Here is a 65443-nt window from a genome sequence, read left to right as displayed (position 1 = left end):
GGATTGTCAGTTGCCATAGAATTACACTGTTCCTTCATATTTACTCAGCCTAGGACATGATGGAGCATCTCTTTTAATTCTCAAACAGGTTTTATAGAACTGGAAGCAATCTGGCCTCTCAGGTTTCATCAACTCATCTGGCCGGCACCAACCAGAGTGAGGTGTTTAGTTGTTCGACCCACAACGGAGGGGCCCATAGAGCATGTTGGTTTGTACAGGGTCCACACAGGTCATTAAAGGACTGAAAAGGGTATAGACATGTTAGTTTGCAGAAGAAGAGAATGTGGGCTGGGTGCAGTGGCTCACACCTGTAATCCCAGCGCTTCGGGAGGCCGAGGCAGGCAGATCACTTGAAGTCAGGAGTTTGAGACTAGGCTGGCCAACATGGTGAAACCCTGTCTCTACTAAAAATACAAAAACTAGCCAGGTGTGGTGGCGGGTGCCTGTAATTCCAGCTACTCAGGAGGCTGAGTATGAGAATCGCTTGAACCCGGAAGGCGGAGGCTGCAGAGAGCTGAGATCACACCATTGCACTCTGGCCCAGGCTACAGAATGGGACTCCATCTCAAAAAAAAAAAAAAAAAAAAAAAAGGAGAGAATGTTCCTTGATTCTTTTCCTTTTTTTGAGATTGTAAAGGTTTTGATCTTGTTATTTTCACAAAGAATGTAGAGCAGTAGCAGTATCTTTGGAAATAATGAAGGATTTCCTAAAAGCGAGGATTATAACACATTGGAATGTTACTGAGATAGGTTGTGAAATATTTCCTGGGTGTCTTCACCAATAATACGGACGAGGCAGTTGATCTGGAATCCTGGGCTAGGTGTGGTCTCACCCAGTAACTTGGAGATTCATTGAGAGACCTCCAGAAGTTTCTGACAACAAATAAGAAAGTCTATGAGTCTGCAAATCTGTGAAATAATGGAGTTTCCAGGACTTCCATGACGGAGTCTGCTTCTGATTCTAATTAAAGGCATTCCTCCTAAAGAATTTAATTTTTCTGAGGTTCAACTGGTACTTCAAGCCACCCATTTGTGAATTATAATTTTTCAACTTTTCTGAACAGTCTTAGCATGTGCAGTACAGATTAGGTGATATTTTCAAGTTTTCTGCTCTTCTTTTTTCCTTGGAAGAAAATTATGAGTGTCAGTTAGTTAAAAGACAAGCAAACATAAAGAAAATCAACTCTTGCTGGAAAGTGTTGGAATTGTACAAAAGATTTTGAAGATTGAACATGACATGGAGCTTGGCATGGGATTGCAGTCTGGGTGAAAGGCTCACATGCCACTGGAAAACATGGACAGCAACCAAATGGCTGGCCTGCTGGGCATTCACTTGAAGTGATAGCCATCTCCTGGGAGGTTGCTTTTTTCTCTTTTTCCTTTTTTTTTAAGAGGTGAGATCATGACAACTTGCATTTTGCAGAACTGAGCCAAAAGAAATTGTCACTCTTTCTAATTTAAGAGGATGAGTGTATAGTCTGAAAAAAAGCTTTTAATTTTATTATGACACCAAAGATAAACACTGCTGCTTCCTAGGGAAGAGGAGTTCACGAGTAAAGTTTCTCTTTTTTCTTTTATCTCTCTCTAACAGCTTACGTTTTCTTCTTTGCTCTTTTCCCTCCCCTTCCCTTTTTCTCTTTCATTTGATCTCTTTCTCTTCTTCCTCTGTGTCTCTTCCTCCCCCTTCTTATTCCCCTCCTCCTACCCCTCTTCTTTCTCTCTTCCTTCTTCTTTTTCACATTCTTCTTCTCCATATTCTCCTTCCTCCTCCTCCTTCTCATCATCATCCTTTCTCTCACCTTTCTCCTTCCTCTTTTTCTTTCTTTTCTCCTTCCCTGTCTCCTTTTCCTTAGGGTGGTAGTGAGGATGAAAGCAGTAATCCATGTGAAGCACTTAGCTCATGGTTATTTAATGAGCTAGTGTCCACTTGCTTGAGTTCAAAGTCCCAGCTTTGCTCAGAACTCTAACCCCTCCCTCCATCCCTCTTTGTCCCAAGACTTGAAGGCAGAGGGGATCTGTGTGATTTACTCTTCCTGTTTCCTTTGCCAGTTTGTCCATCCTGCCCTAAGGCATGGTGCTCAGTGCCTTGAGCCTCATTGCCTTGCTGGACCCAGAAGCTTGGGGACCGGAATCCATGGGAAGATGTGTGGGAGGAAGGCAGAGGTGGGATTACCAAGAAGCTGTAGAGGCTTAGGTGTCAGGGTCCCTCACATGCCTGGGTTCCTTCCCAGCCCTAGAGAAGCCCTAGTGATGCATTCATGTGGTCATGTTTGGCAACATTTGCACAAGTAAGACATGTTAGCTACAACTGCTTACATCCTCTGACTTTTCCATTTTAACTTGCCTCAGTCACACTTCTCTGTTAGAGAGTTAGAGTGACTACAGGCAATTTTTGGATCTGGCTAAGGGGACAGGGTGTGAAGATATATCTGTGTGGTTTGCAGTCACTGTGTGAAGTAATGGCTAGCCCTCCTTGTGTTGGAATGGTTTCCATTCATCTTCCTATCGCCCACCTGCTGGCCTGACCTGAAGATGTAGTGCTAGAGGTCTTATCATGATGGTCATGTTAACCTACAGTGGCTGCCTCTGGATGCATGTGGGTCATACAGGAGAGACAAGGTTTGAAATATACATGGCATAGTCAGAAGGCAGTCCGTGGACCAGTGCTACACAAAGAACTACCTAATACATTTATTTCGAGATTTTTTTCCCTTAGATTTTGTGATATATGTTACTTTGTTTTTTAGTTTGATGAGACTTCTCTTTTTAAATAAATATTTATTTCCACCTAATTTTGAAACAATTTTTTTTTGAGATGGAGTCTCGCTTTGTCACCCAGGCTGGAGTGCAGTGGTGCAATCTCAGCTTACTGTAACCTCCGCCTTCCGGGTTCAAGGAATTCTCCTGCCTGAGTAGCTGGGATTACAGGTGTGTGCCACCATACTTGGCTAATTTTTTGTATTTTTAGTAGAGACAGGGTTTCACCATGTTGGTCAGGCTGATTTTGAACTTCTGACCTTATGATCCGCCTGCCTCGGCCTCCCAAAGTGCTGGGATTACAGGCGTGAGCCACCACACCCAGTAGAATTAATAATTTAATATTATTTTTTGAAAATAAGAAACCCTAAATTGTATACGTTTCAGTCACATCCGATGTGAATCCTCCCTTGGAAGTAGGGAAAAAGAGAGAGAATGAGGAGGCAGAGAGCTTGGGAGTACTGGGGAGCACCACCCGGGGCCATAGCAGAGGCAGGGGTGTGAAGAGGCCGGCGAAACAGGGTGCGCAGGATTTTAATCTTTTGCTGCCTGTGCTTACGTGTGTGTGTGGTTGGCATTAATAATGCATGGTGTGGGGAACACAATAGACCAGACACTTGTACACATATTAGAGAATAAGTTAAGCCAGAGGTGGAAAAGGAAAATAACTTAGTTGTGCTAATTATTAAAATAACATACATGAATTGCTTACATCTGATACCTTGTTATTATGTGGCAGAATAATTATGTACACTAATTAATTTTTCAGACAAACCTAAGTTTTATTTGACTGCAATCTCAGATGTTCTCTAAGTGTAATAATCTTGCAAAGTTAGGAGTATGCATTCCAACAGCTAAAGCTTTAACGAGTTCAAGGTTTCAGTAGCTCAAATTATGTGCCTTCAGTGTGCGTGTGTGAGAACATTCTATTCTGAAATGCTCCTCACTGTTAAGAATAAATGGACCCTCTACCTTTAAGTGGGTAGAGTTGGGAGTTAACTTTAGGCAAACTACCTCTCTTTTAGCAATTTGGAAAATGTATGGTATTACATATACTCTGTGGGATAGGTCATTGTTTCTCTTCTAGTATAAGTCAGTCTTTTTCTGTTTAAATATGTGAACTTTCCTTTATGTATTATTATTATTTAGATGTACACCATGGGTATTTTTCTTTTGTGCTTTCCCTTAAATTCATATGCTGAAAATTGTATAAACTATGTATTACAGTCCTTCAGAAATCATTTATGAAGGGCTTACAATGTGCCAGAGACACCCCAAGTGTCCACCAGGCTCATAAGGGATGCTGATAATAAGGCTGGGCCATGAGGGGTAATGCAGGTGTGTGGAAATGCTAGGGAAGATCTATGGTCTAGCTGGCATGGTTGTGTGTGTGGGGTTGAGGGCAGAGAGGTCACAAAAGGTTTCCTTGAAAAGGTAGTGTCTGAGCTGAGTCTTGAAAGACTCCATTCAGAAAGGCTTAGACTTTTAGATACAGAAGAAAGACCAATTAATAGTGTTCACATTCACAACCACCATTTTTGTTTCCACTAAGCCCTCTTAGGATCTGGGCAAGAGGATCTGACCAGTCACAAGGGCCCCAGAGAAGAACATCTGTGTTTTAATTCTCCCAAGTATATTTTGGAAAGATGGCTCTTTCAGCCCCTTCTTGCCTTCTCTTGCCTTCTCTGTTAAGATAACACTGCAGAGCCAGGAATGCAATCCACCAAAGCCAGTAATTAACTTTCTCTTTGGATGGGGAGAGTGAATTCTAATTTCCTGGCTGATGAAATTTTCTGTGGGTTGTTCTGCCTGGTGTCTTCTTTGTTGGCCATTTTGCCAAATAGATGCCAATTTCCTCAGCTTTAATTAGTCCAAATGTCAGAAGCTCAAATCATAGTATCTTCAATGTGTGTGTTTGTCAACATCCTGCTCTTAAATGCTCTGGGCTTCTTCCTGTATATTTCCTTTAGCACAGTGCCTTGAACCTGATAGATACACAGTCTTTTGTGAATGAAGGAGTATAGGAATGAATGAATTAATATCCATGATGAGCTTTATTTACATGAGTGAACCTCAAAGCCTGAGGATCATATAAGAAATAGTTAAATGATTTTCTTTTTTTTCTTGATCTACTTAATTATGCTAAATTTCCTCTCCTCCACCCCCCAAAAAACTCCGCTCAAAAACACTTTAAATTCCAAAGAAAGGGAGCTTAAGAAATAGTTCTTAATCTATTTTTAAGCTCACAGGGGTTTTAAGACTAATTCTCTGTGAAAATGCATCTAATTGAGAAAACATGCTTGGTCGAGGGATGAGAACAACATGCATTTTCTTTGAACAGTTTAGGTTTTAACACACAAAAAAAAACTCAAAGGAAAACAACAATAACAACAACAAACCTACAACCATAGATATGACTGGGTGGCAAACACAGAAGAGTAAATTACCCTGGATGAAACCCACAACCAAACAGCAGCGCCTCTCTCCGGTCTAGCCTGGTCTGGTTAGGCTGGGAGATCTTGTTTTCCTCTCCATACCCCTACCAGAGAGGCCTCCCCAGCAACCTAAAAAGATGCCGACCTAAAGCCTAGCTGAACTGTAGTCTGAAACAGAGAAAAACATGCCAAACTGACCCTGTAGTGACTCACTGCCGAGCCTGGGGGATAGGTCACTCTGCAAGTCCACCTGGGCTCCAGCGTGTCTCTAATGAAGACCTGGCTGTGCTGCTTTTTCCTGACGTTGTCTCCGCCACCTTGGGTTATGGGTTTAAACAGAAATGGAAAATTGTTCTCTCCTAAATTACAACCCCAACAACTAGGACCACCTATTATATTCATCTTCCAGGCTGACATTAATAGGTTTAGTTATTAAACCTAAGTAAAAATAATCCCCAGGCTGAGAATTGTTACAGGGGTTGTTTTAAAACATCCTTTTGGGGGTAGGGATAAAAATGGATGTGGCCTGGAGCAATCTTTTCTCTCTAGGACTATTTCTTCATCTGTATTAGATGATTGCTACAGTCCCTTCCAGTTCCAACATGATATGACTCTCTAATTCTCCCTGCTGTAGGTAGAGAGATGTCTAAATTAGGCAGGTCAACTGGTCAACCTGTGATTCCCTGGTTTTATGAGAGAGGAGATCACTATACCATAACATATCTTGCATATGCTTTCTGAAAATCTAAGGATTGGTGACTGTATCAGGTGTCTTGGCTGCAAAGAAATGAATTGGCTAGTTTAAGCAGAAAAGGGATTTATTTCAAGAATTATCTGTGAGGTAACACAGAATCTCCAGAAGACAGAGAACCAGTTGAAATAATGACATTTGGCCAAACCCCATCCAAGGCTGCTCCTATGAGGACACTACTCAGTTTATAGGTATAAACGGAGCATTTGCTGAAGTCTCCTTAGTGTTGCTACGTGAGCAACCCTCTAGTGTACATTCTCTATTAAGGTAATTGGCTGCCCTTAGCATTGAAGCTGGCATACAGATAATATCACATTGTCTATGCTGAAATATGCAAAGAAATACAGACACTGCCAAAAAGAGCCCAATTATATGAGTCCTTTCCTCCCAGGATAAAAGCCAAAAACATACTTCCCCAGCCTCCCTTGCTATTAGGCTCAGTCAATGAGATGCCCTTGCACCTGACTGATTATGGAGCTAATGATATAAGGAAGTGAGTGAGACAATAGCAAAGACATGGAACCAATCTAGGTGCCCATCAATGGTGGATTGGATAAAGAAAATGTGGTACACATATACCATAGAATACTATGCAACCACGAAAAGGAACAAAATCATGTCCTTTGCAGTAACATGAATGCAGCTGGAGGCTGATATTCTGAGTGAATTAATGCAGGAACAGAAAAGCATCTACCACATATTCTCACTTATAAGTGGGAGCTAAACATTTGGTACACATGGACGTAGAGATGGCAGCAATAGGCACTGGGTACTACTAGTGGGGGAAGAGAAGGAGGGGAGTAAGGGACTGAAAAATGACCTGTTGGGTACTATGCTCCCTATCTCAGTGATGGATTCATTCATACCTCAAACCTCAGCATCACACAATATACCCATGTAACAAACCTGCATGTGAACACCCACATCTAAAAGAAAAGTTGAAATTATATTAAAAAAAAAAAAAGAGAAATGTATGAGACTTTGCTAATTAGCATAGTGAATATCCGAAAGGAGTTTTCACTGTGGAAACTAATGACATTAATTAGCAAAATGAACATTAGTTATGGGATATCATTTTGATAAAGAAATCAATATTTAGGATACTGGTGTGGGCTGAATTGTGTCCCTGCTACCAATTCATATGTTTAAGCCCTAAGCCCCAAGCCCCAGTACCTCAGAATGTGACTATATTTAAAGATAGGATCTTTGAAGAAGTGATTGCGTTAAAATGAGACCATTATTGTGGCCCTAATCCAATCTGACTGAAGTCCTTATAAGATGAGGGGATTTGGACACTCAGGGACACCAGGGATGTGCACGTACAGAGAAAAGGCCATGTGAGGACGCAGTGAGAAGATGACCATCTGCAAAACAAGGGGAGAGGCCTCAGGAGAAACCAAGCCTGCCAACACCTGGATCTTAGCGTTCCAGCCTCCAGCACTCTGGGAAAATAAATTTCTAGTGTTTAAGTTACCCAGCCTGTGGTCCCTCACAGACTAATACAGCTACCTCGATTGGCTAAAATATTAGAGCACTTCCCTGTTTGTAATGAAGAGGGTATAAGGCTCCAGCAAAGACTGCAGCCTTTTTCTTAGGGATAGTGCCCGAGACTTGATGGCTAACTGGCCCTGTGTCCACCCACTTAGTTGGAGAATTCCAAGTTGCCCAGCATGGCCTAGGAACCTTCTAGAATCCTGCCTCGGGCATGTTGCCATGTCTGCCTTGAGGAAATGTTTCAGTCAAGGTGGTGCTGAGAGCCCCTAAAAGGACAGAAAATGGGACTTCTTTGAGCTTACCGAACATGTTGTATGAATTGTTATGAGCAATTGTGAAGTAAATGTCTGTATATGGAGCAAAAAATTGGTTTAAGACTTGGTTTCCTTATTTGGTAGTGCGATAACGGGCATGCCTCGCCTCATGTGTGGCCCCACTGGTTTGGGTCAGTTCACGGCGGGTGTTCACAGGTGCTGAGCAGCCATTACAATGACAAGTCTCTATCTTAGTGACCAAATGGGGACATGAACTCCATGACAAATCTCAGGCCTTAGTTTTCTGTGACCCAAATAATGGCCTCTATGTGAACTTTTAAATGAGGTTGTCCTTTCAATTAAGTCCTTATTTATGTTTTTCTTTCCTTTGGAATTGAGATTCTCAAAATATGTGCCACAAAACATTCTCAAAAATAGGTTTCTGTGATTAAATAAGCTTGGGAAGCAGTTAAATGCCCTCTCTCCTTTCTTGGAGATACAGAACCTATTAGCATCACATTAAAGATCTGGAGAAGTCAGCCGGGCACGGTAGCTCATGCCTGTAATCCCAGCACTTTGGGAGGCTGAGGCAGGTGGATCACCTGAGGAGTTTGAGAACAGCCTGGCCAACATGGTGAAACCCCATCTCTACTAAAAATACAAAAATTAGCCAAGCATGGTGGTGCGGACCTGTAATCTCAGCTACTCGGGAGGCTGAGGCAGGAGAATCACTTGAACCTGGGAGGTGGAGGTTGCAGTGAGCTGAGATTGCACGACTGCACTCCAGCCTGGGTAACAGAGCAAGACTCCATCTCAAACAAAACAAAACAAAACAAAACAGAAAAACATCAACAACAAAAAGATCTAGAGAAGTCTATAGTGAAGGAGCCTGTTGAAATTTACTTAACCTAGCATTACTCACGTGACCAGAGATCATTTTTCCCCTTTCTGAATACACTGTTAAGTGGGGGGCTGAGAATGGGTGGAAATGGTTAATGGGTACACAAAATAGAAAGAATGAATAAGACAACAGGTGAATATAGTCAATAACTTAACTGTACATTTTTAAATAATGTATGGAGTATAATTGAATTGTTTGCAACTCAAAGGATAAACGCTTGAGGGGATGGACAACCCAGTTGCCATGGTGTGCTTATTTCACATCGCATGCCTGTTTCAAAACATCTCATGTACTCCATAAATATATACACCTACTATGTGCCCAGAACAATTTTTTAAAAAGTAATAAAATTTTCAAAAAAAGAGAGAATACCTGTTAATATCCCAAGGAACTGTTGTTCTGTGGGACACTCTTTTTTTTTTTTATTATTATTATACTTTAAGTTTTAGGGTACATGTGCACAATGTGCAGGTTAGTTACATATGTATACACGTGCCATGCTGGTGTGCTGCACCCATTAACTCCTCATTTAGCATTAGGTATATCTCCTAATGCTATCCCTCCCCCCTCCCCCCACCCCACAACAGTCCCCAGAGTGTGATGTTCCCCTTCCTGTGTCCATGTGTTCTCATTGTTCAGTTCCCATCTATGAGTGAGAACATGCGGTGTTTGGTTTTTTGTCCTTGCGATAGTTTACTGAGAATGATGATTTCCAATTTCATCCATGTCCCTACAAAGGACATGAACTCATCATTTTTTATGGCTGCATAGTATTCCATGGTGTATATGTGCCACATTTTCTTAATCCAGTCTATCATTGTTGGACATTTGGGTTGGTTCCAAGTCTTTGCTATTGTGAATAGTGCTGCAATAAACATATGTGTGCATGTGTCTTTATAGCAGCATGATTTATAGTCCTTTGGGAATATACCCAGTAATGGGATGGCTGGGTCAAATGGTATTTCTAGTTCTAGATCCCTGAGGAATCGCCACACTGACTTCCACAATGGTTGAACTAGTTTACAGTCCCATCAACAGTGTAAAAGTGTTCCTATTTCTCCACATCCTCTCCAGCACCTGTTGTTTCCTGACTTTTTAATGATTGCCATTCTAACTGGTGTGAGATGATATCTCATTGTGGTTTTGATTTGCATTTCTCTGATGGCCAGTGATGATGAGCATTTTTTCATGTGTCTTTTGGCTGCATAAATGTCTTCTTTTGAGAAGTGTCTGTTCATATCCTTTGCCCACTTTTTGATGGGGTTGTTTGTTTCCAAGGTAATATAGATTCAATGCCATCCCCATGAAGCTACCAATGACTTTCTTCACAGAATTGGAAAAAACTACTTTAAAGTTCATATGGAACCAAAAAAGAGCCCACATCGCCAAGTCAATCCTAAGCCAAAAGAACAAAGCTGGAGGCATCACGCTACCTGACTTCAAACTATACTACAAGGCTACAGTAACCAAAACAGCGTGGTACTGGTACCAAAACAGAGATATAGATCAAAGGAACAGAACAGAGCCCTCAGAAATAATGCCGCATATCTACAACTATCTGATCTTTGACAAACCTGAGAAAAACAAGCAATGGGGAAAGGATTCCCTATTTAATAAATGGTGCTGGGAAAACTGGCTAGCCATATGTAGAAAGCTGAAATTGGATCTCTTCCTCACACCTTATACAAAAATGAATTCAAGATGGATTAAAGACTTAAACGTTAGACCTAAAACCATAAAAACCCTAGAAGAAAACCTAGGCATTACCATTCAGGACATAGGCATGGGCAAGGACTTCATGTCTAAAACACCAAAAGCAATGGCAACAAAAGCCAAAATTGACAAATGGGATCTAATTAAACTAAAGAGCTTCTGCACAGCAAAGGAAACTACCATCAGAGTGAACAGGCAACCTACAAAATGGGAGAAAATTTTCACAACCTACTCATCTGACAAAGGGCTAATATCCAGAATCTACAATGAACTCAAACAAATTTGCAAGTGGGACACTCTTTTTTATTTATTTATTTATTTTTTGAGATGGAGTCTCACTCTGTCGCTCAGGCTGGAGTGCAGTGGTGTGATCTCAGCTCACTGCAAGCTCTGCCTCCTGGGTTCACGCCATTCTCCTGCCTCAGCCTCCCGAGTAGCTGGGACTACAGGCGCCCACCACCAAACCCGGCTAATTTTTTGTATTTTTTAGTAGAGACGGGGTTTCACCGTGTTAGCCAGGATGGTCTCGATCTCCTGACCTCATGATGCCCCCGCCTCAGCCTCCCAAAGTGCTGGGATTACAGGCCTGAGCCACCACACCCGGCCTCTGCAGGACACTCTTATCTAAAATGTGGTTCAAAAGGGTATTTGTGCCTGTGATTAGATTTGCCCCTTTTTTTTCCACACAATATCTTTCACTATTCAAACATGCAGTCAAGTTGAGCTCAGCAAGACATAGTTTTAAATCTATGTGAAATAAGTAATTGATGAAATGACTCATATGCCATCTCCTTTGATTCAGTGGTTTTCCTTTGAGTGGCCAAGAGCTTGCTTGGGAGTCACACAATGTGCAATGTGTCAGAACCCGGGAAGACATCCCTGCAGCCATGCTGGAAAGGTTGGTCTCAGGCCGGTTAATGATTTCAAATGGCAATCCCAGGCTCTACATGCAGTAATCCTACTCCTAGTTGTTTAAATTCAAACACTTATTCTCTTAAATACTCATTATTTTCTGAAATTCAAATGAAATAAAGTAGAAGTATATAAAATTAAAATGGCCCAAGCCAGAAATTTCTGGATGCAGATAAGACAAGAAAAACAATGAGGGAAACCCTCTTCATTGTTCCAAAGGCAGGGGCACGCCTTTGGAATTGTCCTTGAAGATGGGCACCCGTTCAGTATTGGGAAAATCCTGGGCTGGCAAAGGGTAGTTGCATTTGAAGTGAGAAATGTGTTCCAAAGAAAAGACAAAGAATAGCCATTTCTAGACAATGCTGTAGCTAAGGCTTATATAAACCATGAGGGGGAGGGTGGCATTTAAGGATGTTTCCATGCCAGATTTCTCCTCAGCAGTGTGTGCCTTACTTTGATACACCAAAGCATTAGCAAAACCCCAAGCAAACAGCTGACTTCAGAGTCCTAATTGTGGGTCTCCCATGATAGGACAGTATGAAAAACAGCAAGAGAAAAAACACCCTCTTCTAGGATCATGTTTTAAATATGTATAGATACATGTGTCTGTGTGTATAATTATATGTTTAATTTGTAGATCGTGACTACAATGTGTTTTATTCTCCTCTTGGGAACACGCATCAACCTACTTCTCTCTCATGTACATAAATGCCATCAGGGCAACTACTCAAGCAGAATCCTAGCAGCCACCCCGATTGCCGCTGCTTCTCCACCTGCTACACTCAGTCTATCAGCAGCTGCTGTTGCCTGCAAAGTGACCCCAGATCTACTCATTTCTATTTCCACTGTTATGACCTAGCCCAAGATACCAACACCTCATGTAGGTCACTGCAGTTCCTGCTAATTTGTCGTTCTGTAATGGCAGAGCCAATTCAACGTTGTCAGTAACAAAATGATTAGCTGTTTTTCAGTGCAATGGAACCCCAGGTTGCCGGTCACATTGCTTGAGCATGCCCAAATGAACTAAGGGTGCCTGATTCAGGACCCTGGAGCCAGCTGGAATAAAAAAGTCAACGATGTGCGGAACCCAAGTGCTCGGGTCAAGGAACAAGGGCCAAATTAAGAAGCAAGGGGTGCCCTGTTTTGCTGCAGTGTGGACTTAGCCAAAGACCTGGCATTACTTTGCATGATCCAATCAGATCATGGCTTGTTTCATTTTCCTTTCCCTTGCATTGTTGCTGTTTGCCTGGAAAACCTGCTCTCAAACCCCAATTCAGGAAGACAGATTTTAATGTTGGCTCCTGTCTCCTTGGTGGATGACCTGCAATAAAGCCCTTTCTTTTCTCAAAAGCTGGTGCCATAGTACTGACTTCTGTGTACCTTAGGCAGCGAGGCCATTGTTTGGCAACATTCCTGCTGATGATTTTGGGGAAAACAGTTACTCTCTTGATTCAATTTGCTTCTGGTAAAATAGGGGTAATAATAATTTCTACTTCATAGGATAGCAGTGAGGTTTAAATGAGAAAAGGATATCCAATATTTAGCAGAATGCCAGGGCTATGGTGAGTTCTCAACAAATATTAATATTTTTTACCACTACTACAATATATCCTCAATTCCAAGGAGAAATTCCATTGGAGATTTTAATGTCAATAGTGAAATCTCTTAAGGAGCATGTGCTATAAAATACCTTATTTTTCTGTGTAGCTAATAAGATATTAAATGCCATGATTATATGTTTATAGACTCTTAGTTCACTGACATATTTTGGGGATTCATGAGAGAATTTCTGTAACTGAAGTTTAGGGATGACAAATGCTAAATATACATAAAGTATCACTCCGAAAATGTTATCGTCTTTCACTGGGAAGTAGTAACTAACTCATATGTTGACTTTTGCACAGGCAGAAGCCAGTTTGAGGATTAGAGGAGTTTATATAAAAAGATTAAGATAAACTGGAGAACTGAGAATTAAGGGCATCTTCCAAATGCTACTCACTATGCCTCTATGCATCTTTATTATAAATTTAGGATTCTGAGGCTAATGAGATTCCAAGATCCCAACTCAGAAGTCTCATGATAGGACTGAATTCACAAAGCAGCATCTACTTATTGGAAGAGTCTATTAGTTCTATGAGGGACTATTATAATGTTATCTTGACAAATTCCAGGGTTAGGAGATTGCAAATTACATGCTTATCAGTTAAACTCTGAATCTTGTAAGGCTACCCACGTTTTGAAGATCTGGTAATCAGATTGTTGTTCTCCTACAGTCCAGATATGTTCTGAGAGATGTGTCCTTAGGCGATTTCATCTTTGTGTGAACATCATAGAGTGAACTTACAGACACCTGGATGGTATAGGCTATTACATGCCTAGGCTATATGGTATAGCCTATTGTTCCTGAGCTACAAACCAGTACAGCATGTTACTGTACTGAATATTGTAGGAAATTGTAACACAATGGTAAGTATTTGTGTAGCTAAACATATCTAATCTTAGAAGAGATACAATAAAATACAGTATTATAATCTTACGCATCTACTGTCATATATGCAGTCCATGGTGGACAAAAGTCATTAGGCAGCACATGAATGTATTTTGCCAGAGGCCTTCCTCGTCTAAGGTGGCATCTTGGCATTTCTAAGCAACTAAATTGATGATAGTTTTCAAATGCTGTTCATCAATGACAATGGATAACTTTGGTTTATGGACTGTGGGTAAATGATGTCAATCAAATCAGTTATGAATTTATTTAGTGTCTACTCAGTGCTCTGTAATGTAAAATAATTCAATCTTAAAGAACAAGACTTTCAATCGATTTTTTTATCTTATAATGCCAAAAACCCATTTGTGATATTTCTTACCTTAAATTGACTAGTTTTAAAAATGGATGTATTGAGTACATATTTTGGCGATTTACTATGGATATTGGAAGGCAGAAAGTAAGTTCTAGGACATGGTCATTCTATGGCCTAGCTCAAACTATGCATGAATGAAGCTTTGTGTTGTATATTGATTATGGAGCAGAGAAAAGAAGAAACAACATCTTTATTTTGATACCTTTAGAAGAAGCACACAGACCAACCTCTGGATAGGATGATCTATTGCTAATTCACAGGTTAGAGGAGGCACAACTATAGGACACCAACTATAATACTGTTGACAGGACTGTTGTATGTGTATATAAATGGCCCAAATGCTAATCTGTGTATTAAAAGCAATCCCTCATGTTCTCATTAGAGAGAGGTAGAAAATGGAGGTATAGGGGCACATGACTGAGCTTATTGCACACTGCAGACCAGTGCACTGGTTCCTGAATGCCTTCTCCATCCAGAGTCCACTTTATGTGATTTCATGCCCCAGGCCTGCCAACAAGGGCCTGATAGAGGCTGTGGCAGAAGAGCCTGTTCTGTTTGGGATGGTGAGGATTGAATGACTCCATTTTCTTCATAATAAAGAGTTGCCTTGTATAATGTATTAGACAGGGTTCTCCAGAGAAGCAGGACCAATAGAATTTCTCTTTCTCTCTAAGAGGGGTGTACATGAGCTTTGACTCATGTTATTCTGGAGGCTGGGAAGTCCCATGATATTCCAGCTGGAAGCTGGAGAACCAGGGAAGCTAAAGGTATAATTCAGTCTGAGTCTAAAGGCCTGAAAACTGGGGGAGATGATGGTATAATTCTCAGTCCGAGGTTAACGGCTTGAGAATCTGGGGGGTGGGGAGCACTGGTGTAAGTCCCTGAGTCCTAAAGCCCCAGAGCCTGGAGTTCTGATGTCTGTGGGCAGGAGAAGGTGGATGTCTCAGATCCAGGAGAGCAAATTCGCCCTTTCTCTGCCTTTTTGTTCTACTTTGGCCCTTCATGGATTGGGTGATGCTCACCCTTCTTGGTGAGGGAGATCTTCCTGAGTCACTCAGTCCTCTGATTCAAATGCTAATCTCTCAGAAACACCCTCATGGACATACTCAGAAATATTATTTTACCAAGCACCTGAGTATCCATTAATCTGGTCAGGTTGATACCTAAAATTAACCATCACATATAAGAAATGCAATACATCTCAAATGAGGAAAGATTGAATGATACCTTTGGCTTTTGACACAATTGAAAATGGTTTACCAGGCTGAATTATTTAGTAATTACTTAGTATTTATTGAATATATGGCCATTTTGTTATTATTCAATGTTATAAAAGGCAGTGTCTTTTCTAGACCATAGATTACCCAAATTTTGTGAAACAGGTAAGATTTGACAATGAACTATTGGTGTTTTAGGAATCGTTTACACTTATAATTAAATTATTAGCTATGCTGTACATGATTATAAATCTAAATCTGGAATTCAGCCACTAGTAATCATAGTAAACTTTAGTTAATTTGTGCTTTCCAAGGGGAAGAGAAGAATTAAGTAAAAGCTCTTAACAACTCATGCATTTAAAAAATTTTTATCTTTGAGTTGACTCTAATCTTTATAAAAGGTAAGCATTAATGGATTACAGTTCATTTAACAATCATCTAGTTCATCTGTGCAACTAGTTTAGATCACTCTGTCTCCTCCAAAAATCTAAGACATATTGAAAACCTATCGCCAATAGTGAAGGAATCTCTTCTGTGCATTTGTGGTGTGTATACGAATGTGTGTGCTTCAGAGTGATATGGTAACTTATTAGCTCTGTCCACCCATATTTCCAAGCTGTTCTTTTAGGCAAATGGTAGGAATGAATTTCTATGCCCTTTTGGAACATGGCTAAGTGACTTGATTTGGCCAGTAAAATGTGATTGGAGACGATGTTTGTCACTTCTGGACAGAAACCTGTAAAAGCCAGTGCAAAATTTTCCAGCTTTCCTTCCTCTAGCTTCAGTCACAGTAAATGACGGCTTTTTTCTTTTTTCTTCTTCTTTTTTTTTTTCTTTAGAAGGAGTCTCCGTCTGTCGCCCAGGCTGGAGTGCAGTGGTGCGATCTCGGCTCACTGCAAGCTCTGCCTCCTGGGTTCACACCATTCTCCTGCCTCAGCCTCCCGAGTAGCTGGGACTACAGGCGCCTGCCACCACGCCTGGCTAATTTTTTTTGTAGTTTTAGTAGAGACAGGGTTTCACCGTGTTAGCCAGGATGGTCTCGATCTCCTGACCTCGTGATCCACCCGCCTTGGCCTCCCAAAGTGCTGGGATTACAGGCATGAGCCACCGTGCCCGGCCCAAATGACAGCCTTTGATTGTATAAGCTCTGGTGGAATAGGCCTGGATCTAGATGACGTGACCTGACCTTTCCATGACCTATGATCAACTTGTAGCTTAAGTGATAAATAAGTTTTCGCTGTCCCAAGCTTTTGAGATTTTAGGGTTGTTTTACTAAAAGCAACACAGTTTAGCCCATCCTAACTAACATAAATGATAACAGCAACTCCAGAAGTGGCATGGCCATTCCCTTTAAGAACTGGAAAAGATAGATACCAATTATGATTAAAACCATAAATAGTGCTATTTATAAAGCCATCACAAAGTAAAATGGTGGCTTATTTGATGAAATAAAATAAGAACTATAACGATAACATACTATTTGGAAGTAGAAGACAAAATTATCAACATAAATTATAAAAATGATGTAATTGTCCATCTAAAAACCTGAGACAATTAACTAAAAATTACTAGATCAACAAGATGAATGTAGTCAAAATAAAGGTTCAGAAATCAACAGTTTTCTTTGATATCAACTGTAAACAATTAGAAAATTTAATGGAAAAACAACCTTTTCAAAATGCAATACCTTGTACCAATTCCAGAAAGATCAACTAGATAATTGTTTTAAAGTTTGCAAAAAGATGCACTAAAAGGATCAGTAAGACACAAATAAAATTTGTTCCCTACAGGGGATGGAGACGAATGAGGTGCGGATGGTAGGGATAGAGGCAAGGCCTGTCAATGTATTTCTATCTATGTAGATTTGACATTTTCATCATGTAAGTGCAAATGAACTTGGATCATCCAGGGAGATAGTCTCAGTATTTAAAATAGGGAGAAACTAAAAGGGAAAAACTGGATAGATTTGACTATATAAAGCTTAAAATTTCTGTGTGTTACCACCATGAACCAGATAAAAATTAAATGACAAACCATGAAAATATTTAAAATGTGTAAATAACCAAGGAGGTATTATTATACATTCACAATCTTTTCAACTCAAGAAAACTATAAGCAGTCCAGCAGAAAAGTAGGTAAAAGATGCAAAAGATAATTAATTATAATTACATATAGATAAAATACAAGTGGACATTAAATTGGAGAAAAGACCAATTTCAACAGTAATCGAATAAATAAAAATGAAAATGAGATATAATTTTTAATTAAGCAATTTGGCAAGGATTAAGAAGAAAGCAAACATACAATGTTGAGAAGACTAGAAAAGTGAAAAAGTAGATTACAAAAATATTTGTAAATTATTTTTCAAGTAAAAAATACATGCATATGTATTTAGAATTAAAAAATCTTGGACAGAAATACATATTAACTTTTAATTTTTGGTTTTATATTAAATTTTATTTTTTATACTGTATTTAAAATTTTAATGTATTTGCCAAAATTTCCACAAAACCATGTAGTATTTTTACAAAGAGAAAAAATTTTTAAAGAATGTGAGATAAGAATCTAAAGTCCTTATGAGTCCAGTTTCCTTATACTTTCTACAGAAATCTCTCTTTCATTAAATTCTTATTAAACATTATTTCCCAAGGATGTCATCACTAAGGATAACTGCTCAAAAATATTTTTGAGTTATTTTAAATGTAATTATAATAATGCAGCAGAAATGTTTTCCTTGTTTTTATGGCACATGTGTATAATTTTAGCTATATTATGAATTTGTTAGGTTTAGACTACACACCTGATGACTATTTACAGCACTGTCCCTTTGGGAAATGGGTTCTGACCTTTAAACTATGAATTTAAAAAGAAAGTTTTGGGATACAACCCATTTATGCGTATCTTGTGCTTCTAGATATTTTAATTTGAATTTCTCATCATTTATTGTTCTTTAACATTCTGCAGGGGACTTTATGGATGTCTTATGATCTCAGATGAGACTGGAAACGGGTCTGGAATGACAGGTATACACACTGCTAGGCAGGTAGGATCATTTCTTCATACTTCCAAGAGTATACAGTAGGCACTCAACAAACACTAGTAGAACAAAATAGAAGACAGTCTTGGTTTGGAAGAAGGCAGGGCATCAGGTTGGTGCAGAGGGCTGAGCCTGAGGCTGACAGACTGCATCCAGCATGGGTGAGGGCACGGCATTGTCTTCCTGGTTCCTTGGCCTAGACATAGGGTGCAGATTGCATTTCACTTCATTGGCTTTAGGTTGGGAGCTAACTTGCTATTAATAGTTCCTCCTTAGTCTTGTGTTTGGTTTCTTCACTCTCACACACCTGGTGAGGCTCCTTCTCCAGAGAGGGTTTGTTTCCTGAACTCAGAGTTTTGTGTGTCTTGGACTTGGGCTTCCAAGAATTCACCCCTCTTGGGATCAGTCAGCTTTGTGACAGATGTCTCTCAACTCTGAAGAGAGTTCTCTCTCTTGTCGGAGCACTCAGAAAAATTTCTCTTATTATTTTATTCCTCCTAAAAACCCACCATTAAAATCAAGCCAGTAACAATGTAAAATTATTTTTATGATGCTTTGCCGCATACTATGCTCTCAATTTACCCATATTTCATAGTAATGGGGGATTGACCCTGTCCCCTTTCTAAAACTAAGCGATAAAAATCTCTATGTTTTCCAGGAATGTTCTCTCCAAGGGACACATGCTTTTACGCAGAAGACTCTTACTTCCTGTGACAGAAGTTTTAGTGGGGCATGGACTGTGGTTCAGATAATGCTACTCCCCGTCTCTTACCACCGGCCCCACCAGGAACTTCTCTTACAAATAAGCCCTTTGTTGATGAGTGGGTTTGCCTGTCATCTCCTCCAGAACATAGCATGGCACATAGGTCTTAGAGGCTGCTGGTATCCATTAGTATTTAAGAGGCTAAAGAGACCCCCTTGGGGGAAAATGTGGCCAGCATGCTGATCATCTTTGAAGCTCAAGGTAAGGCTACCATTAAGTGGGACTTAGAACGGTTGTTCCTTAAAATATGAACCACAGGCCACCTGGATCAAAATCATCCCAGGAGCTTGTTAGGAAAGCAAATTTCTGGGCCCCACTCCAGAATTTCAGTTCCTGGAGAGGGAGGACTTAGGATTTTTTGAGATGGAGTTTCACTCTTGTTACCCAGGCTGGAGTCCAATGGCACCATCTTGGCTCACTGCAGGCTCCGCCTCCAGGGTTCAAGTGATTCCCCTGCCTCAGCCTCCCTAGTGGCTGGGATTATAGGCACACGCCACCATGCCTGGCTGATTTTGTATTTTTAGTAGAGACAGGGTTTCACCATGTTGGTCAGGCTAGTCTCAAACTCTTGACCTCAGGTGATCCACCCACCTAGGCCTCCCAAAGTGCTGGGATTACAGGCATGAGCCACCATGCCTGACCAGGATCTGCGTTTTTAACAAGAGCCTTGGGAAATTCTTTTACATACTCATTTAGAGGCTGGATGCCGAGTCTGGTTCTCTTTCTACCATGTGGGATGCCTCTCATCACTGTGTGCCTTAGCAAAATGCATTTTCCCGTCTTCTCTGGGGTAGACTACAGTGACCCAGCCATCCCTTTGCATGCACACTTTTATTTTTTCATTCTGCAGATATTGTGTGAGAATCTACTATGTTCTACATATTGAAAAATCGTGAGAAACCCAAAGATGGCATCCAAAGCTGCCTTTGGGGGCAGTAGCTATAGTAAAATAGTATATACAATCATTTAGTTGGCTTGTCCAACCCACCTTATTTTGTTATTCTTTTTATTTTGTTTTAGGCTTTTAGCAGCCTGAAGCCATGGTTTTTAGTTTCTGTCTCTAGTGATAAATGGAAAAGAGGGATGAGGAAGGGGCTTTACTGGCCCAACCAGAAACAGATCTAAGAACCTGTGACTGTATTCTCTCTCTTGGGCACCCCTGAATTGTTCCCTGCCTTTGCCATTTCTCATGCTGGACCCTGTGTGTGGCAGGAAACACTTCCATGTGGAACCTACCCACTGAGTAAGCTGGACCCTCATCCAGTTCTTTCCTTGGTGGTAGAACACTGCTCAGGTCCCATCCACCTTGTGTTTTGGCAGCAGCAGCAGTGGCAGCTGGCCTAAGTAGTGGGTTTTTGATTCATGGTGAGATGTGATGGGTAGCAGGGCCTGCAGGCTTGTTTGGGCTTGTTTTTCTGCTTGGGTTCAGGCATTCAGTGTTTAGATTTAATGTTTCAACATCCAACAGCTTCTCAGTTTGCTCAGAGGTCTAAATCATAGAAGTCTTATCTAAAGTAGGCAAAAAGCATCTGCTATTGCTGGGAATGTTCATATTGAATGCTTTGGAATCCAATTTTATGATCATTTTTCCTTCTTCCCCACCCCTCAGCTCCTTCCCTTTTTTTTTTTTCCCACTCAAAGAAGTCCATTGCTTGCAGCCACCCAACTTCAGTGCATGTTTTGCTTGTTTGTTATCCCTCATCTACTTAGGGGAAATGGTTGCAAGAACAACTTCAGAGGTATATTAGTCTACACAAGACAAGAGAAACAAGGACTAGTCTCTGGAGAAGTGAACAAGGGAGATTAAGTATATGAAAGTTCTTCATCTAGGGATGTTGAAAGTGCATCCTGAGGCTTCTGGAATCTTTGCCTCTGCTCCGTTTTTGTTTCTCTAGCATCCATTGAGCATTACTAAGTGCTTTACCCTGTTGCTCACTACAACCTATTTTGCCAATATGAAAACAAGGGCTGAGCGAGGTTAGGCAGGTTGCCCAGGTGCACATAGAACATGCTGGGGCCAGGATTTACACCCTCACACGCTAGCTCCAGCAGGGGCACTCCTAGCTGCTCTGCTATCTGCCCTTCTCGAGAGGTCCTGCATTTTTTCTCTATGGCCTTTTAAATGCCTGCTGGCCGCAGAGCTCCTTTTCAATTCCTTCTACCTGATTCTTAATCCAGGGGGGCAGAGATTGGCTCACCAGCAGTTGGAAACCATAGAATTCTACGTGAAGCATTTCCAAGGAGTAGGATCACTCCCAGAAGAAGGGGATCTTTGCCCTTCCTGACTCACAGGGAGCTAGTGGGACAGTGAGATTGGTGGAGACTGCCACAAACATTTCTGTATACAAGAAAAGCTTTCTTATTGGCCGGGCCCCAGTGAAATGGTCTGTATGCCAGGGCTGTCCAATGATGCTCTCAAGGCTCTCAAGGCCTCTCAGGCACAGAAGCAGAATAGAAGGCAGTGGGGAGCTGGGGGAACTGGGGAGAAAACCCTCTTAAAGAGAACAGGGGCTGACTGAACAATGAAGGGAAAGAGCATAGATTGAGAAGTCCGAGGGACACAAGTTCAAATCCAGACAATTGCATTTGCTAGATGCGTATGGAAGTTGCTCAGTTTCTCCAAGTCATAAGTCTAATAACTGCCTCACAACTCTGCCATTGCAGTTAAAGTGAGCAATATGAATGATGTGTCTCATACAGGGCTTGACTCATACCAGGCACTCAGCTCATAGTGGCTGTTATTAGCCCAGGGGCAGATACAGGGAATGAAAATTTGCTTCTCCCTTTGACCACCAACCCAACCTCCCCTTTTTCTTCTTAGATTAGGCTGCTGTAGAGGTATGGATGTGTTTCTGGTTTTGGCTGTTTGCACATGCTGATCAAATTATGACAGTAGTGTGAACTTAACCTGAAATTAGAAAGAGAAACCAAATTATGACAGCAGTTGGGCAAAAAGATCTTCAAGCGGATTATTTGGTTAATAGACATTCCCTGTAGCATTTCATTTTTTTTCCTAGACAGAAACCATTGATAGCTATTAATTAGTATTCTGAATGTACTTTGTCTTGGCAATGCCTCTGCTGATCCTGATCTGAAGGTGGGTTGGCTGCCTCCTGTACAGCCTGACCTCCTCTCCAGGGTGCTGGACATTCTTACCCATGTTGATAGTTGAGACATTTTTGTGGTCTGTGTCCTTTTGTTTCTAAAATATAAGGGGTTCTAGTGAATTTTCCTCCAACGAGCTAGTTTGCCTTTTTGTAAGAAGTCTCAGCTATCTGCTGTTTTTGCCTATAGATTAAGCCTTGTGGGCTCACCTGTCTCATTTTGCTGTTCTCTCTGGGGGTTGCCCTCATCCTCCTTTGCAAGTCTTCTTCTGGTATCTTTCGGGGGTCTTTTGTTCTCTCTTCCACATTGTCAATTAGAATGCAGAATCCAATCTGGAGTGAGCAAGCACTGACCCTAGGGCACCCTGCTAAGCACCTCTTCTTGCTGGAGATGTGCCACAGAGCCTCACCTTTCCTTCGTAATCTTTTGTTAGTGTTCAACCCATGTGACTTGCTCTCCCTGCCAATTTGAACCTTTAAATGTTAGCAATTAAAATTTCATGAGCTGTTGTATGAAATGCTGCAACTCAAGCCCCAAACACAGCAGCTGCTGTGTTTCTTTTGTCTTCTCATATGGTTACCCTTTCCAAAACAAGATACCATGTTGTTTTGGATTTTTTTGTCCTTAAGAAAGCCGTTTTGCTTATTGCTTGAGACATTCCACTGTCCTTGATACATTTACAAACTACATTTTTAGCCACAACTATCCTTACTTTGCTAATTACAGATTTACAGGTGCTGGTTAGTTTCAGAACAAATGTCCAGACATTTTCAGTTTCCACTCCCCTCCACCCATCTGCTTCCCAGTAAGTTGTGAGAAATAATGAAACTTTTCACTGGTTTCTTACTCAGATCTTTGAACACCCCAAACTACTTATCACCTGGCCCCTTTGATTTGTAAATGTTCAGGTTGTCCAATTACTACTTTTTGTATTATTTTCCATCAGCTCTATTTATAGAGTCTTTGAAGTCATGCCATAGTATCTAGTTTCCTTTATATAGGAGTTCCTATCTGTGAGCCATAGTTTTCAGCTAAGGCCATGCATTAGAATCCAGGGTGGAGTCTTTAAAAAATTCAGATACCCAGGTACCTCTCTTATCCCCTAAGGAATATTGATTTAGAAGGTTTAGGGTGGGGATATGAGCATCTATATGTTTCTAAAAGCTCCTGAGTTAATTCTAAGGGCACCCTGGTTGACAGCCACATTATGGACTGAGTCCCAGGTCTGTGGTATCGAGACCACCATACTGACTGGCCCCAGCAGGTCCTGGGGCCTGGTCTATGGACCCTGAGCCTGGGTTCTAGCTTCTGTTACCTCTCCCTGATGGAGAGGGTCCATTTGAGCAGGGGCTTGGCTATGTGGAGAAGGTTGATGGGAAGACATGAAAGGAGGGCTTGGTAGGTGGAGAGAAGAGCAGGATGAAGCAGAAACCTGTCGCTAGTGTAGGGAAGACATGGCTGAGTTACAACTTAGCCCAGAATGCCTGAGAGAGAGTGGTGGGAGTCCAGGTTGGATGTGGGTCAGGGCCTTGAACAACAGACTTCACATGTACTTTACTCTGCGTAAAAAGCAGTGGTGGAGGCCAGCCCTAAGATATTGCCAGGTAATAATAGATGGTGAATCCCTGTAACGTCACCTCTGTAAATAAAGCCAAGTTTTATCTTTCTTCTCTTCATTATTTCCAGGACAGATTATATAGAACCCAGAGCTCTTTGAAATAATTAAGAATGCACTTTGCTTTTCATGCTCTTTCTTAGGAGGATTATAAAACCCATGGCTTGTTCCACACATTTTGCCTAGAGGCCTGGGTCCTGCCCAGGCGATCCCCTGGATTTCTTCACATTGCTCCAGGAACCTCCTCACATCTCCCAGCCAAGGCAATCAACTGCAGCAGAATTCCAAAGGTTCTCCCTATTCATAATGGGGTTTCTGCCAATGCCTATAAATAAATAAAATCAATGTCTTTATTGTGTTTTTGCTGAGCTTTATTGGTTCCCCTTGCGAGATGAGGAAGGATAGGATAAGAAATGAAGAACTTGTTTGTATTTAATCTTCCCAAAATATATATGGGCAGGCATTATTATCTGCATTTTGTGGCCAAGAACATTGAGGCTTAATCGAGGTTAAGTAACTTGCCTGTGGTCACAAAATAGTAAGTAGTGACACTGGGGTAGAAAACCAGGTCTTTCTGGCCCCAAACCCGTGCTTGCTCCATTATACCACCTCTTCCTGTCTGGGTGGAAGGTCTGCCAGGGGATGTTGAGGCATCCCTGGTAAGGTTAAACCTCATTTACATTTTAAACCAGACACTAGTCTAGAGGCATGTCTAGGCTGATTGAAGGATTTGGGGCAGATTTAGGGTAGGCTATGTGCATGTGATGTCTAGGAGATTGATAATGGGCTAAAGTTGGGATGGTTGCAAGACCAACTTTGGCTGCTTTGCAGTTTTGCCCAGAACTATAGTAGCACCCAGGGAGCTGGTGCTAAAGCTGAGGTACTAGCCTCTCTTTGGAGTTATTAACATATGTGTTCTCCAATTCAATGTTGTTCTCCTGCTTGGCAGAGGAGGAGAGGTAAACAGATGCACCTGGGCAGATTTTCTTGAGTCGTTCCAGGTAATCTTTTCATAGGATGTTTCTGGCTGGTATTTCCCTTTCTTAGCACTCCTAGGAACACGTAAGGGATGGATAAGCTCACGGCACTACTGTGCCTGACATTGTTGTGTGGTCTACCCAGTGTTGTGGGACAATCTTCTGATAAATCTGAGTTGCTGGAATATAATTTCCGTGAGGGCAGTGTCCAGGTCTATGTATCTTCAGCATCTAGTACAGTGCCTGATACATAGCAAGTGCTTTAAAAATATTTGTTGGATAAACCAAAATGTTCTGGTTTCACACGGACTTTTCTTCATTCAGTGATTCTACATCAAAGAGATTTCCCCAGTGCTCTAGACAGTATGGAGAGGAGTTCATTATAATGCCTTTATTTTTTCACTGTTAGGTTTTTCTTTTAACCATGAAGTCATTTTAGGGTCCCTTTGTTTTGTTTGTTTGTCTTTTAGTTCTCTAGTCAACTCCTTCTGGGATAGCCCTGCATTTTAATCACATATTGGAGAAAAATGAAGTGAAAAGGGAAGATAAAGCTATCAGCACACCTCGATGACCCCTGAGAACACAAAATCATGGATTCTATTTGCTCTGAGGAACTCCACATCCATGGCCAGGCTAGGACATCCGTGGTTAACAGGGGCAGGGAAGGGACAGACAGGGACTGACACTCTTCACTGAAGGAAAGGCCACAAAGAACTCAAAGACAGGGCTCATCTCTGCATGGAGCTTAAATATCATCTCCCCTGTTTATAGCATAGGCCAAGTTGCCATGTGAGTGCGGAGCAGTGGTTGGGGAAGGAATGTCTTTAATCTTAAATTTCACTCCTTTAAGCCTTCAAATAATCAATTTCACATGTTGGAAATATCTTGGGTGGGAGTAAGAAATTGGGAAAATGAGAGTGTTTGGTTTGTATTCAGGTCTAGAAAATGTTAAGAGGCTTGGTGGTGGAAAGGAGTCAGATTCTTTGACCGGCTTTGGTGTGGTTGGGTTCTGATGAAAGTGAGAGAATGTGCACCTGGGATTATTTAAACGTGTGACATAACAACATCACAATTAGTTTGTCTCAATATACGATCCTATTTTCTAAAAGCACTGCCCTTCCCTTAATGGTGAGTCTGGGTTACTCCTTCCTATTGCCTAGAGATACTTGGTAGTATCATCTTACATGAGTTTCTTTTCTTTGAATTCTTTTCCTCTATGCTTGTGATAAAGGTGTAAAGGTTGTAGGGTTCTGAGGTGGAGATGATCAAACAAATTCCTTCTCGCCTAATTGTCAAAGTTAGCCAAAGAAGTCAGATGTCTTCAAGAGTTAAGTTGTTAACTAAGACAAATCAACCAAAGCCAGGCCAGCCAAGGGAAAGCAGAGGCAAGCCGACCAAAACCACACATCTCTAAGACACTCACTGCAGAATGGAATTCCAGAGGGTAAAATGGTACCTTAAACATTTTAAATTCATGCTTAATTCTACTCTACAGCAAGCCAAGTGTCATTTGTGCTCTTCTTCAACTATCCAGTGCTAGAGAATTTACTATCTTTATTTTACCTAAAAATAGGTCTGGCTATGAGATCAAATTTTACTCAATTAAACAAAATTTGACTATCTCCTTAGATTGCTTTAAGTATATTTACCACTGGGGTCATTGAATTTCTCTTAAAGGTGATAGTTCTTTAAGTAATATGTTTGCCAACCATTTATAATTTTATAGTTCTGTATCCTGCTGTTTTCACTTAAAATTATATTGTGAACATTTTCCTATGTCACTATATTTCTTAAAAATATGAATTGTAATGGCTGTAAAGAATTCTATACCATTATGTTAGCTATTTCTTTCTTTTTGAACATTTAGGTTCTTTATAGTTTTTAAAAAATTATAATGTTACAACAGCAAACTCAAAACTATGACTTAATCTCTCATTACCTTAGACTATCTTAGATGTGAGAGTACTGGGTTAAAGTGGATGAATGTTTTCAAGGATTTTGATATATATTATGTTTTAGATCATGTTCCAATGAAATAAACTCAGAGACAGAGAGTCTCTGTGTGGGAATTTTTTTTTTTTTTTTAATTTGTTTTTTTTTTTCTTTTTTTTTTTCTTTTATTATTATTATTATTATCATCATTATTATACTTTAGGTTTTACGGTACATGTGCGCAATGTGCAGGTAAGTTACATATGTATACATGTGCCATGCTGGTGTGCTGCACCCACCAACTTGTCATCTAGCATTAGGAATTTTTTAAAGGAGTGCCTTCAACACCCTTGAGAGGGTGAGGAAAAGGACTGGGCAAAGGAAGAAGATGAACTATGATGTATTGCAACAATGGCCTCAGCTGATCCTGAGGAGCACTGGAGTTTGGAGCTCTCCTGTGAATTGTCTCAAGCTGAGGCAAGGGGGCCGAGCTTTTGTGCTCTTGCATTGACCTCTCATTGGATGCAGGTTGTCTCCAGGGAGAGGTCATGACCTTGGGTGAGGCATCTCCCTTTGGCCAAGAGCAATTCCAAAAGAAAGACTCAACAGCTAGCTGTCAGCAGATAACATATCTGGCCGCTGGGGGAATGAGCCCTCAGAACTGAAGGGGGGAAGCTTGTGGTGCATCAAAGTGACTGTTTCAGTTACCCCTTTCAACTCTTGGACCACATATTTCTTATTTTAAAAAATCACCCTATCTGGGAAGAGCTCCTCTAGAACTCTGGTTTGCTTCTTTTCCTAGGGAAATGTACAAGAGGAAGATTAATGGGACAAACTGCAGCTCTCAACAATGCAGCTGTTCTCAGAGACACAACTGACACTCATCAAATCCCTTCTTTACAACCCAGTGTAGAGTTCCCTCCCCCTTGGCTGAAAGCTCTGCTCCAGGTGGCTTACCTGGTTGGGTGACCCAAACCTTCATCCATGAAGGATCTGAGCCTGTAGTCATCATGCCCTTCTCAAGCCATGACTACTACTTTTATCCATTTACCATTACAATTGGCTAGGGCATTACCAAGAGATGCCCAAGAAGTCCTTCTTGTTGCCAAATAGTCTTTTCTGTCACCTTGTGTAACAATAACTCAACCTTCTCCTGAACAATTACCACTGCCAAAATGGTGATGCCTTTTTTGGCCTGTTGACCTCTTGGCACAAGAAACATAAAGTGCCAATAGCTGTAGCTTAAAGTTTAATGGGATTCTTGTAGTGTTCCTGGTATAAGTGTTTCTATTCTTGGAACCAGACTCTCTAGAGCTGCAGAGCTCAGAGTTGTGGGGATGGAAGGGATGATTTCCCTGGGTAGGTTATTGAGTGAGATGGTAAGAGGGATTAGCCCTATTTCCACCCTGAACCATGTAATCTATATAGAGGAGACACAGTACTGTATAATAGTCACTTATTATTAAGGGTGGACACTGCATCCTGGAGGATGCAGGATGCTTAAGCACTCCAGCCTTAAGTGTTATATTGAATGTGGTACTTCAGCAATACTTTCAAAAGGGTGTTCCTTTACCTTATAAAGTCAGCAGCTTCTGGATGGTACAGGAAGTGACAGGACCTGTGGATGCCGTGTTCCCGTGCTCATTGTTGTACCTCTTTTCTTCTAAAGTGAGTTTCTGGGTACAACAGGATGTTCTGTGGGCTCCTGTGTTAGTGAATCGTACATGAAGTAAGTCCTTAGATAATGGTGCCAGCTGAGGATCTATGGGCAGGAATGGCAAACCCTGTATCCTAAGTATGTGTTGATTTCCTTCAAGATGAATTGCTGGCCCTTCCATGGAGAAAGAGGTTTAATGTAATTGCCGTGCCACCACGTGGCCGATTGGACTTTCTGAAGAATTGTTCTTTGTCAGGGGCTCGCAGTAATCTCTGTTCCTGATAGGCATTCAGCAGCAGCAGAAATTAGATCACCTATTTTGTAAGCTGCCTTGCACAGCCTCCATGCCTGCCACCATGATTAGTCTGTTCATATGCCTGGTGTGCCAGCACTGGGGTGATTAATGAGAAAGGCTGTCTGACATCACCTGGCCAAATCAGTCTGTCCATTTGACTAGGAAGTGCCTCTTCCATGGTGGGTGGTATACAAAGATCTTTATGAAGCTCTTTGCACTTCATGTCCACTTCTGTATTCCTCTTCCCCAGACCTCCTTATTCCTTATCTTTCAGTCTTTCTCCTTCCAGGCCACTAAGCAGCCAGCCAACCCATTTACAATTGCCCATGAGTTTAGATATAGTTTACCTTGAGCCACTTTCCACACAAAGTGGGTGGCCAGGTACATCACCTAAAGTCCTTTGGGAGGATGTCCCCTCACTGCTGTCTTTTAGGCTTACTCATGAGTGGGACTGAGAACACTAAAGACCTTTTCTGTTTTGTATTCCTACATCAAACTGACCCATCTGTTTTGAACAAAGCTTGGCTTTTCCCTTCCTCTATCAGCTGAACATAAGTGGCGCCCATATAGCCATAGCTGGTGCAACAGTGGTGAATGACATGAGGACTTGGGTCATTAGCTCATGCAATTTTCTTGTTTTTTCCCTCCCACTTGTATTGACATATAATTGACAAATAAAATTGTATATATTTAAAAGGTACAACATGATTATTTGATATAAGTATATATTGTGAAGGAAGGATTATCACAGTTATGTTGGTTAACATATCCCTCACCTCAGATAGTTACCATTTTTGTTTTTGTGGTGAGAACACAAGATCTATTCTCAGCAAATTACAAATACACAATACAGTATTATTAAATATAGCCACCATGCTGTACATTAGATCCTCAGAGCTTATTCATCTTATATTTGAAAGTTTGTATCCTTTGACCAACATACTCTTATTTCCCCTAACCTCCAGCCCCTGGCAGCCATCATTCAACTTTCTGTTTCGGTGAGTGTGACTTTTTTGGATTCCATATGTGAGATAATACAATATTTGTCTTCATTTTTCTGGCTTATTTCAGTTAGCATTAGCATAATGCCCTCCTGGTTCATCCATATTGTCACAAATAGCAAGATGTTCTCCAATTTTATGGCTGAATAATATTTAACTACATGTATACCACAGTTTCTTTATTCATTTGTTGACAGGCAGTTAAGTTGTTCCCATGTTTTGGCTATTATGAATAATGCTGCAGTGAACACAAGAGTGCAGATATCTCTTTGAGAGATTGATATTATTTCCTTTGGATATATAGACACAGAAGTGGGATTGGTGGGTCATATGGTAGTTCTTTTTTTAATGTTTTGAGGCAACACCATACTGTTTTCCATAATGGCTGTGCCAATTTACATTCTACCCAGGGTACACAAGTTTTCTCTTTTCTCTACATCCTCACCAACACTTACCTCTTGTCTTATTGGTAATAGCCATACCAACAGGTACATGGTGATATCTTATTGTAGTTTTGATTTGCATTTGCCTGATGGTTAGCGATGTTGAACACCTGTCCATGAACCTGTTGGACATTTTTATGAATTTAGAAAGGTGTCTGTTCAGGCCTTTTGACCATTTTAATTAGGCTGTTAATTTAATAAATTAAAATTAATTGAAGTATTAATTTAATAAATTGAAATTTAATTTAATTTTAGTTAAATTATTATTATTATTTGCTACTGAGTTGTATGAGTTCCTTATATATTTTGGAAATGAACCTCTTAACAGATACATGGTTTGCCAATATTTTCTCCCATTCTATAGGTGCCTTTTCATTTTGCTGATTCTTTTGTCATGCAGAAGCTTTTTAGCTTGATGTAGTCCTATTTATTTATTTTTGCTTTGTTTCCTGTGTTTTGGTGTCATATTAAAAAAGTAATTGTGAAGCCAATGTCAAGGAAGTTTTTTCTATGTTTTCTTGTAGAAGTTTTATGGTTTCAGATCTTATATTTGTGTTTTTGGTTATGAATTTTTTTTTTTGTGCTGTAAGACAGAGGTCCAGTTTCATTCTTTTGCATGTGGATATCCAGTTTTTCAACACTGTGTATGAAAATGATTATTCTTTCCCCAATAGCATTCCTGGCACCCTTGTCAAATATTAGTTTACCCTATATGTGTGGGTTTGTTTCTGGGATCTCTATCCTGTTTCATTGGTCTATGTGTCTGTTTTAATGCTAGTACTATACTGTTTTGATTACTATAGCTTTGTAATATGATTAGAAATCAGGACATGTAATACCTCCAGCTTTGTTGTTTCTCAAGAGTGCTTTGGCTTTTTTGGGGTCATTTGTGGTTCCATACAAATTTTAGGATTGTTTTTCCTATGTCTTTGAAGAATGCCTGAAGAATTTGGATAGGAAAGGCATGAATCAATAGATTATTTTGGGTAGTATAGACATTTTAATAATATTAATTTTTAAAAATCCATGAACATGGGATACCTTCCTATTTATTTATGTCTTCTTCAGTTTGTTTCATCAGTTCCTTATAGTTTATGTACAGTGTACAGATCTTTTATCTCTCCTTGATTAAATTTATTCCTAAATACTTTGTTTTTGATTCTATTGTAAATAACATTTTTTCTTTATTTCTTTATCTGATACTTTGTTGTTATTATATAGAAACACACTGATTTTTGTGTGCTGATTTTGTTTTCTGCAACTCTACTGAATTTGCTTATTAGTTCTAATGTTTTTCTGGCCGAATGTGTAAGGTCACATCATCTACAAACAGAGACAATTTTACTTCTTCCTTTCCAATTTAGATGACTTTTATTTCTTTTTCTTGCCTAATTGCTCTGGCTATAAGTTTCAATAATATTGGTAGTGGTGGAAGTGGGTGCCCTTATCTTGCTCCTGATTATTCATCATTTGAGTATAATGTTAACTGTGGGCTTGACATATATAGCTTTATTATGTTGAGGTATATTTCTTCTGTACCCAACTTGTTGAGAGTTTTTATTATAAAACAATGTTGAGTTTTGTTGAATGCTTTTGTTTAAACATCTATTGAGATGATCATAAATCTTCATTCTGTTAATGTAGTTTATCCCACTTATTGATTTGCATATGTTCAACCATTCTTGCATTCCTGGGATTATCCCACTTGATTATGGCGTACAATCCTTTTAGTGTGCTATTGAGTTTGGTTTGCTAGTGTTGAGAATTTTTGTGTCTACATTAATTAGGAGTATCAACCTGTAATTTTATCTTGCTGTAGCATCCTTAACTGGCTTTGGTGTCAGTGTAATGCTGACCTCATAAAATGAATTTGGAAGTGTTTCCTTCTCTTCATTTTTTTGGAAGAATTTGAGAAGGATTGATGTTAATTATTTAAATGCTTGATTGAGTTCACCAATAATGCCATCTGGTTCTAGGATTTTCTTTGTTGGGAGGTTTTCGATTACTGATTCAATCTCCTTACTTGTTATTGGTCTGTTTAGATTTTCTATTTCTTCATGAGTCAGTCTTTGCAGGTTGTATACTTCTAGGAATGTTTTCATTTCTTCTAGATTATCTAGTCTGCTGGTGTGTAATTGTTCATCATAGTCTCTTGTGATCCTTTGTACTTCTGTGGTATCAGTTTTAATACCTCCTTTCATTTGTAATTTTATTTTTTTGAGTCCTTTCTTTTTTCCTTGGTTAATCTAATTAAAGTTTTGTCAATTTTGTTTATCTTTTGAAAAAACCCACTGTAAGATTCATTGGTCCAACTTGCCCAGCTCTATTATCTGCCCTCTTTATGTCCTATAACAAGGGAAGCGTGATGATGCTTCAGTTCCCTAGGTATCCATGTTATTTTTGACCCTGCATCCATCAACCTCAAAGTGTCAGGATATTCCCCTTTCCTCAGTTTAGAGTTACTTGAGTAAATGGCTATAGGTCCTTTAGGCAAAAACCGAGGCAGTCATTACCTTACGCACTTGCTGTGGCACTGCAGAGCTCTTCCTTCTGGGTACCTGGTCTCTCCTTCAGTCAAACAGTGGAAGATCTGAAAACTGGTTTAGTCCTGGAAAGTGGGTAAAGGATTATCACTTTTTAATTTTTTTTTCTTTTTCTTTTTTTTTGAGACGGAGTCTTGCACCATTGCCCAGGCTGGAGTGTAGTGGTGCGATCTTGGCTCACTGCAAGCTCCACCTCCTGCATTCACACCATTCTCCTGCCTCAGCCTCTGGAGTAGCTGGGACTACAGGCGCCCTCCACCACGCCCGGCTAATTTTTTTGTACTTTCAGTAAAGACGGAGTTTCACTGTGTTAGCCAGGATGGTCTTGATCTCCTGACCTCGTGATCTGCCCACCTCAGGCTCCCAAAGTGCTGGGATTGCAGGCATGAGCCACCGCGCCTGGCCCACTTTTTAATTTTTATAATCAGCTTGGCCTACAGAGGACAGGCAACACTGAGTTTCTTGATGCCGTTGCTGCTGTGCTCCCATTACCTCTCTCATCACTCTGGTGAGCACAATGTCTTTCTGATATGTCTTAGAACATCATCTGCTGGTAGGTTTTCCAGCTTCCATTTTATCTCTACATTTTATGCCCACCCCTTTGAGTTTTTTGGTTTCTTCTTTTATAATACATTATGGTAGAATATGGTAGTTTCCAAGAGCTATGCTAGCAGAACGTTAACCACCATCTGCATGGGTGCCTACCAGAGTTGAACTCTGTATTGTAAGAGAGTAGCTTCACAGCAACAATCTCTCCCTTATTCAAATTTGTTTTCTACTCCCCTTGATCCAGGCTTCTCAGGCTTTAGTCCCATTTACAGTTTACTGACCTCTGCTGGCACATTTTGGCTGGGACCTATAACCCCTTTGGGGTTTGGGCTCTTTATTTTCCTAGCTGACTTAGCACTTTCCTGGCCAGCTTCTATTGCAACTCGACTCTCTAGTGGCCAGGAGGGTAGATGTGAGCCAAATCCCAAGAGAAGACATACTGTTTTACAGGCAGAGAACCCTGTGTTGTCTTCAACTAAGGGGTCTTTACTTGAAGAAGAGTGCATCACTTCTATAGGAGCAAATGGTTCTGAGGGGATCTGGAGTTTCAAGATTTGCTGGGATTGAGAATTCTACCTTTTTTTGAGTTGTACTATAGTTATAATTAAGTCGTTGACCTGATTCTCAGATTTTTCTGCTTTCAAACTACACAAGATGAGAGTCATTTTTTAGTGCTGCCAAGGAAGTCCTCTGGCTATCACAATTTGATTTCAAAAGACAATTGATCAACTCCCCTTTCCCAGATTTCCCTTCTTTTTTCCCAGCACATAGATAATACTCAGCATCAGCAATCCCAGTTTCCCCAGAATGGCTCAAATGTCAAATATATTGCATCCTTTGGTGCATTTCTTTCCACTTGTATCCCATCCCACTGACCACCAAGGAATATTTTAACACATCAGTATAACATGTGAGGGCCATACATACTTCAGTTTTCACTAGTGATGGGGTCCTCATTGTTAATGGGCTAGCAGCTGCCCATCTCCTAAGCTCTATTTTAGAGTCAGCTTCCTTTGACCATTCCTGACATCTACTGCCTTAGGTTGGGTTTCCCATGAAACACTTTGAGACAGAGATTTGTTAGCAGGAAGATATTGGAGAGAGCTCTTGAGAACAACAACTTGGAGGGACCTAAAAAAACAAGACTAGTCCCAGAAAAAAGCTGAATTTTGGAATACATTGCAGCAATGGCTTCAGTTGATTCAAGGGGACCCTGGAGCTGGGATGGCTAGTGAGGATTGTTCCATACTGAGGCATTGAGTGGGGCTGGACCTTTGGGCCTTCAAATCAGCCAGTCATTGGATGCCAGTTTTTCCTGTGGAGCATAACCTTGTGTGAGGCAGCTACTTTCAACCAAAGATAACTCTTGGGGAGAGACTCAGCTGTGAGCAGCTGTCAGACATGGCGGGTAAAATAACAGCCCCCAAAGATGTCTATATCCTAATTCCTGAAGTCTATGAATATGTTAGATTACATGGCAAAGAAGAATGAAGGTTGCAGATGAAATGAAGATGTAGATATTATACTGGATTGTCCAGGTAGGTCCAGTATAATCACAAGGATCCTTATAAAGAGGAAGGCAGAGGGGAGAGGGTGTCAATGATGTAATGTAAGAAAGATTCAACTTTGAAGATGGAATGGGGCCATGAGCCGAGGAAGACAGGCAGCCTCTAAAGGCTGGAAAAGACAAAAGAAAAAAAAAGTAAAAAAAAAAAAAATCCCAGAAAACTCCAACAGAAACAAACACAATAGATTCTTCCCAAGAACCTCCAGAAAGGAATGCAGCTCTATCAGCGTCTTGATTTTAGCCACACAAGACCCATTTCAGACTTCTGATGCCTAGAACTATATGACAATACATTTGTTTAAGACAGTTTTAGCATTTGCCTAAAACATAAGCCATGAAATTTGTGGCAATATTTGTGAGAGCAGCTATCAGAAACCAATGCTGCAGGCTATCCTCTTGCAACTAGGAGAATGGCTCCCTTGGTTCTGAAGGAAGAGTCTGATGGCACATCACAACACTCACTACATATTTTCAATTACCCTCTATGAAATATGTACCACTTTATATCTCTGCCTACAGTATGTGAGTAATGCCATCAGCAACACAGAGCATTATTTAGGTCTATAACTACTTTGTCTTCCCTTCTCAGCATGTTTGCAGTATTTCAATGTTGAGCTCCATTCCAAGAAGTTCTGGTAATTTTTTTTTTTTTTTTTTTTTGAGACAGAGTCTTACTCTGTCGGCCAGACTGGAGTACAGTGGCATGATCTCAGCTCACTACAGCCTCCACCACTCAGGTTCAAGTAATTCTTGTGCCTCAGCCTCCTGAGTAGCTGGGACTACAGGTGTGTACCATCATGCCTGGCTAATTTTTGTATTTTTAATAGAGATGGGGTTTCAACATGTTGGCCAGGCTGGTCTTGAACTTCTGACCTCAGGCCAGATCTGCCAGTCCCAGCCTCCTAAAGGGTTGGGATTACAGGCGTGAGCCACCCACCTGGCCACTGGTGAAGCTTTTGAGATCAGATTTTCCATTCAATGTTGGAATCTTGTTTTTTGTTGTCCATGCTCTGACATTGGAACATAGAGATCTGATTTCATTAGTGTTGTTTTTGCCTGATTTTTAGTTATTTATTCATGTGGTTCACTGATCACCTTTCCAACTTTATATTTCTTGCCACATCTCTTATTCTTTATAGCTTCTCTTCATTTTTTTATCTGGCATTTCCTTCACATTAGTTAAAGCTTCTGGATTAGTTCATTTGGTCTCCAGGCATTGTGAGAGATGTTCCACTCCTAACTAGAGGCTCTACATTTAGTGTCTGAAATCCAGAACTAGAAGTACACAACTGGTTTTGAATTCCGTTTGTCCACTGTCTTTTGTTTCTCATCCCTTCCTTTCTTGTCCATTACACCCAACCTTTCGTTGGAAGAATCAATGGGTAAAGTCACTGATTATCTTATGCCATTTACATTTTCTGTCTCTAGAGAATGTGTCTCAAACTTCTTCTACTGGTACTCTTTTATCTCGGCATGAAGAGGAAAAGAGAATAAATTAAATCTAAAGAACATCTATTATGTTCCAGGTGCCATTTCATTCTAACTCTGTAGCCAAGATTGGGGTAATCAGCATTATTCCTGTTGTATACACAAAGAAAAGTTGTTTCTGTTTGACTCAAGTTTATACTCTTTTCATTACAACCATTGGTATAGAAATACCTAAGCACATCTATCATTAGGGGGCAATAGTATTTCGCTAAATGATGGCCGCCTCCTTATCACCTCTCAAAGGACAATGTACCTCCTCATTGTCTACATTATTCAGAGAGCCAACTTCCTGCCTGTCTTCCAAACCTCCTCTCCCACAGCCTGCAGGGGGTGAATTATCATCATGGTTCCTCTTCAGTGGTCCACACATCTTTTTCAGAAGGACTGGACTTAACTTCCAAAGAATGAGGCTCAGACCAATTGTGTATTTCCGAGAAAGCAAAAGTTTCCTTTTTTCTCGTTTCACTTCTATGCCAGGTGTTTTCATTCATCTTTGTCCTATCTCTGGTTTTGATTTCCCCTTGCCTTCTTGAAAGTTTGACTTCCTGTTTTCCTCATGTATTATTTTGTGTATTGCAGACAGTGACTCTTCCTGCTCTACAATAAATCAGAGAGAAGAGAGGCCTTCCTCAACCCTTTCACCTTCTCTTTCGATAGGATGATCTACTTTTTTTTTTTTCTCTCTCTCTCTCTAACTCACACACACCCCTCACACACACCCCTATCCACAGTCCTGGTGAAAACAAATAGAACATACCTTGGCAGGTTGCTGGGGCAATTGCTCAGCACCCATACCCTTTGCCTAGAGTTGGCTTCTCCAATGAAATTACCACCCCTTGTGTCTCTAACTGACACCACGCTTGGCTAATTTCCCTACTGCAGTAGCAAGATACTTTTGGCTGCACTGTCCACTTCAACTTTATATTGCCAAGAGCACCAATAAATCATTTTTTACTTTGCTCCCTTCTTACTCCTTTCCTGGTACCTCCCTTTCTTAGGCCACGTACTGCTATTTGGAAATTCTTGGAAAATTGCTGCCAGCCAGCTAGGTACTCCAAACAGCTATTGGTTTGTTGCTTATCCAGTAAATAGAAAACCTGGAAACATTTTAGAGAATTTTTCACCTTTTCTACTTTCCAGCCTCTGTAGCCAGGCCAAACTGGGATTCCACTCTTGAATCTGAACACAGGAAATAAGCTTAGGAACCATTTATGTCTGTTGGTTCCTGGGCATTCTTGGGATTAGAGAGTGTTTCTGTCTCGCCAAAAATGCTCGGCTGGCTACAGGCCTTGGAGGGCAAAGCAAGGACAACTTTAAAGACAGAAGCAAAACTGTACCCTGTGTTCTGAGTCTGCCATTAAAACAAAACAGGAAAAGGCGCACATCTTTCAGGCCCGGAGTTAATTCTGTGTAAAGATGAAGCACTGTAAAGGCCACATATTCATGAAGGAACTTTCTCCATGAGCTGCCAAACTTCTTGTGGTTGCCTTTCTGTTGAGAAAGTTAAAGTTCATTCTTTGGGATATTTGGGTGGCCATTCAGCTCAACAATACAGAGTCTTTGTTCTTTTCATTTATGTTTGCCCTTGTGGTCTTTCCTCAAGACAGGGCAACTCTATTCTCTCTCTCAGATAGCTGGTTTGCCAAAATGGCGGACACTTTTCTCTCTGGGACAAGGCCACAGATTATTTATGGGACACAAAAAGTTAGGGAATCTGAAGATTAATTTTCTTCTACAACTCTTTTTACCTCAGTACATTTTGAATCAGTTTTGTGTTTTCTTTTCCTGGGAGAAATAACATATTGCCCTATTCACAAAACATAACCTATCCGGGAAGACAAGAACATTTTAATATATGTTGGCTTTCTCTTGCTTAGAGGGTTTTCTCTTCCCACAAGGTTTTCAGCCATACTTCAAGGATCTGGAATGCTGTGGGACTGGCCCAAATCCTGGACCAGCCCTTGTGAAAAAGGTCTCCTTGAAACCTCTCATCCTCGTGCAGAGGAGGCAGGGCTGTAGACCCATGAGCTTTCTCATAAAGTCTCTGCTGCCATCCAATGACAATGAGATGATTATAAGAAGGGAAACAGCTGTGGCTGACTCAGGACAAGTAAAGGAAGCAACAGGGACCCCAGACAGACACTTTCTGCACATCTTTATCAATGAGGGGTTCTTGGGAAAGTGAAGAGTGGCTTTTCTATAATTTTATAGAGTAGATACAATAGATAATTCTTACCTATCCTTACTTTCCTAGCCATTTCCACACTCTTCAATCTAGGCTATAGATCTCCAAGCCTCCAAGGGCTGGACTATGGCTGGTGACTGCTGACTGGCCATAGCTGCTCCCTATCATGGAAACTTAGCATAAGGTAAAATTAAAGAGATACAAGACTTGACAAGTTTCTCTTAGTCTCTTTGCTTGATTAATTTGAGGCTGTGAGTTAAGGGGCTTATAGACATCTGTGGGACTGCATCCCTATGAGACGGACCCTGAAGATATTCGTACCTGGCATTCTTCATGGGTCCTCCCATGGCTCAGATTTGTAGCAGCATCATTTACTTTACTATTATGAATCCTGCTCATTAGTGGGATTTTTTGAAGGCCTACTGTGTGAAAAGCTTTCTCCAGGCATTGTAGAACATGAATATGGAGTTATTCTTGTACTTAGGCAGTTCAAAGTCCTCTGTGTGTGTATGCGCGTGCACAAGCACTTGTGTGTGTGTACACTTGTGTGTGTGTGCACCTGTGCATGTGTGTCTGAGAAATAGAAAGGTAGAAATGAGAAGAAATAAACTATATAGCTCCCTAGAGCATCAGATTTGTCTTCTACAAGTGAGAGTGCAGTGGGGTGTTCAGAAGATGGGTTCTTACATGGAACATGATTGCTTTCATCACAAAGCCAGTTGGGGGTCATGTGGAGACCAGACTGCAGACTACCCATTGGTTCTGAATCCCCAAAGGCTTTGGGGCCACAGATGAAACTCAGCAACAACACGCCTCCAGCAACCTGGCTCAGGTGAAGATCAGGCCAGGCTACCAAAGTTCTTCCACTAATGCTCAATCTCACCAGACTTTCCTTTACATGTCATTTGTGCTTTAGCCTCCACCTTCCTATGAGGTTCCATCAAGATGTAGAAGACTGTGCTTGCCTAGTGCTTCCAGCCAAAGATTACCTTTATTTAAGCCCAGAAACAGCTGATCTCTTCCTTCCCAATAGAGTACTTGAGATTAAGAAGTATCCTGATTGAGAGGGAAGACATTATCATTGATCTCAAAATGTAGGTTCTCCTGTCTGACTGTTGCTCCTTATCTTCCAACTCTCCTTTCTGCCTTCATACTCACCCATTTGTTCTTTCCCTTCATGAATGCATGAATTCTCTGGGACTGGAAAATTCCTGTGGAGCTGCTGCCCATGGAGGTATAAGGTGCCATACCAAGGTACAAGGATGCAAGGGTCAGGGGCAAGGTTGGATCAGGGACCGTGATTATATATCCAAGGTGGCTGGAGGGAGTTTGCAAATCATCATTGTGCCATGAATGGGGAGAGAGAGGATAGTAAGAGTCAAAACTGGAGTCTTATCTAATGTCATGTTCAAGGGCATGGCAAAACCTTAACAGGGAAGATGGAGTATCAGAAGATGAGAATAGGAACAGGGCAAGAAGCTGAATGTGAGTCCCAGAAGCTGCAAGGTGAGAACTAATGCTGTGAAGGGAACAGGGGGGCTACAATGTGTTTTCAGATGGTGTGAATTGCATGGAACATGGTCAGGCCTGCTGGAAAAAGGGGCCATGCAGAAAGAATTATGAGGGCTTTAAATCACTTAGTCCCAACCCTCTGCCTACTCTGTGAGCTTTTTCCTGGCTGCACAAGACCCACTTTGTACTCTGGATTGCAGTCAACTGCTTCAATATTATCCAGTATTTGGGCTTACTTAAATAGCCAAGTTTTCTAAAGTGCTTTATGATTATATCGTAAGCTCTTTGACAATAGAGCTGTGTCATCTTTAGAATTTCTCATAGAACCTAGCATCATCCTTGCTGGAATAATAGATGTAGAGCAATTGAACTATGGCTTCCTCGCAGCACCTACGCTTACCATAGTTTCTGTTGAGGCAAGGTAAAATTCCCTAATGGACCCATGCTTCTAAAGGACTCTGCCCATTAACTGTAGATTTGGAGGGGCCAGGCCCCTTGCTTAGGCTTATGCCTTGTTTTCCTATATGTAATACGAACCTTATGCATTTAGGATTTACCTGGTATGTGCCATCTGCCATACTATTGTGTGTGCCATCTGGCAGGTCATGGGCTTCCAGAAGCTTCTCTGAGGCTTGTTCACTGTAATGACTCCTTTGCGCCTTTGAACATGTGCTTCCTTTGGGCCTCCCAACCTAGCCTTTAAGCTGTGAGTGTGTTCATGTTCATTTCTCTAGACTCTGACCTTAAATTTGTCCTCAGGACTTTGAGCAAGCACATTTTCTCTAGAAATTACCTTGGCTAATGTCTCCAGTCTAACCGACCTTGTTCTACATCAGTGTCTCTCAAATGGCAATCCAGAGTCCATCTACATTAGAATCAGATGGAAAAACTGGAAAAATGCAGATTCCTGCCCGCTGGGTCAGAATCTAGGGCTGAGCTAGAATCTGCCTTTTAACAAGTTTTCCAGTGGATTGCTGATACACCCTAAAGGTGTATCATCTGTTGAATGACCATCTGTTCAGTCCTACCCAGTTGGTGTGGCTCTAAGACATTGCCCTCTGTGTATCCTGTGTTTCAGCTACTCAGGACCTGGCTGCTGAATGCCTTCACCGTGGTGCATCAGACCCCACTGCTCACACCTATAAGGAGGGCTCCAACCCTGTGGGGCGCCTCTCACCTCTGGTCCCATGATCTGTCCTCAGCCATCCTTCAGGGACTCCCTGTTCTTAAATGTGTGTCAGCTGCTCCCAGAGAGTCTGAGAGCCACCCTAGACCTGCAATGCCTCAGCCATGGCTTTCTTTCCACTGAAAAGAGGATGGAATCTTATGAGGTACAACAGGGTAACTGAAAACAGGTTGAAGTTTCTGCAGCTTCAGTCACAAGTGGGAAAAATTTCTAGTGTCCATTTCCGAATCAAGGAGTAGGGGGAACTGGTAACTCAGCAGCCCAGTTGTTGAATGGGAGAGCAAATAAAGCAGCCTCCTCATGTTTCTGCTTGCTTTTGTGATTTTGAAAGGAAAATAAAATGTAGAGATTATAAAATAGTAAAGGCAAGCTTTGTAAAGGCCTTCCCAATATGAAAGAACTTTTACCATCTTTCATTCCGACCAGGTCTTAGCACAGGAAGCAGGATGCGAGCAAGGCCGGGACCTCTCCTGGGATTTCTGCTTGGGCCGGGCTCAGCCACAGGTCAGAGGTGGGAAGCGTCCCCTCCACTGCCTGGAGAGGGGAGAACAGACCCCTCTGTCAGTTCCTGCTGATAATAATGCAGCCTGCGTGGGCAGACATTGCGCATCCCCTGGCTGGATAGAACACGTGTCTCAATGCCTTGCTTGTTCTTCACCTTTGTGTAGCATGTGGCTTGGCAGACGAGAGGGGATTAGGAGGCCTGTTGACAGAAATCCTGGTAGAATTCCATGTTTGAGAAACCCATCCAAAGGTGATAGCTTTGGGGCTTCATTAGGGTGGTTATCAGATCCAAAAATGTTTTCCAGAATGTGGACCCCTCCCTCCATGTACCTGTTCTTATCTCTCTAATCTTATGAAAGTGGGGAAGGGCTAGAAATTCTTTCTCAAAAGAGACTTACGAGAAATAGCTCCCAGACTAAACTCTTTGCTCTGTGTTCACTCATGTACCTGTTTTCCAAAGCTTGCCAATTAAAAGAAAGAAAATTGTATGTGTTCAGACAAGTAGGGACCCACAGGCTGATGCGGTCAGAGGGCCACTGATGCTGAGGTTGCTCAGAGACTGGGAAGGTGGCTCAGGATGGGGTGAGCCCCTACTTCTCAGAGGTGCTGGCCTGGACTGTTTACTCCAGAACACTTAGGCCCTTAGAGGCCAGGATTTCGGGGCTGCTGTGACAAATAGCCTTGGAAAGATCATGCAGATGCATCAGTGGCATGCAGAACTTGCCATGAGTCTTGAATATAGTTGGTCATCAAAATGTGACTGCTGAATATATACCACTGCCTTTTAGCGGGCTTTTTGTTTTATTAACCAATGTAGAACTATGCCTTCGTTTCATTCATTCTTACATAATGGCAAACATAAAAGAATAGGTGCCTTACTCTATCTTGCTCCTAATATTGAGTCAGAGGAACTCCAAGATCAAGGTCTCTCAAAAGAGTGGTTCCCCCAGGTTCATGGACATATTACTTCTGTGCACAAAATGAATGAATGAATGTGCGTAAGACAAGGCCAGCTGTCTAGAGTGTATTACCTTGTTCCTCATAAGCTTCCTTTTGACTTTTGAAAAACATGCTGCTTGTCTTGTAAGCAGTAAGTACTCATTCTCCTCTACAAAGGAAGCTTTAAAAACTGGCTAGCCTCAAGGTGGTTTTTCCCTGTCTTGCACTGGGAATACAAGCTCCTTTATCTCAAACATCTCTGGTCAGTTGAGGCTCACTTGACATCCTGCAGCAGGGAGAGATCAGGGCTGGAGATGTAACGATGGAAATCATTAGTGGTTTTAAAGCCATGAGATGGGTGAGATCACCAGGCGGAGTAGATACAGAGAGAAAAGAGAAGAGGTCGAAAGACCAGGGGCACTGGAACACTAAGTATTTGGGGAGATGGGAAGAAACAAACAAAGAAGACCAGGAAGGGGCGGTGAGAGAAGTAGGTGGACAATCAGGCATGTGGGGTATCCTGGAAGCCAGAGGAAGACAGTATTTCAAGGATGCAGGAGGGGTCAACCCTGAGGAATGTTGCTGAGAGGTGTAGTCAGCTAAGGGTAAGCTCTGCCGCTATTTTAACAATGTGAAGTTGTTGGTGACCTTGGAAAGGACATATTTTGGTGGAGAGGTGGTGGTGAAAGCCTGATTGGCGTGGGCTCAAAAGATTCATTCGTCTTTGCTGCCGCATGAAGTGGAACAAAACAAGAGCATCAGCAACCTCCAGTAAGGGTGATGATACCCCGTCCTGCCTGTATTATCTCCCCTAACATCCTCTCAGGAATTTTCTACACATTCCTTAGTTGATGGACATACCGACCAAGTTCCAATCAGGAGGAACTATGTCACCAGATTTTGGGATTGTAACAGTTATTGCCAAATGTTTCAAATTAAAGCCTCAGCCTTTAGGTAGGACCATACACCATTTAAATAGGAAGGTGCCCCTTACAGATCATTGAAACTGAGTCCCCCTATTTTACATATTGGGAAGCTGAGGCTCAGATCTGGGAGATGACTCACTGAAGGTCATACAACCACTCTGAGGCATTGCTCCCCTTCTTCTTCCCAAGTGTACCTGGTGGATGAGAATCTGTACTTTTAAAAAAGATTACTGGGGGACAGATCTCCTATTTCTTTCATTTCCTTCAGATACCCACTTTGGGGCAAATGTTCTTTACAATAAATAAATAAAACTACTCAGATTGTAATATAAGCCAATTTTCCATATAAAAGATGAAGCCTACTTGGGTCCAAAAATCTGGGAAGGCCCTAGTCAGGCAGCCTATTCTTTGAGAAATGAGAGGGACCCTGTGTCCCAATAAAGGGCTCATGTTCAGCAAAGACTCCGGGCTGGGGCTTCCCACCCTCCTTCTTGGACTTTTTTTTTTTTTTTTTTTTTTGAGTTTCGCTCTTGTTGCCCAGGCTGGAGCGCAATGGCATGATCTCGGCTCATCACAACCTCCACCTCCTGGGTTCAAGCAATTCTCCTGCCTCAGCCTCCCGAGTAGCTGGGATTACAGGTGCCCGCTACCACGCCTGGCTAATTTTTTTGTATTTTTTTTTTTTTGAGACGGAGTTTTGCTCTGTCGCCCACGCTGGGGTGCAGTGGTGCCATCTCTGCTCATTGCAAGCTCCGCCTCCCAGGTTCATGCCATTCTCCTGCCTCAGCCTCCCAAGTAACTGGGACTACAGCCGCCCGCCACCATGCCCGGCTAATTTTTTGTATCTTTGGTAGAGACGGGGTTTCTCCATGTTAGCCAGGATGGTCTCGAACTCCCAACCTCAGGAGATCCACCCGCCTTGGCCTCCCAAACTGCTGGGATTACAGGCGTGAGCCACCATGCCTGGCAGGACTCTTATTTGATGTAAGCAGAGCCCCTTTTGCCAGCTTCCTTGGGCTTATTCCCCCATAGATGGCAGCTGGGATCCCAGCCTCTTGCCAGTTAATGTTGTCATTCTTGGAGGGGGCCCAGGTTGGGCTAATGCTCATGTGACTAGAGCTTGCTGGTGTTGAGGGTGTTCATCTGAAGTTCATGACCACTAGGCTTGATCTAAAAAAAGGGACGGAGCTTAGCCCCTCCACCGGGGAGTTATCAATTCTTAACCAGGGACCCAATACACCCTTCAGGCTAGTCAACTGCCTGCTCTGCCCCTAAAGTTCTCCTTCTGTCCAGATACTAAAGTACAAACCCTTGCTCTGCCCTTGCAGGGGAAACCAGGCTGTGGTTGAAAAGCTATCAGTTCCTGGGCTGGGCCTGTGTCTGCCACCACCTTCTGCAGACCTCCTACCTCCATGGAAGATAAAAAATATAAGCTCTGGACTCACTGGGGTTAGCAGCACAAAGCTTTGATTTAAAATCTTTTTATAACTTGGTTTATTAAAAAGAGAATGATAATAACCATTCGACCCAGCAATCTTATTACTGGGTGTATATCCAAAAGAAGAAGAAAGTTCTATTGAAAAGACACATGCACTCATATGTTCATTGCAACACTATTCACAATAGTGAAGATGTGGAATCAACCTAGATGTCCATCAACGATGGAATGGATGAAGAAAATGTGGTGCATATACACCATGAACCATTACAAGGCCATAAAAAGGAACAAAATCATGTCCTTTCCGGCAACATGGATGCAGCTGGAGGCCATTATCCTAAGCAAATAAACACAAGAACAGAAAACCAAATACCGCATGTTCTAAGTGGGAAACATTCAGTACACATGGACAAAAAGAAGGGAACAATAGACACTGGGGACTACTAGAGTGGGGAGGAAAAGATGGGGGCAAGGGTTGAAAAACTATTGGGTACTATGATCGTTACCTGGATGATGAGATCATTCATACCCCAAACCTCAGCATCATGCAATATATTCAGGTAACAAACATGTACCCCCTGAATCTAAAATAAAAGTTAAAAATAAAATTAAATAGAGAAAGAGAGCTTATAATTTGCTTTGTTCAATAACTGGAAAGAGAATCAATGAACAAATAGAATATCCAAGTGGGAGAGAAGTGAAACATTGGTTCTCAAGCTATGCTCCCCAGTAGAATCATCTGAGCTTTTAAAACCCTTAATACTTTGATCTCACCCTGTGTCAGTTAGATCTGAATTTTCGGAGGTGGGAGGTAAGCATCAATAGTTTTAAAAACTCCCCAGGTGATTCCACTTACACCCAGTTTGAAAAGTCTGTTAAAGTGTATCTCAAACTTGACTCTGTCTCACAATCATCTGGGGTCATGTTGAAATGCAGATTCGGATTCAGTGAGTCTGCAATGGAGCCTGTATTTCTAACAAGCATCCAGGTGATGCTGAAGCTGCTGGTGTAGGGCCCACAATTTGAGATTTGAGTAGCAGGATGCTAAAAATGCTAAAGTCTTTGCCACTCAGAGCCCAGCAGGAGGACCTCAGCCTGCAGGGCAAGCGCTGTGTGCCCTGGAGCAGGTGGATGTGAGAGGCAGGGGCTGTAGCAATATAGAGAGAAGCTGTAACCAACAACACACTCACAGAACTAGTTAAGGGATATTTCAGCCCTCAGCTAGAACGGGGAGAGAAACATCTGGCCTGAAGGAGGTAGAAAGCCTGTGCTTACTTGTTGTGCTGACTTGGAGGGGAGTGCTCTTGTGGGCTGAGCTCAGGGTCCTCAGTGCCTCACTGCTGTTCTGGCTCCCTTGCCCTCTGGCTTTCATTTGCTTTTCCAGCAATGGTTCTTCTGTGACTTGAGGATACCAGTGCCAAGTCTCATGCACAGTCCTTGCAGGCCCTGAGGCTCTCTGCTGAGATTTGGCATGGGCTCCACTATCAGATCCTGATGTTATCACTTCCCGAAAGCTGTTGTTTGCTTAGCTCTTGTGCTAACAGCAAGCTCCCTTTCACAATGAAAGAGAGTCATTTGGAGAATGCTTTTGATATGTGGTTGTTTTGCATGCATTAGGCTTGTGCTCTAAAAGAGGGAGTGCACAGATCAAGGGGTGCTATGGTTTGATTGTTTGTCCCCATCAAGCCTCATGTTGAAATTTGATCCTCAATGTCGGAGGTGGGGTAATGGGAAGTATTTGGATTACGGTGGCAGATGAATAGATTGGTGTCTTCCCTGGAGGTAAGTAAATTCTCACCATTAGTTTCAATGAGTGCTGATAGTTAAAAAGAGCCTGGCACCTCCTCCCTCCCTCTTTCCTCCTCTCTAGCCATGTGACTCCTGCACATGCTAGCTCCCCTTCACCCTCCACCACAAGTGGAAGCAGCCTGAGGCTCTCGCCAGATGCAGACACCCAAGCTTGAACGTTTCAGCCATTTAAATCTTGAGCCAAATGAACCTTTTTTCTTTATAATTTATCCAGCCTAAGGTATTCCTTTATAGCAACACAAAATGAACTAAGACATTGGAGAATGGTTAAAATCCAGAGGCAGGTTGGGAGGAAGGAGGAGAGTTCAGGAGCAAGAGCAAGATGGACCTGGGGTTGCACAGGAAAGCACTTGTGAAAGTGATGATGTGATGGTTAATATTGAGTGTCAACTTGATTGGATTGAAGGATGCGAAGTATTGTTCCTAAGTGTGTCTGTGAGGGTGTTGCCAAAGGAGATTAATATTTGAGTCAGTGGACTGGGAGAGGTGGACCCACCTTCAATATGGGTGAGTACCATCTAATTAGCTGCCAGCACAGCTAGAATAAGGCAGGCAGGAGAAAATGGAAGAGTAGACTCACTGAGTCTTCCGGCCTTCAACTTTCTCACATGCTGGATGCTTCCTGCCCTCAAATATTGGACTCCAAGTTCTTCAGCTTTTGGACTCTTGGATTTACACCAGTGGTTTGCCAAGGACTCTTGGGCCTTTGGCCACAAACTGAAGACTGCACTGTTGGCTTCCCTACTTTTGAGGTTTTGAGACTTGAACTGGCTTCCTTGCTTCTTAGCTTGCAGATGGCCTGTTGTGGGACTTCACCTTGTGATCATGTGAGTCAATACTCATTAATAAACTCCACTTTATATACACATCTATCCTATTAGTTCTGTCCCTCTAGAGAACCCTGACATTTTCCCTGGTGGGGAAAATGGCCAGTATGGTCATGGCCACAGAGTTGAGACTTTACGTAAGGTAGGTTTGGCTCAGAGTAAAGGTATCTACTCAGCTACATTGAAACCCAGTCTAACATCTGTGCAGATGTTCCCATTCTTAGTGTTCACTTCATTCTTGGTTTCATATCTACCTCTGTCCAGGGTTTAGATTTTTAAACGCTCCCCAAAATGTCCTCTCACTTGGTCTCTGTAACTCCATTTCCCTGTGTAGTAGGAATAAGGGCTGACAATTTTATATTACTAATTGGATGTGCAAAGAAAATGTAAATTTTATTTTCCGTAATGGAGCTAATCTTGCTCCAGTACCCTCCCCCAGACGGGTAGAAAAGAAAACATGTTTCTAGTTTTTCAAGTTGCCAATTAAAGCATCTCAGACTTACTCTTTTGGTTTGAAAGTGTCTTTCAGTTTAAAATAGTCACCTTTGTGGAAACATCTCCCTGGGGTAAATTCTCAACATTTCAGACTCCTATCTCTGTTTTTTCTCCTCTCCAAAAAGTGGTTGTAGGGCCTTATTTGGGTGGGGAGGGGCCCCAGATGCAGGCATGCAGGCTTGTATTGACTCCTGTGTTCTTTCTGCTCTCTGTAGCCAGACCATAGATGGGTCTTGTCCCTGGGTTCCTGTGCAGAGCCCTTCTAGCATTTGACGGCCATCTATGGACAAGTCTATTAATCTATGATACAGTGTGAATGTTTGTGTTCCCTCCAAGATTCACAGGTTAAAACCTCATCTCCAATGCAAGAGTGTTGAGAGGTGGCACCTAATGTGAAGTGTTTACGTCATGAGGGCTCCATCCTCATGAATGGATTAACGATTCTATAAAAAGGGCTCAGAAAAGTGGGTTTGCTCTCTTCTGCCATTCTGCCATGTGAGAAAAGAGTTCATCTTCTCTGGAGGTTGCAACATTCAAGGCCCCACCTTGGAAACAGAGACTGGGCTCTTACCAGACCCCAGACCTACTAGCGCCTTGATCTTGGACTTCCTAACCTCTGAAAGTGTGAGAAATAAATTTCATTCTTTATAAATTACCAAGTCAATGGACTCACAATCTAGTCATTTGCTGAAGAACTCAGAGTCTTCCCATTTTCTCATTTCTAATTGGATGTGCAAAGAAAATGTAAAGGTTGCACAGGACCTTCTTCTTGGCTGGATTTCTAGAGCCTGTCTCTCTGACTTAATCCCTTCTCCTAGTGCCCCCAGTGTGACTTATTTATGATAAGGCATTAATTCTGACGCTCTTTCCCTCCTTTAGAACCATGGAACTAGATTTTGTGGAAAGGGAGGTGTTACAGGTTTAATTGTATTCTCCTCAAAAAAGATATGTTGGAGTCCTAACCTCTGGTACCTCAGAATGTGACCCTATTTGTAGGTAAGGTATTCACAGTGGCAACCAAATTAAAATGAAATTCTTGGAATGGGTTATAATTCATTGTGACTGGTGTCCTTATAAAAAGGGATAAAAGGGAGAAATTTCAGATGCAGAGACACGCATAGAAGAAAGATGACTCAGGAGTTTGAGACCAGCCTGGCCAACATAGTGAAACCCCATCTCTACTAAAAATATAAAAATTAGCCAGACATGGTGGCATGCACCTGGAATCCCAGCTACTTGGGAGGATGAGGCAGGAGAATCACTTGAACCTAGGAGGTGGAGGTTGCTGTGAGCCGAGATCTTGCCATTGCACTCCAGCCTGGGCAACAGAGCAAGACTGTGTCTCAAAAAAAAAAAAAAGAAAGATGACATGAAGATGCAGGGAGAAGACAGCCATCTGCAAGCCAAGGAGAATGGTCTAGAATGGATCCTTTCCTCACAGTCCTCAGAAAAAATCAACTGTCTGGACACCTTGATTTTGGACTTTTAGCTTCCTGAACTGAGACAACTAATTTCTGTTGTTTAAACTACCCAAATTGTGATACTTTATTATGACAGCTCTAGTGAACTAATACAGTTGACCCTTGACCCTCCAACATAGTTCGTTAGGGGCGCTGACCCCCAGCTCAGTAAAAAATCTGAGTATAACTTTTGACTCACCCAAAACTTAACTACTAATATCCTACTATAAACAGCTGATTAGCACAGGAAAATTATAAAGAAGAGAAAATATGTTTACTATTCATTAGGTCTTCATCTTGTCTTCACAGTGAGTAGAATGAGGAGCAGGAGAAAGAGGGGGAGGTGATCTGCTGTCTCAGGGGTGGCAGAGGAGGACGAGGTAGAGGAAGTGGAAGGGGAGGCAGGAGGGGCAGGCAGACTTGGTGTAACTTTCATTGAAAAAACATCCATGTGTAAGTGGACCTGCACAGTTCAAGCCCATGTTGTTTGAGGGTCAACTGTGTAGGAGGAATTGTTCCTGCCTTTTTTTTAAACCCTAAGTAAAGTCATCCTTCAAATTCTAATATTCAGCTCTCCTAGCAGAACTGGGTGTTCTCAATACTGAATAATACAACCTCCCCCTAGAAGTTTTGAGGGGTGTGAGTGGCTAGAGATTAATATCTTTCATATATGTTAAACAAATAATTTAGGAGGGCTGGAAGGAGCATTCCTCTTCCATCTCATGGAGAATGTAGTTCCATGTATGGAGTATGTATATCCATGATTGTTGTCTTGGCTCTGAATATATTTCTACTTAATCCAGATTCTGCCTTGATCAGATCGGACCTCTCCCATTTTCAAACCAGGATGGCAGAACCACAGGCCCCAGTCCTCTGTTTACCCCCATGTCTGAAACAATGCTTCTCCAGATTTCCATAACCCACAGAAAGGATATTGTGACAGTGTGACATGCACCAGACTTTTATAACAGGTGCTTAAGTTTTACTCAAAGTCGGAATGCTTCCAGTTGGCCACTGTTAAGTCCAAAGGTTCTGTCCAAAGAGCACATTCGCCATTCCTGGAGCTCAGAACGTGTCTCCTAACAGAAATCCTGGGCTGGGCAGCTTTCAAATATGGACTTTGGCAGATGGGTGTGGTGGCTCACACCTGTAATCTCACCACTTTGGGAGGCCAAGGTGGGTGGATTTCTTGAGGCCAGGAGTTTGAGACCAGCCTGGGAAATGTAGTAAAATCTCATCTCTACCAAAAATTTAAAAATTAGCCAGGTGTGGTGAGGCACACCTATAATCTCAGCTGCTTGGGAGGCTGAGGTGGGAGGATTTCTTGAGCCCAAGAGTTTGAGGCTGCAGTGAGCTATGATCATGCCACTGTATCCCAGCCTGGGTGACAGAGAGAAAACCTGTCTTAAACAAACAAACAAACAACAAAACCAATAAAGACTTTGGAAATCTCTCCCTGAGGATGGCTGCCAGACACTGGGTGCCCTCATAGGTCGCAATTGTGCAGCCACACCTGACCATCATTCTGCTGGAGCCTGGCTCCTTCCACTGTGACCTGGGCTTAAGCTGCTTCTCTGCACAACACTTCTGTGGCTTTAGAGGCTTCTAAATCTTCCTGCCAAGTCTTGCTGGAGAAGGCAACACTAAAGACATTGGAGAGAGATGAGCTTAAAGAAGGAGAGGGTGGAAACTCCTAAAAATTTGGTGTTGGATGACGTATTAGCAATCATTCTGCTTCCCCACCCCACCTTCCCCAGCCAGGGTGAGATTTTACTGATGCTGAACTTGAACTGAGGTTCCAAGATGTCAAGTGATTAGCTCAGAGTCACAGAGGAGTTAGAGGCAGAGTTGGAAACAGATTCAGATCTGCCTCCCAAGTCAGGCCTCCTTCCTTGACAGGAGAAATAAGATGAGGCAGCTCGGTTTGTTGATTGAAAGGCCAGTATCTTCTTAGTTTAGTGATCTTTTTCCTCTACCAAAGCTAGTCCCTTCCTAATACATGAAAATACTCCTGCTCCTGGGACACCTCAAGTCCCTTCCTGTAGTCCATTTCCTGTTCTCTCCAATCCAACCTCATTCAGGGTCCTCCACCACCTGGCCCTCCATCCCTCCATCCTTCCTTCCTTCCTTATATTTGCCCTGTATTGCTGGGGTTGAGCTATAGAATTCTCTTGGCCATGCCTCCTGCCAGTATTTCCTAGCTTTTGGTGTTGGTAAAAATCTTCTGAGGACCTGAAAAAATGGAGATTCCCCAGTGTGTGTTCCAGCTTGAGACATTCTGGAAAAGGAATCTGAAGTTTAACAGGAGTCCTCTGTGATTCTGATGCAGGGGAGCCAGAAATCCTGCCTGAGAATCACTGCTTTACAACTTCCCACCTCTGGGCATTTTTCTGCTAGTGTGGTTGAGGGCTTTGGGATTCCTACTCTATCAAGTATGAGCTAAGTGAGCTTCGTCAAATCAAATCACTCTATCGCTCTACACCTGTGATGGTTAATCTTGAGTGTCAACTTGTTTGGATTGAAGGATGCAAAATATTGATCCTGGGTGTGTCTGTGAGGGTGTTGCTGAAGGAAATTAACATTTGAGTCAGGGGGCTGGGGAAGGCAGACCCACCCTTAATCTGGGTGGGCACCATCTAATCAGCAGCCAGCACTCCTGGCTAGAATATAAAGCAGGTAGAGAAACATGAAAAAGCTAGACTGGCCTAGCCTCCCAGCCTACATCTTTCTCCCGTGCTGGATGCTTCCTGCCCTCAAACATCTGACTCCATGTTCTTCAGTTTTGGGACACGAACTGGCTCTCTTTCCTACTCAGCTTGCAGATGGCCTATTGTGGGACTTGTGATCATGTGAGTTAATATTTAATAAACTACCATATCTATATATCTATATATATATCTCCTACTAGTTCTGTCCCTTCAGAGAACCCTGACCAACACAACACCTCATTTCACGAAACCTGTCAAATCTGGACATCAATTCCTATATTCTAGGGGTGTTGTGGAAGATTAAAAAACAATGCTTTGAGTAGTAACATTACCTCTGATCAGTTGATAGCCACAGAGAATAAGGTGTAAAGTTTTCTTCCTTGGGGTAGGTATGGTCTAAAAAGTGGTTTGCAGAAGATCAAAAAGCTCTTTAAAGTTTAGAGAAATTCGAGAAAAAATCTTAAGCAATCAGCTAGGTAGAGAAAAAGTGGGATCTTGATGAAGACCTTACACAGTCCTCATAGGTATGGAGGGTTGGGACCCAAGCCTGACCCAAGCCAGGTGACCTAGGGCAAGTCACAGGATCTATCTGAAGCTCAACTATCTCACCTGTAAAATGGGGATGATGATAATATTCTGTCCCTAGCTTCCCTGGGAGACGGTAGTGCTGATCAAATGGGACACACAGTGAGGCATTTTGTGAATTAGCGAGTGCTCTGGGAATAGAAGCAAGTTATTTTTTGCACTGAAAAGGCAGCTGCCTTGTCCATTAGGTATTTCTCTCAGAATCAGAATGAAGTGATTGGTTAAAAATTGAATCATTAAAAACACCAACTTAAAATAGAGCCAGAATGGGATCTGTGTTTCAGGTGGTCAAGAAAAGTATTCGATTACTATTCTTAAATTTACCTGTTTGGGAATTATGTTGCTGCTTTATCACGTGATTAAGGTCATGGGATTCCTCTAATATTCTCTATTTTTCCTAATTGCCGACTGTATCAAGTTCAAATGGTGTAGACCTGAAGGTAAAGCCTATTGGGAGTAAAAAATCCAAACCCCCAAACCAAAAACAACAAGAAAACAGAAATGAAACACTCCACCGGGATTTCCTAAGTTAACACTGACAGAAGGTAGATGGAAGTTTAATAAAGGGGCACTGGGTTGACACTTGGTGCACACGAGCCTGGCTTTATGAACTTGGTTTTCTGTGCCTTCACTTGCCCCTTTGGCTTCACCTCCCAGTCTGTCCTTTATGAATTCTCTCATCCTCCTTAACTGAGGTGCTTATTTCCTCAATCCTCTGTGCACTTGCCAACCACTGCCTTTGTTCAAACCATCAAACCACCAGCCCACCGTGCATCTCCTCTGCAATGCTGTCCTGTGTCCGTGCCTCTCCCTTCTTTAAGGATGCAGGCATCCTCCAGGAAGCGGTCCAGGAGCCTCGGCCCTCTGCAGATGAGCTCTGCCTGAGCCTCTTGTGTGCCCTTGGCTCTGGTTGCCCTGCATTGCACGTTGTATATTTGGACAGCTGTTCTATAAACTGTAAGACCCTCAAGGCTGTGTCTTTTCACCTCTGCCTCCCAGAGTCTAGCATAGGTCTGTAAATATCAGAGCATAACAATTTCTTATTGTTGATAAAGATTCTGAAATACTAGTCTCCTTTGATGAGAAAGAGTGAACAGGCCGAGGTGGGTGGATCAGCTGAGGTCAGGAGTTTGAGACCAGCCTGGCCAACAGGGTGAAACTCTGTCTCTACTAAAAATACAAAAAATTAGCCGGGCATGGTGGTGTGTACCTGTAATCCCAGATACTCAGGAGGCTGAGACAGGCGAATTGCTTGAACCTGGGAGGCGGAGGTTGCAGCGAGCCGAAGTCACCCCATTTCACTCCAGCCTGGGTGACAGAGTAAGACTCTGTCTCAAAAGGAAAAAAAAAACATAGTAAACAGGGATGGGTACTAACTTTTACAGAGAAACCTAATGTGCAATGAGTGTATGAGGGGGGATGGTTAGATGCGTTGGCTCTGGAATGAGACCGCAAGCCCATTTCTTACTTCCGAACATGTGTAAGCATTAATTAAAAATATTAAATATTTGGATACCCATCTCTCTAATAATCAAGCTTCTTACTTCCTGACTTAGCATTCAAGCTGTACACCCACTGACCCATGAACTAAAAACGTCTTTTCATTTAGGCATTAGAAACAGATGTAGAGCTGAATATTGAACCTATTTAAATGATTTTGACTTTGGAACAGAAGATATTCTGCTAAAAAACTATTCTTAAATCCAACAAGAGAGGCTGTTCCTTCACAAGTAGAATAGTAAACTCATGTCTCTCATAAAGAGAATTTGTAAGTGGCCTTTCCCCCCCGACCATTGGGACCACAGTCACATTTAAATCGTTTCATCAAATGAGGGAATTTTCTTATGAGACAAATTCTAAGCACTCAGGCCATGCTACATTGAGTTTTTCAAGGGAGACCACATTTCCCAGGTATTTGGAGGTTCCTGTGCATCTATTTAGGGACTCAGAAATAACTTACTTCAGGCACAAACTTATAAAGAATGTCTTCACAATCCGAGTGCAACTTGAATCACAAAAAAATTAAAGTATCTTTTTTTAAATCTCAAGACATTAGAGATCTAAATTAAATTGAAGAAACACACATTCATAATGCTTGAGTTTTGTTGCCAGCCTTTATTTGATAATGCTGCCAAATATACCTTATTTTAGAAGAGCATTGTGAGATAGCAGAGAGATGAAAGTTAGACAAAAAACAATGCTGCCTTGGAAAAGGCAACTGTGTGCTCATCACCCCTGCCCAGTGGTGACAGGTGGACACCTGGGTAGGAACCCTGCTGCTGGTTGGCTGATAGGAGGTGCTGCACAGAGATCCCTGCCTGGCTTTCATCCTTTCTCAGTGGCAAGTCAGTCTAGTTCAGACCCAGACAGGTGGAAGAAGTCAACTCCTAACTAGGGTATAATGAAGCATGATGGAAGTATTTGACCCAGCGGCTCTTCTATACCCAGGAGGCCCTGACTGCCACATTCACCAGTTGATTTTCCAGGTGAGGACAAATGGAGACTGATAAAGCTGTGTTGGGATGAGGCTGCTATTGGTGGGATAGACTCACCCTCTATCTAAAGCCTCATTCTGATATACTCCCCCCCCACCCCCGAGCAGGGAGAAGGATTAAAATTTCTGCCTTAGTAAATGAAAAATCCCTAAAAACAGATTATGAAAGTGGATTATGAATAGTTTTCCTCTGGAATACCAAGATACCCTGGTATTCCAGAATAGAATATTTTCCCCACTCAATTTGTTTCTGGGACATGATGCTCAAGAGTTAGTGTGTTCTGGTAGCATAGAAGGCACATAGTCTTGTCTTGGCTCTAGGACTGACACCATCATGAACACCTTGGATAATCACTGGGCCGTATTTGTGCCTCACTTTCTCCATCTATATACTGTGTGCTTTACACTTTGGAGAAAACAACGTGTTTGTCAACTTAACTCTGCCCTGAATGACTTCTACCAGTGTCTGCAGTTCTTGGTGTTAAACCTTCTTGGATCCACCCTTTCTAAGGGTATGGCTTCCAGTGGTTCAAACCTGGTGAAAATCACCCCTATTCAGAGAACCATCCCCAAACTTCTGCATCCAATGCTCTGTGAGACATCAAGTAGAGAAACAGACTATGCTCTGGGGAAGGCTTTTTTTTTTTTTTCAAAAAAACACTCTGGAGGAAGAAACAGTTATACTCTATGTTTCTCTGTGCTCCTCATTCCTGGCCCAGGCAAGTGGGTGCTTCTTTCAGGCAATTGGAAAACAGCTGAAGAAATGCAATGGCAGCTCTGCACAGAGGCAGAGTTGCTTAAGAGCCATCCTGAACTCAGGCCCGAAGAGCTCTTTTAAAGCTAGTGATCTCGGCAGGAGCTGGCAAGATAAGTGTTGTTGGAAAATTTCTGTGTTTAGGTCTAAGTCATCTTCTTTTAGTTTCTTCCCTTAAGGAAAGGAATGCACAGAAGAGAGCAAATTTGTTTATTTTCCTGACATTCCTTCATCTGCAGAGCATTAGGAACCTGTCTGTTATGGTCCTGGTTTGCTACTGGACCAGAAGGGAGGAAATTGGGGTAATAGGCAGAAGGATTCCTTTGATATAATAAGACAACAATGCAACTAAACAAAATCCACATACCAAGCCTCCAGCTGGTGCCTATTGGATGAGGGCTGGTAAACAAGAACCTAAACTGCCCAGCTTATAATGTGACTGGGCTTCACTTCTCACTCGGAAATCCATATACAACCAAACAAAAGACATTAGCATCTGTGCTGTGCATCCCTCTTAACAGTCACTTATCACATTTATGACTGCCCTATGAGAGCTCGGGATCCCTGATCTTCCCTGATTCTTGGAGCCTTCCTCTATGCTGCAACTGAGTTTAGTGAGAGAAAGAGTGAGCACAAACATTGGTGCCCCAAACATGGCAGCTTAGGTTAACCCTTCAGCCTCGGCCAGGGTAATGGAGATTGCTACCAAATTTGTCAAGTTACATGTGTAAATTTGTCATCCTAAACTTGTGTGTCTTCTTATAGGAGGGAAACTCATTAAGGATAGGAAACATGTCCCTATAGAAAGCATAACTTCCTCTTCCCTCAAGTGTATGCCTCCTACCTGCCCAGGGTAACTAGTCCCTTAGCCTCCTGTCTGAGCCAGACATGGAATGATTTCTATCCTAGCTGTCACACCTGGGACAGTGACACTTGTTAAATTTTACTTGGTTTAGTGCTGAGACCCTGTCAGTCGAGTTTTGGGCAGTGGCTAGGGTCCCTGTCATTTTTACCACTCTTTGAAAAATGATTTCTAGTGGCAACAAATATGTCGGTTAATGAACTGGGGACACTTTGTTTTTAGACCTTTAGAAAGACAGTTATCCTTATAGGTCATTTTATTCATATTCTCCACCTATCCATGCAAAATGTTCTAAGATCCCTAAAAGAAAGTTCATTCTGTCTGTTTTAGTTGAAATCTCCCAGCCCTTGTTAAAGGCTGTAGTTGCAAAGATGACAAAGTGTATACAGATGGGTGGGTAGTGCCTAGCTCATGGTGGTTTAGATATGAACTCGACCCTTTCCCTTGCCTCTGGGCTGAATGGATACTCCCTGCAGGATGTTGGTTCCTCTGAGTTTGTGGAATATATCATCATAATTTGGCCTTATCTGTGTCCGTTCTTCTGGAAGCTTGGATAACTGACAGCTTGGTTGTCAATTAAAGTAAATTTTGATTATGATTAGGGGGTAAGAGTGACAAAACTGCCACATTTGGTTTAACACATTTTCCTTTTTTAGTTAAGAGAAGAAAGAGCCAAGAGTTGTTAGCAGCAGTTTCAGCTTCCATTGTGAAAATAAGTTATCTTCACTGTGAGAATTCTCCTTGGGACTCAGGACAAATCCAGGCCATAATAATGCCTTTGTCTGATAAGCAAAATGGCAACATGTGGAGGTGGTGATATGGTTCAAGGAATACTAAACTTGCGGTCTGAAGACCTGGGTTCTTGAAAGGAGGACGTCTCTTATTAGCTGTGTAACTAGCAAGTCACAATCTCCCTGAGGCCCCGTTTCCTCCTCTGTCGAGTGTGGATAATATTTTCTCTGGCCATCTTATGGGGCTATTCTGAAAACCCCAAAAGATGTAGTAAATTTGATCTTACATTGGGGTTCTAAAATCATCACCTATGATGAAAATCAAGTATAGTAAAATTATCCTCATGAACTGTAAGAGTCCATGGAGGAGACGAACGTTCTTTTTCCTGATAAGTCCAATACAATCAACATTTTTCCATTTCTGGACAGATCGTTGTGTCTTCAGTTGAGTATAAAATGAAGCACTGGAAAACTACTGGGTACTATGCTTATTACCTGGGTAATGAAATAATATGTACACTAAAACCTTTTTGACACACAATTACCTATATAGCAAACCTGCACCTGTGCCCCTGAACCTAAAATTTTAAAAAGGGATATATTAGCATTTCATTTTAAGGAAGCATGGTTAAACTGGAAATAAAACTGAACCTAAGTTTCACCCATGTTGCTTTCTTTTCTTGCTCCTGTGTTCATTGTTTCATCATTCATGCAACAAACTTAATAAATAAAATGGCTTATCAAAAAGTAGGATTTAATATAACTGACAGCAACACAAATTCAACACAACTTAAAGTTGATGTGATTATGAAATGCAATTATCAGCAAAAGTAAGAAAAAAATCTAAAAAGTGAACAACAACCACAACAGATGAACCAGTTGGTTTGCATTTAGAGGCTCTCTTGTACCAAAAAAGGTGTCTTTTAAACAGTAGAAGCCAGGTTTGATGGTGTGCACCTATAGTCCTAGCTACTAGGGAGGCTCAGGTGGGAGGATTGCTTGAGCCCAGGAGTGCGAGGTTACAGCGAGATATGATTGTGCCACTACTCTCCAGCCTGGGTAACAGAGTGACACCATCTCTCCAAACAAACAAACAAACACCATAGAATTTTACTTCACCTGATGAGATTCTCCTAAAATGACATAGGAGACATAGGAGCAATGGAACCAGCCGGAGGAAAAGCAGTCACATCACCCTTCTCAAACTCTTGGAATGAAATGGTAGATGGAACCACCCATTGTTTCTCTTTCTTGTACAGGCTGTAATTGCTTTTCTTTATTACCTTGTGTGTGTATACTTGCATTCTTATAAGTTAAATGCATGCATGTGACTACAGTGCAGTAAAAGCTTTGAAAAAAAAATCAAAGGGCTATACAAACGAAAGGTGAAGGGTTGTAAGACAAAGAAGGAAAAGGCGGCTTCCCAGAATGGTGAGTCAGAACTGCCATGATAAACCCAATGGTTGCTTTTTGGGGAAGAGCAAACTAGGGTGCTAGGTGCCGAGGCTACAGCTGCTGTCTAGTTCCTAAGACAAGGATCTCAGCAGAAAAGGTTTTTTTCAAAGCAACTTTGAAGATATACAACAAACTGCATATATTTAATTCAATTTGATGAGCTATGATGAATGTATATGCTCATGAAACCATCACTATAACCAACATAACGAACATTTCCATTTTTCTGAAAAGATCCCTCATGCTCCTTTGTAATCCATCTTTCCCTCCACCTTCATTTCCAGGCAACAAATGATCTACTCTTTGCCACTACATACTAGTTTTCATGTTTTAGATTTTTATATAAATACATAAATGGAATAATACAATATGTATTCTATTTTGAGGGGGTTTTGTCTTCGTTTACACAAAATAATGATTTTGAGATTCATCCATATTGTCGTATCAACAGTCTGCTCTGTTTTGTTTCTGAGTACTATTGTATAGATCTATCACAATTTGTTTATCTAATCACCTATTGATGGACATTTAGGTTGTTTCCAGTTTTTGTCTGTTACAGGTAAAGTGGGGGTGAATATTCATGTATGAGTCTTTATGTGAACATGTGTTTTTATTTACTTGGTGTAGAATTGCTGGGTCATTCCAAACATTGTATGGTAGGTTTATGTTTAGCTTTAGAATCTGCAAAACTCTTTTCCAAAAAATTTGTATCATTTGCTATTTCCACCAGTAGTGTATGCGAGTTCTGCTTGCTCTTCATCATTGCCAACGCTTAGTATGGTCGGGCTTTTTAATTTAAATCTTTCTGATGGATGTGGAGTGATATTTCACTGTGGTTTTCACTTACATTTCCCTAATGACCAATGATGTTAAACATCTTTATATATGATTTTAGCCCTTGATAGATACTCTTTTGAAGTGTCTGTTCAACTTTCATTGCCCATTAAAGAAAATAGGTTGTTTGTCTAGTTCAATAATTGTAAGTAATTATTGAGTTGTAAGAGTTCTGTATACATTTTGGTTACAAGTCCTTTGGATATTTTCTCCTACGCAGTGGCTTGCCTGTCTGTTTTCTTAATGGTATTTTTCACAGAATAAAAGTGTTTAATTGTGATGAAGTAGCATTGAGCAAACAACATTTCTAACAAATGCTCCATTATTTTTATTTTCTTTCTAAGAAAAGTTTGCCCACTCCAAGGTTACAAAACTTTTCTCCTTTATCTTTTTTAGAAGTTTTGTAATTTTATATTTTACATGGAAGTCTGTGATCCATTTCAAATTACTTTTTGTATATGATGAGAGTTAGGGGTCAATATTCATTTATTCCTTTATGGATAGGTAATTGATTTGGTAGCATGTGTTGGAAAGGCTATTCTTTCCTCATTAAATTGCCTTGGCACCTTCATTGAAAATCAATTGACTATTTATGTGTTGGCCTATTCTTGGCTTCTATTCTGTATAGGGTTTGCAGTTGTCATATGCAAGAGGGCTAGGCTATAGGGGACTCATACTTTCATAACAGAACCAGATTCCTCAAATAGGTTTTTGACATGAAGTTTACGTTTTCTATTATGAAATTAATATATTGACTCCTAAATAAAATAAAGGGCAAAAAAGTAGAAAGTAGAGAGAAACATTCATGTATTATCTCACTCTCTGAAGCAAGCTGCTTTTAAGTTGAAAAATACATGTTCTTCCAATTTTTTTCTCTGTCTCTGAATATTTAAGGAACACAATCAGAGGCAGAATCGTCTGGTGGTTAAAAGTACAATCTGGAGTTAGATTGCTTGATTTTCAATCCCAGCTCTTCCACTCATCGGCTTTGTTATCTTAGGCAAGTAACTTAATATCACTTGGCTTTGTGTTCCTCATCTCTAAAGGAAAATCTACAACATATGCTTATTTGCGAGGAGGGGTAGGGGGGCCATGGGGTTGAGTTAATCTATGTGAGTCAGTTAGTGTAGTGTCTGGAACAAAAGAAATGCTGCAAACTTCTTGGTTATCCTCATCATCACCTTCATTTCTTCCATCCATTTCTAAATACAGCTATTTTCTTAGGGCCAGGTAACTAGATTGAAGCAGAGTCCATGAAGAACTAACCATGCCTCACCGTGAGTATGCTTTCATTTTAACATGGTTATTGTCTTGCTTTATGTATTTTTGCATATACTTAACAGATGAAGCTGACCCTCTAGAGGGCTAGTGTTCAGATACCAGCACTAAGTTCCACATCCATTGAAGGTGTTGGGCCTCTTGGCAGCTGTTGGGTAGTAGGGCTGAATGCCAGTTAGCAGGATGTCCACCCAATCTGTGCAGTGTTGGGAAAGTGAATGCCACTCTTCAAAGACCAGGGGGCCTCTGCAGAACTGGCTTCCAATTGCTATCCAGCTTATCCCCTGCCACAGATACGCCAGCACTTTAGCAGTGGACTTATTTAGCTCTTCAAGCCTAGAATCTCTTGCTACAAACACAATATGCAATGCAAAGATGATAGGAAAGTGTCAGTAGATTTTAATTATTATGTATTTAAAAATACCCACATATTGCAAACATAAAAAAAAACCTATAGGTTATTCGTGCCTGGATTCACCTTTTATTGTTTTCAAAGCATGGAAATATATCCATTTCTAGATTTTACATGTAGAAATTTGTAGTATGAGAAAGGGCAGCAAAGGTGTGATACAGCTGTGGAACCAGCTCCGTGGAACAGCTGTGCTCCAGTTGTTTAGATTCCCCCAACAGGAAGAAATACAAGGTGAAATTCTGGTTCATATCATCTTTGAATCTAAAGTCTCCTGTTGATCTCAGCTTTTTTGAGACGATATTGTCTTTTGTAGTGTAAATCTGCAGAAGAACCTATGTAGATGAGGAAAGATGACTATTCACATAAATCCTTGGAGATTTAATGGCTGTGCTAGATATTCTCCATTTGCACTGCTAGATCCAGCCTACCCTTCTCTGGGCTGCTCTGTGGAAGCTGATTTACAAGGGTCTCATCAGTGGATATTGGGCTTGGCCATTGGGAGGCACCAGCAAGAGATCATAGAGTGGGAGGAGAGGAAGGCTTGGGTGTTAATTCCCCCTTTTCCCTCCCTCCTCTGCTGTTCCCTGAAGGGTTTGGATCCTCTGCAGCTGGCCTCTCAGCTATAGCTCTCTCACTTAGGGCTCTGGTAGCAGCTCCCTGCTTGACCCTCCAGGGAGAGGAGAGTTGGCACCTTTCTGCTGTGGCTACTGCTGGAATGCTTAACTCTCCCTGTTGGTTCCCTCAGCCACCCCTGCAGATGGCTCCTTCATGAAGATCTCCCCATTTGGAACACAACATCTGTTTCCTGCCGGGACCCTGACTGACACAAGGGTCAAAATAAGCTCCTTCATGGGAAGCATTGAGAGAGGCAGAAAATAAAGAGAAGGAAGACAATACTATCCATTCATTGCAGTCGTCTATGTGCTAAACACTGTGTGAAGCATTTTGCATGTATTCAATAAACATTTACTCAATGCTTTCTGTGGGTTAAACACTAATAAATAAGACAGTTTCTCTGCTCTCAGAGAGATGACACATGCAATCCTCATAACGACCCTACTATTATTATCATGACTTCTAGCATAGGAAAGTTGAGTCTCAGAGAAGTTAAGTTACTTTCCCAAGGTCACTAGCCAAGTAATTGCAGAACTGGAATTTGAGCCCTGGCTGTCTGACTCTAAAGCCCATGCCCTCCTCTCTCCACTGTAACAACAGCTGCTCATGCATCCTTGCAAGTCGGCAGCTGGATGAATTCCAGGAGTGGAGTTGTTTTGTTCAGCTTTGTAATGACAGAAGTGTAGGGAAAGCCTGGAGTCATCCCAAGAGAAGGCCATGGGGCTGAACTGCTTAGGGACAACTCATCGAGGATGAGCTGCTGGAGGGCTGTGATTGATGGGTGCTGAGAGGCAAAGGCGCTATTGGCCCCAGTAGGCTGAGGATGAGGGATTCAGATTCTTGTCCCTGGACCTTCCCAGTTCTGCCAGGAGCCAGCTGTTGACAGCAGGTAGAGATGCCTCTTTTGTTGAAGTTGAAGCATTTTCCTCCGCCCTGCCAGAGGCATCTGTGTGCCATGAAAGGACTGTGTCTTTTACAGGTAGGAACCTTCACGACGAGGTCACTCTTCTCTGCAGTTTCCTGAAGGATGTGCTAAGCTCCAAGAGGAAAAATAAACTGGCTGGCATATCGTTTGGGGCTTCAGGATTCAAACCTTGGGTCCCCTTCATTTTTGTGAGTCTTGTTCATTAAATCCTAAAGAGAATGACCTTGGAGTGAACCAATTTCCTGAAGGGACATTCCTGACCAGCAGCAGGAATGGTCCGAACACCCACAGCCGGCCCTGCAGGGCTCTCTCAGAGCAGCCTGCTTGCAGCACAGCCCATGACTCACAGCCCACTGGGACTGCAGGCTGAAGCCCCTGACGGCTGCCTGATTCTCCTCAGTCTTGAGGCTAGTTGAACCAGGATGAAGTCGGGGAAAGTGGGAACCCTTTTCAGAAGAACCAGGCTTCATTGTATCTGTGGTGTATTTACAGAATCCAATGGGCTCCTCATTAGCTCAAGTTTTCTTCCCCCTTTTCCTTCTTCCTTCCATCTCTTCCTCCCTCCCTGCTTCCCTTCCTTTCTTTTCCCTTTCCCCATACCATCTCTCTGTTTCCTCTTTCCATTTCTCCTGCTTTCTCTCCCTCCTGTCTTCCTTGTCTCCTTTCCTTCCTTAAATAGCCACCTCAGTCAGCTTCCGACATTAGATTAAATGCTGGAGTCAATGCTTGATGGGATTTCTTCCTTTTAAGGGTACATCTTTCTAAGGTAACCATGTGAGTGTCCCTGACATGCCATCTGTCAGGCAGATCAACAGTCACCTCCTGACACAGAAAGGCCTTGGGCTTCAAAGATTCCAATGAGGAAATTATAGGCAATTTAAATGTGGGTGTCAAACTAGAACCTTTTCTTTTGAGGGATTCAAAGAAACACACTATTTATATTCATGCCCATTTCCTATTTGCGATGAGAAAGCAGGGTATAGTCAGGCCAAGTGTATCAGCAATTGAACAACAACAAAAAATCTCATTTTTCATGGAATCAAAATACAGGGTAATTTTGAACTCTCTTTGCCACTTGGCTTTGGACAAAGCAAAGTCCAGAATCAGGAAGCCCAGGTTAGGTGTCAGGTTGTCCAACTTGTTGTGTGGGCTTCTCTTCCATTCTATTATAGCTCTGTTCACCTTGCCGAGAGCCAATCAGTTCTCTTTCAACTTTTCCACTCCATCCCCCCTGTGACCAACAATGCAGGATTTTCCATGACCCAGAGAATAGCAGTTGATGACAGAAGTGAGAGCTTATTGCCAGGAATTTTATTTGTACAGAAACCTCTAGAGAAGCCCTTCTCCATCCCCACCCTACCCCAGTATCTATCCCATTATGATTGGCCCAACATTCATATAACACAGTCCAAGAAAATGGGCGAGTCAGTCCCCCAAAGGCTTATAACTAGAAGTGAGAGAAGGTCTAGAGCTGATGTCCCTCTCCCACGCTGCCATCTGGTGTGGACTGTGGGGTGTCCATGAATGAAGCACCTGCAGAGTGTCAGGATGCCAGGACACTCACCCTGACATCACCTGGCATGCATATAGAGCTGGGCCCCCCGCAGTTGTGAGCTCATTCTCCGGGGTGGAAAGAGGTGGATTATTTGTGTGTTTTCTGTCCAAAGATGGCTGCTCTGGGCCTGACCTTCTTGGCTTAGGGGGAGGTGATGTCACCCAGCGCTTCCTGCAGCTGCTGTAGCATGAGGAGTAGCCCTCCACCCCCAGACCCCAGAGAGGCGCTGCAGTTTAGAGCCAGTGCATGTGGGTTTCATGACCAAAATGTCACTGACTTGCGGCTGCAGGAAGAAAGCGGTATTCATCATAGTAAGTGAGTTGCCAGTGGTAGCCTGATGGATAGAAAACCTGAGCGACCTGAAGTGTGGCCATGTCCAGATCCCCCGCCCTCTGGGGTGTGGTTCACGGGAGGCCAAACCTCAGTCTTTTTTGTGTCTGCATAGATCCACTGATTTGTTCTTAGAAAAAGGTTAAAAGCTCCGAATACAACCATTGTGTCAATTTTGAAGGGTTTTTGTTGTTGTTGTTTTAAAAATTATTTTCTTATGGGCAGTGACTAATCAAGGATCCCATATTCTAGGACCTAGTTCTCCCAATTGGTTAACTATAGAATCTCAGTCTGCAGAACAATGAATGTGTACTAAATAAACAAACAAACCCAAACAGAAATGTAATCAAATATATT

General features: G+C 41.8%; 1 long non-coding RNA gene across 1 annotated transcript; it reads left to right on the top strand.

Moving 5' to 3' along the window:
• Positions 1-18197: 18197 nt before the first annotated feature.
• LOC129050084 (uncharacterized) lies at positions 18198-24167 on the top strand. Its single transcript, XR_008513530.2, has 3 exons — positions 18198-18318; positions 18991-19296; positions 23959-24167. It is a non-coding gene; the product is annotated as an uncharacterized LOC129050084 (long non-coding RNA).
• Positions 24168-65443: the final 41276 nt, after the last annotated feature.

The sequence above is a fragment of the Pongo abelii genome, chromosome 16 (assembly GCF_028885655.2).
Source record: "Pongo abelii isolate AG06213 chromosome 16, NHGRI_mPonAbe1-v2.0_pri, whole genome shotgun sequence".
In the NCBI taxonomy this organism is placed as follows: domain Eukaryota; kingdom Metazoa; phylum Chordata; class Mammalia; order Primates; family Hominidae; genus Pongo; species Pongo abelii.
Note: the sequence above shows the minus strand (reverse complement) of the source record. Positions and strands in the feature narration are given on the sequence as shown.